General features: G+C 46.5%; 1 protein-coding gene across 1 annotated transcript; it reads left to right on the forward strand.

Annotated features, from left to right (window-relative positions):
• Positions 1-13,929: 13,929 nt before the first annotated feature.
• On the forward strand, positions 13,930-53,622 carry SCML4 (Scm polycomb group protein like 4). Its single transcript, XM_009936903.2, has 6 exons — positions 13,930-14,056; positions 17,103-17,303; positions 20,956-21,150; positions 39,425-39,694; positions 48,439-48,584; positions 53,497-53,622. The coding sequence occupies exons 1-6, from the start codon at positions 13,945-13,947 to the stop codon at positions 53,620-53,622; spliced, it is 1,050 nt and encodes a 349-aa protein (XP_009935205.2). The 5' UTR covers positions 13,930-13,944.
• The last annotated feature ends 18,118 nt before the right edge of the window (positions 53,623-71,740 follow it).

A 71,740-nucleotide genomic window follows, 5' to 3' on the forward strand; every position in this document is an offset into this window, starting at 1 on the left:
GAAACGTATATATAGGACATCATTAACATCATCTTAATATTGAGTCTAAAATAGATGAGTAAAACCAGAATAGGATTAGCTCTGGATTAAGACACCTAAATAAAGGTATCTACAAGAAAGTCACAAAGCCCCCATGTTACTCACACTGCACTTGGTCAGTGGACCCTACAGCCACTGAGCCTGCCATAAAGTACAATTGTGCCTGGGCAGCTGAATGACTGCAGACCTTCAGCCTCACTGACTAGATCTCCATTGATACCATGGGAGGTCAGGCATCAAGCACACACAGACACCTCTGTATAAGCGTCTAAATTTAGGCATTTAGGTGTCTTAATCTGTTACTGAACTCTTCGCTGTAACTAAATTGCCTAAAATAGTCATCTAGCACCATCTCAGATGACCTGAGGTGCCCAAGAGATTTGGGCAGATGTGACACGGTGTAAGAGAGATCACATCTGAAATTACTGGAGGCACCTATACTGATGTGACTGATGAGCTGAGGCTTGAAATTTGGTGGGGTGAATCCCATTCTTGGTTCCCACAGCTACCACAGGTATTTGTGGTGTTTGTTTTTTGAACGATTGGTTTAGGAAAACGGGCCTTTCTACTCAGATCCTGTTAGCTGGACAGCCTCAAGGTTTTTATGTAGAAATTCTCTTCCTGGGGTCAAAATGGGCAAGAGATTCCACCAGAGATGCAGCTTCTTCTCACTTCAATCCCTAAGGCAAGAAAAGAGAAGCACTTTGCAAATTGCTGTAGAGAAACTTTATGCCACAGCTGAAAATTATCCTGACCTTTCTTTAAGCAATGGTGAGATGGGTGCTCTCCATGCAACGTCACTAGGCAATCACATCCAGATATGCAGAGAATATTGATTCAATGCTTTCATTAGCAAAAATGCCTACTGTCTGCTTCACTAAACACTTATCTTTCATGTACTATGTGGTGCTGCTTTGGTATTCATGATGAAGAGATGTGTAATGCCTCATGTGCCTGAGTACTACCCAAGAGGAGCATGAAGGTACAAAGCTTTGTTTCGAGATCAGGCAATGCTTCTCATTTTGGTCACCTACTCCGCAGGTCGTCATCTCTGAGTGGTCACAGTCAAAGGGCTGCGCTGCTCTGCACAGAGAAGGAGGGGAAGACAGTCCTGTTATTGGCTGAAAAGTATCCCCTCCCTCCTGTTTAATGACATGACATTCCCCTGCAGAGTGTGCTTTCCTGAACGGCAGCTGAAGGAAAGACAGACAAGATTACAAGAAGGTTTTGTCTTTTCCACAAGTGGCTGTTGGGCGTGCAGAACTGGGAGACACAAAGCTCTGCAGAAGTCAAGAGTTGGAGACAGGGCTGCAAGCGCTGGCAGGGTCTCCTGGGTCAGAGTCCTTCTGCAACTGGGACCAGTGGCTGTCTGAGGATTGACGGGCATCCTCCTTCAGCTGCCGTGAAATGGCACGTTTTCTACTGGATTGCGCTTTTGAGCTTTGCCTTGGCTTGAGGCATAAACAGCTTGTTCCTTCCCTACGCATCATCCCTGTGCCAGTCCAGGCATGGGTTTGCATGAGACCTAGTGTAAACCAAGTTTAAATGATCATCCTCTGGAATTACCGATATAAAGTTTAATGTGATTTTTTTACCTTCAGCCCTTGCAGTTACTGGAGCGCAGGTTAAAAGCTGCATTTATTGCAGGCATTTATTTTTATTAAGAATGGATCTTTGCAGTCCATCAAAAGTACTCAGCTTGAGAGGAAATGCACCACAGTGCTCTCTGCTCTCAGCTACAGTCGCCAGCATGGTAAGCTGTGTTGCCAACCATACGGCACATACCCCAACCTGTGACACAGGGTGAGCACAATGCAAAGCATGGGCCGTTAGAAACATCCTACAGGTAACCAGTGCTGGTCTAGGGCATGTTTTTCTCTCCACCCCTGGCCTTCCACAGGGGCAGACTGCCCTGCACAGGGTGTTCCTCAAGGTCTTTTAAAGCCATGGCAGAACCTCTGCTGTCCGGAGGGGCAAGACTTCACCCTTCCTGCAGCCCCGGCCTGGGCATTGGGGTGGGGAGAGGTGTTTCCCCGCTGCCTCTTCTCCAGGGTATGATGGGGCACTGTGGAAGGCAGGGTTGGGAATTAAATTTCCAGATGGCTTTGTTTGAGAGACAAGTAAGGAAAGGTTACCCTGTGTCTAGCCCTGCATAAAGTGATGAGAAGCCATAAATGTAAAGCAGTTTCCTGCTGTTATTTTTATACTTAGAATAGGAAAGTGATAGACCCAGGTCAGAATGAAGCTGCGCCATGCTCGGCCATCCAAAGCTATTGCCTTAGGAAAAGTACAAGGACAGGGCAAACGTGTGCTGATTTCCCTCCCAAAATACTCTCCCCAGCTATTCGTACCACAGTGCTTTCCTGAACTGAGGCGGTGCCTTTGCCAGTAGCCTGTAATTTTCTTCCTTGAATTTGCCCTTAAATTGCATCAAGTTCTCTGAACTTGCCTTGGAGCCACCAAGCTTTCCAGCCACTGAGCCGTGGGTCAAGCCCAGGCTGTGACAGCAGTCAGAGCTGCCCAAGGAAAGTCCTTCTGAGGTAACGCCTTGACTTCATCACGGGGCAGTCAGACAAGCCCTCGAGTCCCTCTGGCCTCTCTGGCTGACCCGCATTTTGATTGTGTGTTTTCCCAGCCTGTCCAAGAGCTTTCTCCTGGTTGTAAAAGGAGGTCATGCCATCACCCCCCACTGTCAGACAGAGGCAATTCTTATTTGTCTGCTGCCTTTCCCCACTGCTGGGCAGCACGCTTGCCTTCCAGGATCTGCAGCAGTGTAACACACTAAATGCCACCAAAGGCGCCTCTCCATTTCCCTTGGCATACAAGCAAGGAGAATCGAGTCTTGGTTGGGCTTGTAATTAAGTGTAATAACAACAGCTTGTGTACTGCTGTTGACTTCTTGTCTTTGCTGTGTCAATGCAAATACGTTACAGTGAGATCACTTTGTGCACAGTCCAGTTGGGTCTTGTGTGTCAGCACTTGGCAAGGAGTTTTAAGAGGTTTTACTGTGTCTTTTTAAGAGGTTTTGCACAGTGTTGCAAGTCTCAAAAGCAGAGACAGAGGACAATTGCTGATATTTAGTGTGTTTCCTGACCACCATGTGTTTCATACCTTACCAGTTGCAAAAGAAAGAAGCATTTCAGTCAAAGAAGTGCTTTAGGTCAGCAGCTCTTTTGCTTCGGGGGCTGTTAACTCTCGGAGTTTCTGAGGTGCCACCCACCTACCTTTACCATCAAAGGAGAATGCGATAAAAGCAATGTAGTGTGGTGGCTGATGTTCCATACCTCCTGTCTCACAGCCTCACGGCCACCAGTGGCCCCCACCTTAGGAACCACTGCTCTTCCCCAGGCAGGGAGCAAACCTGGGCTGGCTTGTCTTCCTCGGCCTCTGCCAAGCTCCTCTTCAAAATTTTGTGTTGCCAGGCTTTATGTAAGGCAGACCAAAATGCAAAGCCTGAAGCACTAGGCTTTCATAGAGGGGTTTTGTGCCAAATTCAGTGGAATCTTTGCATTTCCCTTCCCTGCGGAAATCCCTGCCTGCAGCCAGCCTGTACCGTAACATCCCAGGGGCATTTTGTTTTGGGAGGTGGAAGAGACACCGAGGGTGTCCCTCAGAAAGCGCTACGGGGAGGAAAATGTACACTGCTGAAGACAGAAGGAAAGCAGTGATGCTCAGGATAGACAGAGCTTTTCCATTTAACTCCTGCTGTGGCAAGCCTGATGCTTTTAACCCTGAAAGTATACTCTCCTCAGTCACATGAGACTTTTATTTGCCAAAATTCAGAGCCCTGTGGCAGGCTTTCAGATGGTTCCCAAGCTGGCTGAGCACGCCTGGAGATCGCAGCCACAGTGGCCCTGGACAATACAGTAAATTCGGCACTGCAGGTTTGCTCTGATCTGATGTTAGATATTCAGTGTTTGCATGAGACTTTTAGGCAGCCAGTGTTGAAGACTGGAAATTTTATAGTCAATCTATAAATCCTGCCATAAGTAATGGATCTGTCTGAACTGAGCAGATACCCCTAGTGTTATTAATATACTGCAAATACATATTAATATTAATATATTGCAAATAAATGCATTTACTGGAGGGCAGGGCTGGGAGCTCTCTATTTTTCCTGTCCTACATCAGACTGAGTAAACTACTGACTGGATAAGCCCAGAGAAGTGCATCGCATGTTAGTCCATCGTGCTTACAAAGTTCTGACTAGGCAAAGCCCATTTGCCTTTGAAGCAGCAAAGCCCCCAGCTGCAGACACTTGTCACCAGAGGCCTCTGTCAAGTGGTACCCTTCCCACTACGTGGGAGAACAAGCCCGATTTCATTGCCAGCAATGTCAGCTCTGATCAGTGCGATCACACTGGGTTCTGAAATTATAAGGTTTTAAGTGTAGTGAGAAATTTGTAGATTTTGTAAAAATTTATAGTTGTTTGTAGTAATAAACAAACCTTTACTTACCTTACGTTTTTTGAGCTTCGAGGATGCTCTTGGACTGCATCTTCAGGCGTTTCTCTGTAGCCTATGACTCTGTTCTGTGAAAACAGTGAGCGGGGAGCCTTCCGTTATCACCGGCCTGAGGGAGCATGAAATTGAAAACGTCAGCCGTTGCAAGGCTTATCATAAGAGCAAGAGAATTGCTTAGACCCTTATGTCTAGCAATGTATGCAGGCAGGACTGGGACTAGTATTCTGCCCACGCACAGAAAAGCAGATGACTGGACAAACTAACATTTGAAAATGTATTTCTGCAGGGGTTTTTTGTTGACCTTTGTTAGCATGTGGCCCTTGCCAGAAGCTGTGAAGAATGCTGCATGTTCCCTTGACACTCTGTATATGGCTGTATATTTGTTTTCTTTATTAAAACCTGGACAGAGGAAAATGTACCAGATTTCACTCCATTACCCCTGCTCAACTTCATCAACTGCATGGAGTTGTGGCAAAATAACAGCTTTGATGGAGTACATCCAAAAGCCCACGACTAACATGCGTGGTAACAGATGCTATAAAATTGCAGAGATTAAGTATTTGGCAACTCTCCTCTAAAGTGGCTACCTTGTGCCGGCAGCCTTGTGGCCCAGTCCAGCCTCCCCACGCAGGAGCATTGCATACGAGGCAGAAGAAAGTCCATTTTGGTATTGGTAGCACTTCCCAGGTGAGGGAGGATTTGTAGAACCACAGAATCTGGGAAAAAATCAGGTTGGCAGGGACCTCAGGAGGTCACCTTTTCCAAACCCCTCTGAAAGCAGGCATTGATGGTTGCAAGCTCAAGCCGTCATCACACTTCTCCATGGGATGCAGGGTTACGGTGGCTGTTGTGGGATTCACCTCTTAGACATCTGCAATAGAGACGTCTCCACCTGAGCCAGCTCCCCTGTACTGTATTCGCGGCCAGTGGAGAGGAACAGGTAGGACGAGGGTTTTGTCCCGCTTTGCAGAAGCCGCCGCAGCTGTGGTCAGGTGAATCCCACCGAGGAGTGGACATCCGTGGCGTATTTCTTGCTGCTTTATGATCAACAGCAACAGGGAAAATGACAGCATGAGAAACCTGCCTTTGGATGAAAAACCTAACAAGAAACATAAATAAAAAGCTCTTTTTTTTTTTCTCTTCTCTTCTCTCTCCCTTCTGGTTGACCGGCAGCCCCTGGGCAGATGAGCCACTTGCCGTGCCTGCCAGGCAGCCTGGCCCCCGGGGAGCTGCAGTCCCCCCGGATGGCGGGGAGGAAGCGAGGGCGGCCCCCGCTCCAGCCAGCACCCATCAAAATCCCCGTTCACAATCTCTACTCCGCGCCAGCCGGTGCTTTGCCCGTCGTGAAGATCCCAAAGAAGAGAGGGAGAAAACCCGGGTGCAAGGTAGATACATGATTTTCACACTCCTTCTCCACCTCCTGCTGGTTTAAATACATTTTCTCCAAGAATTTCAGGTGAGATGCAGGAATGGAGGCAAAGTTTTGCAGGTGTGAGCAGAGCAATGCAAAGAAAGTAAGAGAAGCCGATTTCTCTTCTACCTGAGCTGGTGAAAAATAGAGGGACTATATTTTTTTAAAGTTTACAGTTATTTTAATTTGTGTTCTTTGAAAATAATTTGTCTCCCACGGTGTTGTGTGAGATGGCTGCGCACATTCTGGGAAGTGTTTCTCTCTCATTTGTCGCTTTTTTCTTCGCTCTCACAAACGGTGATCAGAAATGAAACAAAATTAAAAGAAAAGGAAAGGAATACAGGGGAGCAGGAATAAAAGGAGAAAATAAAGCTAATTTCCAAAGATTTAAAAAAAGACATTTTAGAAAGTAGTGAAATTTCACTCACTGAGGACAAGACAGTTTTGATTATCAGTCTGCTCACTTTGGGTGGAAATCATGCCCAGCCCTCAATGTGACCCCAGTGGGTGGCAGGCTAAAGAAAGTAAGAAACCCTGAGCATCTCTGGCACTTTGCATGCTGCCGGTGGGCTGGGGCTTTCCCGCCGTACCCCACCGGTGGGCTCAGCACTGGCAGGAGCTGGGCTACCACTGTGCCTCAGACCAGGCAAAAATGGGACCGCAGCACTGAGGGGAGGGGAATTAATTCTGGGGGGGTTAAAATGAGCTACATTGTAGTGAGGGGTCTTGTTGGCAGTAGGTTGCTCCATTATTCTCTCCATCTCTGTCCGCAGCCAGCTAGGGGCACCGTACATGTTTGCTGTGCTTGTTTCTTGTTTTTAACAGGGACAGGTACAGGCATGCAGTCTGTTACACAAGGAGGGCAAATTGCTGACTGTTAGAAAATAATAGCTGCTTAAGTTCTTGATGTCAAAACAGAAAAGCGAGTTAAAGCAAGTGGTGCACTCACAAGGCCTGCCCCAGCCTTCCCTGGAGAAGAGCTCGGCCCCAGGGGTTGCCCGTCTCTCCCCTGGGTCTCTCCCACAGTGCTGCCGGCCAAGCTCCACACACAGGGACCAAACGTCTCCGCTCCTTGGATGTGGGCTTTACCTAGAGCAGGCTACCCTTATCATTGCCCTTCCCTCCTTTTCACCTCCTGCCAGGCCTTTCTCTTCCTCCCATCCTCCCTCCTCTCTCTCCCAGGGAAGCCCTCCTCACCATTCCTCTGCATCCCATTTCCAGAATCCCCTACTCTTCTCCATGCCGTTGTGCAACACCTACTGCAGTAGCCATCAGCACCTCAGCCTTTAACGCTTTCTCCTCATCTTCTGCCTTCTCCCACTTCTCTCCATGCCCTCCCTACTTCAGCCGTATCCCTCTCTGCTATGGGGGCACATTTTGAAGTGTGTTTCAGCGTGTGCTGAAAACAGACCTTGCAGGGCTAAGAAACAGTTCCAGCTGCAGTTTCCATTTCTTCTGAGAAGCCTTAAATTTGGTAACGTGAATGACATGACAGCAGCAGCCAAGCAGAGCCAACCTGACAGCAGACTCAGGTGTCCCTCTTGGGATTACCGCAGAATTTTATAGAGGTGGTCAAAAACGGAGCTGCATGTCCGAGCTAAGACTCAGGCAAATACTCTAATGTTTCGTAAAATGTGGGATATGGAAATATTTACTATTTTTCACTTCAGTATTGGGTTAAAACTCTGGACAGAAACATCGAAATTGTTTTACTTGAGGTACTTGTTATTACAAGTTTATTATTTATGTATTTTACTTTATTTATTACAAGGAAAAATCTAAATTACAATCAGTAAAGCTGGGTCACTTGTAGGCTCTTTAGACCAAAACCATGCAAGTCTGGGATAATAATACTTTGGAGATGTGGTGAAATTGAGTCAAATTGCCAAATACCACAACGACCTTGTAGCAGAGTTTCAGCAGACTCCAAGCAGCACACCATCTGCCCCTGCTGGTTTTGCTGACCCCCATTTCTTACTCCTGTATTTACATCTGATTTGTAGTTTGACAAAAAAAATATTGCTGGGGTGTACGTTCTATTCCACCTCAAAAGCACTCATCCACCTGTGAAAAAGCCTTTCACCAACCACCACATATTTGTAGCAGGAGAAGTGAAAAAGGAGACTTAAGCTTCCTAAAAAGCTGCAGTAATATTGTGCTTTGGCTCTAGGTGCCTGAGCACTTGATTGCTGTTGCCCCTTCTCCTTCCAAAAGGAAGTTTTTCCCCCCTACTGGGTACCACACTCGCCTCATCCTCATCCCCAGGGACTTAGCGGGGAGGCAGTGGCATCATGGCATCCCTCCTTCAGCAGTGAATCTGGGATGACGTTGTTTCTTGGGGAGTGACAGTTTGTAAAAAGGCATCCTTTCATAACCCATGGCTTAAGTTTCTGGAGCTGACACTCGTGAACTGTCGCATCCGTGGCATCTGGCCTGGCGCTGTTTATTTGCACTATAGGATTCGTACACAGAAGCGACTTTTTCTGAGAGGCGCCTTTGTATGCTGTGCGCTCAGCTGTAGTGAACCCCTCTCCATCAAAAACACTTTCCCCAGTGTGAGTCAAAGATTATATTTTTTAATGGGGAACTCTAGCTTGATTTAATTAGCTTGCTAATTGTATGACTTTCAGACACCAGGAGACTTAAACGCATTTTAAAAAATGACTCCCGGCCCAAATGGCAAATGACCAAATTCTTTATAGCAACCAGATAGCTGAATTATTACAGAACAGATGGAAAAATACTTCTGAGTTTTTAGCAAACTAGGAATTTACAGCCTAGATTTAAATTTATTTTGACCGAGATGTGAGTAACAGACATTTTTAATCACATGCTCTTTATAGCTAGATGACCCATTGCCTGTTTTCATTGATATTAAAGCAAATATCTGTGTCTTCCTAAAATGACATTTCATCATGCTTCACCACCAAGCAAACTGCTTTTCCTTGCTATCCTGTTTATTTTTTCAGAGCTTTGATTATAAAATTTCATCAGCTATTTTTCCAAAAACTGTTTTGCACCTGATGTGGAGCTATTTGCCATAAAATGCTACATTTTCCCTAAATACAGTACTCTTTCTGACTGCCTAAATCCCTAGCAAAAAGTCTATTCTGGCAGCCGGGGGGGACGTTCGTAGATGGATCAGTTTTATTTCTCTGGCTGTAAGTGAGGGGCAGCCCCAAAGAGCTGCCTAGAAAGCCCATACGAGGGAAGGCTTTGTCGGCATCGTGGGGGGATTCGTGGTGCTGGAGGACATCGAAGTGACAAGCTAGAGCAAAGACTACTGCATCTCTCCCAGAGGGCAACAAAGTGATGGACCCATCCGAGCAGCCCAGGTGAGCGGTGGGCCTGGACACCGCAAGCTCCTGTCAGGCAGGGTGGGCAGCGAGAGTAGCCCTGCACAGGACGGCTTGTGGAGTGACAATTTCCATTACAGGGCATCGGTTCCCCTGCTGCCCTAGAAACTATTAATGATGACAAATAAGCAGCCAGGAGTCGGACACAATGGGACTGAGATTGCACAGACAGCCTTAAAGTGCCCTGATTATTCACCTGTTCTGTGATGCAGCTTTGGATTTCAAGGTTGCACATGCTCCTTTTAAGGTTACCTGCCTCATTCACTGCAAAACACTTAGGGGATGTAGGAGGCTGCACGCAGACCGCCCTGCATCTTTTTCTGTGCAGAAGAAAGATATTGCACAGCCCAAGAAGAAAAGGTGGCAAAGACCTTGGACTGTGTTTTGCCTTTGCCAGCACAGTGCTGACCCCTCTCTTCCTTGGTGACTGAGCTGAGCCCTGACTTGCCTCATGCTGAGGCTTCTTGCCTGCAGCCAAATGCACAGCCAAGGAACCCAAAACAGATACTCGGAAGCTCTATGCTTCGCTGGTGCAGGTTTGATGGCACCTTTCTGCCCAGCCATCGGAAGCCCACACAGCAGGACCAGGGTGTCCCAGGCACTCACCTTGGTGCACGTCTATGTGCACATCGGCAGGGGCTGGAGGTGGTTTTCTCTCCAGCAGCAAAAGCTCTTGTGGCCAGGAGGTGCCTCTGCTCTCCTGGCTGGAAGGACGCAGGCCCGTGGGGAAGGGGTGAACCCCAGCCTTTTATAGCAAATGTTTTGTCAGGACAAGGGACAACTGGTACAGCGGAATTAGGAGCCATAAGGATGAGGACCTATGATCTCAGTAGTTTACGAAAAGTACAGGGAAAGTTTGCATTGTGGTTCATCAGTGATACGACAAGGGGTAATGGCTTTAAACTAAAAGAGGGTAGATTTAGACTAGATGTAAAGAAGAAATTCTTTACTATCAGGGTGCTGAGGTACTGGGACAAGTTGTCTGGAGAAGTTGTGGCTGCCCTCTCCCTGGGAGCGTTCAAGGCCAGGTTGGATGGGGCTTTGAGCAACCTGGTCTAGAGGAAGGTGTCCCTGCCCGTGTCAGGGATGTTGGAACTAGGTGGTCTATAAGGTCCCTTCCAACTCAAACCTTTCTATGTTTCTATGATCTTGCTTTTTTCCTGTGTATTATATTATACAAGCTGGCAGAGAACTTGCTCAGAAGAAAAAAAAAAGGCTATCAGCTGGGAAATGTTCTTCCTTCTCTTTCACTTTTTTTTGGTGTGGGAAGACAGAAATATCAGCTAGATGAATCCTGACTGCTCTGAAGGGGTTTGCAGATTGTAACAGAAACTCCAGGACTCAGCAGGGTCCTCTCTGTCTGCGGCCACTGCATACTCAGACAAGCCTGCAGTCGTCTTCAGTGGCACAGACACCCATGCTCTCTCTGCATCTAATGCATTGTGACTTTAGTGAAGTAGACACGCTTATGTCCTACCCTAAATCCCTGATCAGTGTTCTCTGATCTCTTTTCCATGGTAGAAGGTCCGTAAGAGGGGGGGGGAGTTGGTTGTACATCTTGTTTTAAAGCAACCATTGACTTTTATATGTATTTCTGTTCATACTAAAACTTACGACATTCGATATTCAAAAGCCGATTCAAATGCCTTACTGTGAGGATTTCCCAAAGTGCTCAGACAGATTTTCTCTGTCTCATTTTCTCTCTCTCTTCTCTCTTCTCTGCTTTTTTTCACTTTCATGCATATGTGCTCTCTACCGCCAGCTCTCAGTCAGTCAGCTGGCTGGTTGGGTTGGGTTGGCTTTTTGATAGAGAAGAATCAGTCCAAGAAAAGGCATCTTTGAATGAAATACTTTGAGATTTACATCTAGTGATATTCTGGGACTACTCAGGGTTTCAGCGGCCAGGAGGTATTTAAGCCATGCTTGCTAGTATACTCTCTTCTAATCAGGCATTGTTTTATTTTGATCTAATGAAGGCACATTCTCTGCTACCCCTAATAAAATGGCATTTATCTGTATCCAGATGCGGTAGAGCACATACTGTTGCAATTAAGTTTTCCGTAAACTGTTTGCTAAAACAGCAAACTGCCAAGAAGGGGCTTCCAAGCTAGAGAGTTTACACAAGTTTTGCCCTCTTGTTTATTTGGTCTTGAACATAAGCCTTCTTGGGCCTCCAAGAGCCAGGGAACAGGCAGACAAAGAGCTCTGCTGGGCACCATCCCACCTCCACTGGGCTGATGGTGCTGGTGGGGCAGTGCACGCTCAGACAATGCATGAGGCTCAAGGGCAGGAGAGGAGATTTGTGCACCCATGTTTCAGGCCACAGGGCAGTGAGCCAGTAAGGACGTTAAGGAGCCAACATGCAAGTGAAACAGAAGTTATTAGGTGTGCTGTCTCCAAAACAGTATCCATATAAACATGCGCATGCGTGAGTGTACATATGTGTATTTATATATATATATGTATATGTAAACATATATGTAAGTATATATGTACATCTCTACATAAATATATATACTTTTATATCTGTGTATACACTATGTGCAAACACACATATGTATATATGCATTTATAATACATGCATATATGTGTATGATCAAAAGCAAGCCTAGAAGCCTAGCACAGGGGCTACCTAGTTTCATAGTGCCAGCCCACTTCATCACAGAAAAGTGAGTCATCGACATGTTGCTACAGAAAATAACAAATCATGCCGCTTCTCACCTTCTCACATGGGATTAACCCAAAATGGTTAATGGATGGGGACCTTGTTTTTTGAAACACCGCTTTCCTCCCATTTATTTTAATTGTTTGGAAAAGAAACCAACCGCACTTTGCTGCCGGTCTTTCCTGATCCCAATCTAAAGGCAAGACTAACCTATAAAAACAGGACAACACAGGCACGTGAGGACTGGCACTAGCCAGGGGCCAGCTCAGGGCCCCTAGTCCCCTACAGCTGCCATACAACAGGAGGTCAAATCCATAGTTTGTCTTAGATTGACTTATTGAACATTTTCTCCCCGTTCAGGCAAAATACGAAGGGATTTAGTCTGCCCCGGGGGAGGGGAGGCCGTGGCCGTGGCACCATGTGGAGGTGGTGCCTGGCACTTCTGAGACAGGCAAGACATAGCCTCTGCCCCCAGCATCAAACAGTGCCCTGCAGGGCTGGTCCTTGGATGAGGAGCCAGCTTTTATTTCCATCTGGGCTTATCATGCCCATCTTTCCACAGAGGCTGCTCTGAGGGAAACTCTGCGTAAAAGGACAAGTTCAGCAAGAGCTTGGTGGAGATCTGGCAGGCAAAAATTGCACCCATCTCAACAAAGATGGTCTTTTTGTTCGTTTTGATGGGTACCATCCCAACACAGGCTACTGTGCTACCAAAAGCTGGAGAGACCCTGAACTCTTTTAGCAAAGCCCTTGCTGGGTGAACCCAATAAGCGAGGAATGATCCAAACTCCCGAAGATTTAACAATTAAAAATTCACTTGGATGACCCTAAGTCCAACAGCCTTCCCTTTCCCTTCCCCAGCTTTCTTTTTTTACTATTACTCTGAAACAGTGACAGTTGTTTTAAACAGTTGTGACCATAATCATGGACAACAGGAATCGTTATCCAAAATGACTTCTACTCACCACCAGGACTTGCTCAGGGTTTGGTTTGTAGGTAGTGGTCTGACTTCATTTTTACCTAAAATATACTTTATTGTATGTTATTTCCAGCCTGGAAAAGCTCTGAGAGAAGCAATACTCTGCAAATTTAACAGGGCTAAAAATTTCTTTTCATTCTTACACTTGTGACTTCTAGCATTTTTACCTCTCTCCACTGAAAGAGAACAACAACAAAAAAATGACCTGCCAGAAGAACAGCTCGGTGTAGTATATGTGTAGATACAAACCAGCCAGCTGTGTGCTTGGGTCTCTGCTTTCCCCCCACTTCCCTTCCTACTGAGTGGTACCTTCAGGTCACATCCATCAGGTCAGCCCTTTGTAATTATGAGGCCCTGACCATCACTTGACTGGTGAGACGTTGCCGGGTACCGGCAGCATAAAGACGTAGTGATATTGTGCTATAAATTCCCATCGTGTTTCACTTCTCCGAGCTGGGCTGCAGGTCGTGAAGATTACTGGGTGCAACAGTGCAGTAGTTTGCATTTACTACCTGGTAATAACACACCACAGACCACGGTTTGAGCTTATTTACATGGGTGTCAGCCCAAAGTAGCCTCTTGGTGCCACTGGATTTACACAAGATTTACACCCCTGTAACCAAGAGCAGAATTTACCCCTAAATTATGATGGTAGTTAAAGACCCCATGTTTCTCAGTTGCGGAGAATTGTTTACATCCACATGAAATGGGTCATAAAATGCCTTTGCGCTGATTTGTTAGAATGTTAGATCCAATTTGCTCAGGTGTAAATAACTACCCGGTGGGTGGCATAATATTTGCATCCCGTAACTTAAGGCGTTGCTGTCTGCTGCAAATCAGTCAGGCTTCAGGTTCTAGTATCCTCCTGGGAGCAGAATGGATGCTCCTGGCCTGGAGAAAATGATGCAATAGCAGATTGCTAATGAGTGGGAGTTCATAAAGAGTGACATACACAGAATAAAATCAGAATATCTTCTGTATATTTTCATTACCCAACCAGTTATTTTTTCCAGCTGAAGTCTCGTGTCCTGATGACTCCCTTAGCGATCTCTCCGCCGCGAAGCACACCGGAGCCGGATATCAGTTCAATCCCCCAGGATGCAGCTACGATACCCAACTCCACCACCCCACAAGCTCTCACAGGTATGCAGACTAAAGTACTCCTTGGCCAAGGGGTGAGCAGGAACCACGGGTTGACAGCTAGATGCTGTGATTTCCAGAGCAGGTGGAGCTCATGGAAGTGGGGATTTTGCAGATTAGACTGATGGTCAGTAACAAAAAGCAGAGATGTCCTGCAAGATCATGTTTTGACATACGAACATCAACATCCTTTTGAAGTGTGGACATCAACATCCCATGGATGTTATTGTTTTATACCCGACACTCACCCCATCAAATGTGTTGCAATGAGCAGACTAAACCCCAGTGTGAACATGAAGCATCTGTTACGTCTGTGAGGAGAAGGACGGAGGAGCCATAGTCTGACTGTAGGCAGAGTTATCTGCACATAAACCCCAGTGCCTTACAGCAACAGCAGACCTGGTCATTTCTGACTGTAGTCAGGGAAAACACAGCCTTATTATTTTTTTGCTTACATTACCACAAGTAGCATAGCTCAATACTTTTAAACGGATATAAATGAGAAGAAAATCAACAAGACAGTTGATTTACCCTGAGATTTCAGCAGAGAAATGGATTAGATAACATTAGAATCTAAACACAACACATAAATCCCATTATTTCTTAGCTGGGATGCACAGAGGAGAAGTTTTCCATCTGCTCTGGTAGCAGAATGATACTAAACATAGTGATGATGACAATAATAATATATTTTTTTCTCATTTATCCCTTCGCATGTGAAGACTGGAAAGCACTTGGCAAACATCAGCTGAGGGGCATTTCATAGCGCTGTCCTGAGAGCTGTGCCCGGTGCCACTTTCAGAGGGGGACAGGGACATAGTGTCCACCCGCCCCACCAGATTGCTGGGCTGGCCACAGAGGTGGAGGCTCTGTGGCTCATTTCGGGCTCTGTGGATGCAGCACCCCAAACCTCCAGCTGCGGATCCCTGTGCTGCCACCACTAGCACTCCCAGCACCTTCCCAACAGTGTGTGAAGGCTCCCACCAGAGCAGGATTTGCAGGAGACGGAGGCAGGCTCCAGCCAACTTTTACCTCCTGATCCACAATAAAAGGACCATAGGGCTCCCTGCTCCTCAGCAAGGGACCCAGCACTCTGTCTGCAGGCTGCAGAGTCCCTCCTGCAGAATCACAGAATGGCAGGGGTTGGAAGGGACCTCTGTGGGTCATCTAGTTCAACCCCCCTGCCGAAGCAGGGTCGCCTACAGCAGGCTGCACAGGACCTTGTCCAGGTGGGTCTTGAGTATCTCCAGAGAAGGAGACTCCACAACCCCTCTGGGTAGCCTGTTCGAGTGCTCCGTCACCCTCAGAGGGAAGAAGTTCTTCCTCATGTTCAGACGGAACTTCCTGTGCTTCAGTTTGTGCCCATTGCCCCTTGTCCTGTTGCTGGGCACCACTGAAAAGAGCCTGGCCCCCTGACACCCACCCTTCAAATATTTGTAAGTGTTTATTAGGTCCCCTCGCAGCCTTCTCTTCTTCAGGCTGAACAAGCCCAGCTCCCTCAGCCTCTCCTCGTCTAGGAGAGATGCTCCAGTCCCCTCACCATCCTTGTAGCCCTCCGCTGGACTCTCTCCAGTAGCTCCTCATCTTTCTTGAAGTGGGGAGCCCAGAACTGGACACAGTACTCCTGAAGGGGCCTCACTAGGGCACAGAAGAGGGGAAGGAGCAGCCGAGCTACAGACAAAACCGCTGGCTTGTCATGGCAGAAGCCATGTCCTGCAGATTTGGCGAGGTTTGGCATGGTGGCATGCTGGGATAGCCGCACCCTGACAGCGCCCTGCAATTGGTGCATGCTGCTGTTGTCTTTCAGTGCATTATCCCTTTATTTGTTTGGCACTTGGAAGGTGTAAAGTGCTACATGATCATAAGTATGATTGTTATTATCCTTCTGTTTACCCAGGATATACTGCTTGAGCCCCTTCTGCTGTTCAGTGAGAAATGGGGTAGCAGAGTGCGCTGTGACAGTCGCACTAGATTTTCATTTCAGTGATGCAAACTGTAAATTATTTCCAACTTTACACAGCTGTCATCATGTCCTCCACTCCGCTTGATTTTTTTTTGTCACATATCTGATTTCTGTCAGAGGATAATGTTATATTGTCTGAGAGATGACATCTTGAGCACATTCAGCCAGCTATTATAATATGTCTCACTTTAGCCTGACTTTAGGCTGTGTCTTAGTCGCCCTTAGCTACCACAGCGTTACCTCCGCTTCCTCCAAGACACAGTTAGCCTCAGCCAAGCTTAAAATTAGTTCACACTAGCGAGAGGAGAAGACTCATTTTTTTTTGGCTCTTGCTGGCAGGCCTGATGGCATTTAGAAAAACTGTTTTTGCAGGCAACGGCAGAGCTTGGCTCTGGAGAGGCTGGAGCATCCCTCACAGAACCCCTGTGAGGCTGTGGTCCGAAACGGGGATTTAGCACTGAATGTGATATACAGTTTCCCTCGAGGTGATGCAGTTTGCAGGGTGCTGGGTTGGACATGGAGGTCAGGTAGCTCCAAAAGAGCAGAGTCTCTGCCATCGCACTGTGCAGCTTAGCGCAGCATAGCCCCCCAGAAATTACAGTTGCAGTAAGGTCAGAAACAGCAAGGAGCCAAAGTCTCCCAAAACTCAGCTCAGAGCAGTGCTTCTCAAAAGGCTTCTCAATGAACCAGTCTAAAAACACACAGAGAAAACCAATAAACAGCCAAAACCACCTCAGGCTGGAGCTTACCCATTACTGTCCATTTTTTTCTGGTCATCAGCTCCATGCACGAGGTAGTCTGTGAGCGAGCAGACCCCAGGCACACGCGGCGGGGCTCCCAGGAGCTGCTTTAGCTGCATGTAGCTTATCCTCACCCGTGACACCGAGCAGAGACCCCCAACTCTGCTCACTTCACTTCGGCAACGGGTGACCAGCGTAGGGAGCCTGGCCGTGCCATCACAAATGGCAGCAATTCCCCACTGAATGGAAGAGCTTGTGAAATAAATGGAAATGTCTAAGGCTAGCGTTTGCTAGGGCGCTCTCAGGGCCATTTTGTAACAACCTTGTTGGGGTTCTGTGCCGACAGTCTGCATCTACGTCAACAAACAAGCGAGCCTGGGGCCGTACCTCGACAGAAGAAAAGTGCAGCAGCTCCCGGAGCACTTTGGGCCCGAGCGACCGCCGGCGGCCCTGCAGCTGGCCGTGCAGGCCTGCATCGACTGTGCGCTCCAGCAGAAGGCCGTCTTCTCCCTCATCAAGCAGGGCTACGGAGGCGAGGTGGTGTCAGGTAAAGCGCTCTTGTCAGGGGTCTGCAGACAGCTGGGAAGCACTTGAAACCTTCACCTGATCATAGAATCATAGAATCAGAGAACGCTTTGGGTTGGAAGGGGCCTTTAGAGGCCATCTAGCCCAACGCCCTGCAGCGAGCAGGGACATCTGCAGCTGGACCAGGCTGCTCAGAGCCCCGTCCAACTTGGCCTCCAGTGATGGAGCAGCCACAGCTTCTCTGGGCAACCTGTTCCAGTGTTTCACCACCCTCACTGTAAAAAATTTCTTCCTTATATCCAGTCTAAATCTGCCCTCCCTTAGTTTAAAGCCATTACTCCTCGTCGTACCACAACAGGCCTTGCTAAAAAGATTGTCCCCATCTTTCCTATAGGCCCCTTCAGGTACCCAACAGCTGCTATAAGGTCTCCCCACAGCCTTCTCTTCTCCAGGCTCAACAGCCCCATCTCTCTCAGCCTGTCCTCATAGCAGAGGTGTTCCATCCCTCTGATTATTTTTGTGCCCTCCTCTGGACCCGCTCCAACAGCTCCATGTCTTTCCTGTGCTGAGGGCTCCAGAGCTGGACGCAGGACTGTGGATGGGGTCTCACCAGAGCAGAGCAGAATCACCTCTCTCGACCTGCTGGCCATGCTTCTCTTGATGCAACCCAGGATGCGGTTGGCCTTCTGGGCTGCGAGCACACATTGGTGGCTCATGTCCAGCTTTTCACCCACCTGTACCCCAAAGTCCTGCTCGGCAGGGCTGCTCTCCATCTCCAGTTCTGACTGTCCCAGCTGCCGCTTTCATTGCAGCGGGCTGGCCACCAGCGGTGAACACCACTTATGCCTTTGGAAAATGAGCTGCCACAGGAATCGCCCTGGTATCAGAGGAAAGTGTATTGGTACAGAGCCTTGCAGGGGTGATTCAGGGCAGGAACAGGGCTAGCTCCAGAGTACTGCGCTCACCACACTTCACGTCAGTGCTGAGGCCAGGCCTGTGAGCTTAGTTTTTCACGTAGCCATACGAGGACGAGAAGCACTGCAAGCCTGCTTCATGCCACGTTACTCTAAAGGAGAACTCACAGGGCGTTCAGCTGCTGCTGTGTCCTCTGTTTGCAGTCCATGAGCCACATCTGCTCTCAGCTGTAGGAGCTGCAAAGGTCCCATGCCAATTGCCTACACAGCAGGACTATGAAAACATATCAGAGAGAATCAGGGATCAGAGGGAACTTCCCAGGAGCTTCTCATCTTCCTGCAGTGAGACTTCTTGCTGTGCCCCAATGAGGCTCCCACATCCCACACTGAATCCCCTGGTCTGGCTCTTAGGCTGAACACAAACTTTCCTTGTAATCACCACAAGAGTTTTGTGTCACAACATTGTTTTAGCACATGGGGGTGCAGTGGGAATGAAACAAAGATGGGAATATGGGAACAACACTCTCGAGTGAGCTGCTGCCAAGGAGTCAGACACAAACACAAAGCCAAGGACCGCAAGTGCATTCAGTCTTGCTGCAACCACAGCAACTCAGCTGTGCCACTGGGACTCTCTTGTGTGGGAGCCCAGGCTCTGGCCCACTGTGCAGCATATAAATCCTGCTTTCTCCCTCTCCTCTACTTCTCTCTAATCACAGGTGTGCCTTCCCTAAGGGACATCAGAAATACTCTGAGAATGATCCATACTTTTTCACAGAAATATGAGACTGAAGCAATTTAGTGGAAAGCTTCATTTTTGCCTCGTTCTGTGCTGTGTGTATGAATTTCATTACAAGCAGGAGAGTCATGTGCACCAAGCCTGTCAAACTCCTTGGTCTCAGTTCCTCTGAGCCGGCTTGGCTTCAGGTACCTGAGCTAAAAGCACCTGGTCAACATTGCTTCCAACTTCATGTCTCTTCATGAGGAGGGGTGAATGGCCTCCTAGGCATGGTGTGAGTCCGAGATTGCAGCTCACTCCCAGCCCAGCAGCAGCACAGACAGGTTTTGTCATGGGCTTTCCAATCTTCCCATGGCTTGGCTCACAGATGCGCAGCCAGCTGTGGAGCATGATCCCTTACAGCATCTCAGGCCAGCAGGAAATCTCTGAAGTTAACCCAAACATTATAAGCCTAAGATTGCAATTTATTGTTGTCAGTAATGACTGGAGGCTGTAGGACTTGAAAAACCTTCCAGGCGGTGCAGTTCAGGCAGCCATATCATGTAGCCCTCCCTGCAAACCTGCTGACACCTGAATGTGTCCTACCACAATTGATCCTGGTGGGTCTGTTGTGGCCCCTCCACCTCTCTCACGGCTGGGACATATGCCCTTTTTTGCTTCCTGGCTAAATATATTCCCTGACAGCTTTGTCCATGGATTTTAGTTGCCCTGCTGTCACCCTTGAGTTCAGTCTTAGATTTATTTCTAGCGAGAAGTCCTCATCCTGCTGGGCTGAAATACACGGTTTTTTTCCAGGTCCTCTCTGCATTGTGAGGAAGATCGCTGGATTAGTGAAAGAAGTGCAAGTGTCTTCCCGCAGCCCCATGTAGCAGAGGTGTTGATGGCTGGAGTGCCACAGGGAAACTTTCTGTTCCCTGAACATTGCTGTGTCCTGCTGGTGCAACTCTTTAAGTGTGAATTCATCCTGGTTGAGCACAGATGACCGGAATGTTGCCCACCAGCCCAGCTCAGGTTTCACCAGGACTGTGTATAATGAAACTGACACTCCCTCGTCTCTCCTGGAAATGCTTTGTTCAAAAGCTCCTTGGAATATATCTGACCTTTTCATCGCTGTGTCCCCTTGGCAGCTCATTGGCATCTGGTCAGCCTGTTCCATCGTTTCTCCTCCCATCAGGTCATGTTAAGCCTCCTCAAAAAAACTGTGGATTGCTGTGTAGTTTCTAGTATTTTTTTCCACCCACTTTTACTATTGCAGAGCTCAAGGTCAGCCAGTCCTTTCTGTGCAGTCTCCCAGTCCTCTTCTCCATTGATATTGCCTTCTAGCTTACAGCATCAACAAAATCTTTCTGTGCCAGCAGGACCACTGCCGGTTCTTCTCCAGTGCTTGGGGTCTCCTGCCAGCAGAGCCTGTTGTTGTCTCCTGACCCACCTTTCATATACAAACATTTCCAGTTCAATGAATGATTTCTCATACTGTGCTTAATTCCAGATAGACCACAATTGCCAGCCTTCCCTTGCCTATAAATGCAATTAAATCAGTAAATAAAGATCCATGATGAAGCTGGTAGTCCTCTCTTCAGTACATCCCTGGTACCTTTTATTCATTCATAGCCATTGTCTTCAATTCTTGTCTCCCCATTATTTTTTAAAACCTTCAGTATTGCTGAAGTCAGCCTAATAGCCTATCATTGGCAGATCACTTTCTTTCCCCTTCCTTAGAGCAGGGTATCATAATTGCCTCCTTCCAATCATACAATACAGTTTTCAGTTGGATGCATATCTTAGAAATCCTTGCACTGCTGGCCATGCCAGCCAGCATCTTTCAGCGCTGCTGGGGGAAGGTGATCTGGGTCACGCAAACTCAGCCCCTTAAGCTCCTCCAGTTTGTTTTGTACTTCAGATGGGGTAATTCTGTAAAATATTTTAAAAGACATACAAATACTTGTGTGAAATCTTTTCCCCTGCTCTCATTCTTCCTCCTGCCATGCATCCCAGGTATTGAATTGCTCCTGCTTGCTTTCCAGTTTCAGCATCTTTTGAGGGGAAGCAGCATCTCCTGAGCCTCCTGGTAGTGAACAGCATCGGGTATGTCCTGCGCTTCCTGAAGAAGCTCTGTCGCAGCCTCCTGTGTGACAATCTCTTCAGCAACCAGCCCTTCCAGCAGTACAACGCTGTGTCGGAAAGCCCAGAAGTGTATGAAAACAGACAGATGGAGGCAGGTAGGCTGCTTGATTGGCTTGGACTCCAGATTTAATAGGGCTGAAGAAATAACTGTCTTTTTTTGGTCCTGTGCTGTATATGCTAAAGAACTGCAGGTCCCGGTGGGACCTTTCCAGAGGGAGGGAGGGGGCTGATTTGCAATATTTTTTCCAGTGGCTACAGAGGAGGCTTTTGGCTGAAAACCACTGTGTTGAGGATGCCCAGCAGTGATAGGGATAATTTTTTTGTTATTATTTTGTATCTCTTTGTTTCTTTTATCTCTTTTCCTAAGGAAACAAGGCTTGTGTGATCCTGTTGTCCTTGTTTTTATCAATTGTCTCCCATAACTTCTGGCCTCCTGAACCATATCTGGCCCTGGCGTAGAAGCCTTGAAGGGATTAAGTTCCTCCAAGTTTCAGGCAGGTGGGAAGGCAGTGGGGAAACTGCTCTCTTCATCCAGCTCAACCACCATATTGGACACTGAAGGATCCCCACCAACCACCAAGCCCCCTCTGCTTGTAGATCTGCCGCAGAGTGGTCTTAGAGACCAGCCACCCCAGTCAGGTCTTGCCTGTCCCTGCTCCCCATGCCCCTCTGCTCATGCACTGCCTTGGCTCATTGGCTGCAGTGAGAGGTGGGAGGCTGGGTGACCATGTGGACCCTAGACCATGCTTTGAGGTCGCCACGGCACAAATAGGAACTCACAGCCATAACTGGTATGCTCTGACCTGGCACTGCCCCAGCACTTTGTTACCTGTGTGCCTCCCTGTTGGCACACTGCTCATTTTAAGGATCACCTGCAAAGCGGCGTGGTCCGCTCTTACTGAGCGAGCGGAGAAAGCTGCTTGCAGCAATGCAGTTTTGGGTCAGTGCTGTTAGCATAAATCTAAGGTAATGTTATCAGCTGTAGCGCACTCAGCCTGGATGCTGATCTGGCACCTCCACTCATGAGTGTAAGCCTAAATGAGAGTCACGACTGCTTTGCTACTTGCAGGAGTGTTTCTGCTAGCTTAGAATGCCTGCAGGCACCAGTCAGGTGTGTGACCATGCAAGGCAAATCCTGGAGGGGTTGTGGCAGCAGCAGGCGCATGAGAGGATGGTGGCGGTCCAGAGCAGCACGGGAGTCCCGGGTGGGTGGTACTCATGGGCTTCCTTCCTGCCCTCAGCCAGTGTGCCAGATGGAGCGCTGGCCCCACACAGCCCCCGTGGAGATGGGATGTGCCTGCAGCCCCCATTTGTGATCGGTGGCTGGAAAGCTACCCCAGCACCCTGCTACGGACATGACAAAACTTCGTTTAGAAAAAAAGAAAGATGCAAAGTTATGGCCCTGAACCTCCGCTTCACCTGCAGGCTTCCTCCTGACTTAAATTATTTTTCCTTCTCCTTTATTAACAACTCTGTGGGTGTTTGGGGAGCGCACTTGGTCTCATGCTTTCAGTTTAATGGCAGCTACATGCTGGCTGGTGTTTTGATGTCCACCATTATGATCCACGAATCGCTTGTTTGCCAGAAAGATCCTGAGTGTGTGCTTCACACACTAAAGCTGGGAGTGGACTGTGCACACAGTGCAGAAATCACCATTTTGTGCAAAGAAATCCAGCTGCCAATCTCACACATAGGGGAGGAAAGGCAGGAACACAGATTGAAAAGCAATTTTTTTCCCCTTTGGACTCAAGCATTTGCAGCAACCTGAATGTTTCGGAGAGGTCAAGGAATTTCTGTAACACTGAATGAGTGCAGCCCAGGAGGCCTGGCATTTGCATTTGCATTTGCATTTGCATTTGTATTTGCATTTACTTTTGCATGGCAAGGCTGTATGTGATGGAAGGCAACTCCACTACCCGAGTTTTTACACTCTGAACATCTCACTCCTCGCATAATTTCGATGCAGATGTCCATGACACCATTCCCACTGGCTCTGCCCTACCATTGAGGAAGGGGCAAAACACTATTTTTGTTCCAGGCCAGGCAGGAGGCATGGACGTAGGGAAGGACCCTCCCCCTAGACGCTCCCACTGCTGGGTGGGCACTTCATAGCACCCCTGGATGCCCCATGGGCTGGGGCAGCTTTTAGCAGGGTTGGTGCTGGCCTGGGCTCTCCTCCCCTCCGCCTGGGAGTGGGATGGGGGAAGAGGCAGTGGCTCTTGAGGCTTTTATATCTCTGTCCCCAGCAGCACCACGGTACAGGGGAGAACGCGAGCTGTTAAATAGCTGCAGACAGTGGTCACACACGGTGTTAAAACTCCCCCTCCAGGCTCCAGCTTGCTCACCCCAGGGTCTGATAGTGGCCTGCTAGGCAGAGAGCTGTAACATGGGTCAGCGCAATCTGCAGCTAGGTAGTTGTTTGGAAAACCCACCTACAAGCTTACTGCTCGGCCCCAGAGTGCACACGAAGGCATGGAAGCAGAAATTAACTCTGCCATGTAAAGCCCTTGAAAAGTGGAATTTCGGAAAGGGGAAAAGCTGCCTCTTCTCCAGGGTAACTTGTGCCCAGCTCAGGCACTGTCTGCCTGTGGCTGTGTGACGGAGGAAATGGAGCGACGGCCTTACACCCTTCACGCTGCACTCAGCCGGAGACATGCAGATACATAATATTGCTGTTCATCATGTCAGGCTGTATTCAACAGCTCCATTGGCACCAATGGAATAACTCCAGTTTTAGGCACTGAAGCTCGAGCCATAGAGTCTATGTTTAATGCTTCATTGCCTAAACCTCCTTCCATCTCCCCGGGAGCCAGAGTTTCTCTGCAGTAAGGTCAGCACAGGGGGGAATCTCCGCTGCACCGAACAGAGATGGGGTTTCCCTGTAGTGGCAATAATAAGGAGGACAGTAGGAGCTCTTCTTGCTGACAGGTCTGCGAGGGCGCCTGTTGGGATAGAGCTCGCATGGAAGGAGCAGGGCCATAATAAAGCACCGCAGGAAGCCATGCAAAGCAGGCACATTTTTCATTGTTTCTGTTCTCCAGCTTGTAATTGAGATGTTCCTTCTTTTAAAACCACGTGCTTTTCAGCCCCCACTTACCAATGAATTTAATACATGTATTGACTTTGGTGCAGTTACTCTTGATTTACACTGGCAGAAGTGAGAGGAGAAGCCGGCATCGTGTCCACTCATATTAATCCACTTACACCACACAGGAGTCACCTTTTAACCTTGCCCTGAAGCACATGCCCCTAAGCCATTATTCACCTGTGCTCACAGCAAACTGCCAGATGCTAATGGCTGCGTACGGGCCAGGTGGGATTTGTTGATATATGCATGTATCATTTACAATGATGTTTTACATGTCAAGGAAGTACATACTCACCAGACTGTACCCAGTACCGGCCCCAGCAATCAGCCTTATTGGCTGTGCATTACTCTCCCTGCATCTGAGCCCCCGCACTCTGCCTGCCTTACCAACACCTCTTGCACCAGCACTCACCAGCCCCGCATGTGGGGCGAGGGTCCCTCCCCAGCCCTCTCCCAACATCAGTGGTTTCACTGCTTTGTCTTGGCACATCTGGGGACATTCCCCATGGCTCTTTCTCAGCTGTGAGGGGACTTTCAGGCTCATGAGAGCAGTTTTTGAGGAGCAGCTGTGGGATGGCTCACAGGACTTCATGTGTGAAGTGCCTAGCTTCAGATCTGCATTACAGCAAATCCTGAGACATTACCTATCCCCATGGCACCTGGGTTCAAAGTGCTTCTGGATCTGCACGCCAGAATTTTCCATGAGAGTGGCAGTGCAGTTTAAACTAAAATGATGGCAAGACTGTGAAGTGTGCCAGGGGCTACATGGATGGGAGGCCAACAGATGAACCTGTGAAGTGCCTCCATCCACACCCTCTGCACTCACCTTTCATTAGTCCTCCCAGGCTGAGCTAATGGAGGCTTGGATGTGAGCATGGGAAAGGGACATTTCTGGAACACCTACATACTGCTGATGTGCACCTGTGCAATGTTAAGACTGTTATTTTTCAGAGGAAAGCATGTTTGCTATAAAACTTCTTGCCAAACTGATGGTGGGCACAGAAATTTAAGTAGTTTCTCTGATGTGGGAAGCATCACACTTGATAAGCATCCTCTTCTTTCCCCTTTCATTTAATCCTTTCCTTGCCCTTTCGGTCCTGAACCTTGGGTTATGGTTATTTTGTGCTGTTACACAATTGCTGTGCTCCACAAAGAGCATGACTGCAGCAAACCTTTCTTTATGCAAGGACTCCTGTGGCCACCCTGTATGCTTATCCTCATCAGGGGGAAAGACAGCAAGGCCTGTGAATAAGGTCCCCAGCCTTGCTCCTCTCCCCACGGCCAAGTTGAATTTGTATGCGTAGATACCATATGGTGTCCCCTACCATGGTCCACAGGAGAACGGGCCCTCTTCTTGTGACAGTGGCTGGAGGTAAGGCCCAATGTGGAGCAGAAGTACAACAGGAGGTAGAGATATTCTGTGCTACATTAGTACCTCTATATATAGGAAGGTGGCTTTTCCTATCTACAAGCACTTGAAAAGCTGGTACGAGAAGTGCTACAGCAATGTGCTATAAGTGTGTGGGGAGTAGGCTTGGACGTGGATTTTGTCCGAGACTTTCATGTTGACTGTGTGGGCAAGTCACCCTTCCCTGCTGTGCCTTTATTTGAGCATCTGTCCAAGGAGGGCAATAATTCCTTCTGCCATGTGCAAAGCCCTTCTAAAATAGCTAGAAAAAAAAAAAATAACATGATAGAAAACCACACATTATTACAATCAATATATTCTGTTCCAAGCACCAAATAAACAGCAGCTCAGAAATTTCAAGCCCTGAGAGGGCAAGAAAAATGTTGTCTTCCCCCTTTCTAGTACCGTGGCTTGTTTAATCTTGTCTTGTTGCATACGATGAGGAACAGTGCTCTTGGCTTCTCAGCACACTCAGAATAAACAGCTTTTATGGCTATCAATAGCTTCGGCTCTCTTTAGCATTTAATTACCTGCAAAGGCCATTTATTGCCTCATATATTCCTCTGCCATGAACATTATTCTTTAAACAATAAATAAAATATTAAGGTCACTCTTAAAGAGGGAGCAGAGGAACTGCACAAGCCATCCAGACACAGCAAAGTCTAATATAAAAAAGTTTATCTGGTCTTTGGGGCATTTCAATTGATGGCAGAGCCTGCAGTAGAGCAGAGGAAGAGTGGCATGGCTGCAGGCATTTCTTCTTTCCTTCCCTTCATGCATGAGTCTATGCATCCATCAGCAGGCTGGGTGCCTCCTCCCTCTCCAGACCCGACCCAGATGGCCCCAGGGCAGGGCATCCCACTGTGGACCCCAACCCAGCTCGCCTCAGGGCGGGGCATCTCCCTGAGGACCCTGACCCAGCTCGCCCCAGGGCAGGGCATCCCACTGAGGACCCCCACACTGAGGTCCTGCCTGCGGCTGGAGCACCATCCCCGGGACTGGCTCCCTGAAACGAGGTGTCCAGGGTGGTAACTCTGTGGCAGAGCAGAAAGAGAGGCAACTGCAGCTGGAGCTGCATGCTGTCATTCAGAAACCTGCTGGAGGACACAAACAGTTAAAGGCAATACAAGAGGTAGGACATGAAAGCAGGAGGGTGAAAGAAAAGAGGCAGTCAGGCTATGCTTCTGTGGAGGGGTTTCATGAGGGTGGCAGCAGAGGCTTTACCATTCAGGCCTTTAAACCCAGACCAGAAGAAACTAATGAAATGTACATTAAGGGGCAAATTCTGGCAGGAAGAAAAATAAGAGATGGATAGGAGAGATGAAATTCACCTGTGATATAATTTGCCTGAACTCTATAGAACTGGCAGAATTGGATAAAATGACCCTTCTGACCTTTAAGCTGTGTGAAAGAAGAGAGAGTCCCTTTCTGCTCCTTTAAGCTTGCGAAATTGTGTCTCCTTGTGGATGCTAAGCAATGAAACTATAAGCAGACATCCTTCCAGCAGTCAGCCCAAGGAAAATCCTCCTTCCCACCTTCTGCCGGGCTGTTTTTCCTCCACGGTCTTGAGGGGGTGTGAGAAAATCCAACCGTTTTGAAAAGCTACCCTCAGGGGGGTAGGCACCCTGTTCCCAGTGGTGGATGAGGAGAAGCCCAAAGGCTCTTCTGTCCTTCAGCCCAAGATGTGCTCAGAGCCAGAGCCACGGCACAGATACCGGCAGTGCTGGAGATTGCCTGGGCTGCAGCCATGGAGGTTAGAAGAGAGAGCTAAGCTATGAAATGGAGTCTAAAGAGGGAAAAAAGATGCTTTCTTTTTCCATATCAAAGGGTATGTGTAAGGAAAGTGGATGAAATGATGGGCGTAAATGCATGAAGCACGATGGATGAGATCATATCCACTACAGAAAAAAATACCCCTGGGTATATGCATTTAATTCAAGCTTTACACGCGCAGTCACATGAATGAAGCATGGACAGTCTTTTTAGAGCCCTGGTCAGGTAAATAATGTGACTGTAACTGTATTTTAGCTTCAGTTTTAGCTTTAACTTTGTTCCAGCTGGTGAAGACTTATCCATAGAGCTATATGAATCCTTTAGGAGATGGCTGAAGTTAGGAGTCCAGGCTTTGATTTTAAATAGCTTAAATTAAAGCTGAAACAGGAATTTCCTAAACTTTTGAAATACTGATACAAATACCTGTGATCCAATACACCCATATTTCAAGCAGACAGATCAGCAGGCCACAGGCCAGAACTGATGATGAAAAACCTCCCCCCCCATCCAAGTGCTGCATGCACTAGCCAGCATGACCCATCAGATTTTTCCTAGATGCAAGGGGGGAAAAAGATGATCCTCAGGATCCTTACCTTGTGCCGGTTCAAGCCACATTAGACAACGTCACTTGGGGGCCACGTGCAGTGTGTCGGTGTAGGCTCCGAAAGGCCATGCAAGTTGCGGGCAATTAGATGTGTATCTCCCTGCTGCTGGGTTGCTGTCGCAACCAGGGTAATAGAAAGATTGGCTATGGCAGTGGCGGGGGCTGTGAAAGTTAGCAAAGCCAGTGCTTACTAAATGAAAGACAAAACAAGAAATGTTTTGGAAGAGAGACGAACACTTACTCGCGTTTTGTGAATCTGGACGAAAGGGCCCTTCTTCTGGGACTGCCTGGTACGTGGCACCTACGGCAGGGCCTAGGCTTGCGCCTCCATGGGGGGAAGCACAGCCAGCTGAAAGGGGGGAAAAGGGAGTCTGGTGTTTAAGCTGTTACCATTTGACAGGTTTCAAACCAGATTCAGAATGCAAGCCATTACTGATTTTTGCTTGGATGTTCTTCAATATTCCAGCTCGGTTTTTCCTCTCCCCCATGTTGCTGTCTTTTTTAGCCTTTTAGATTAAGAGATTAAAAGGCTCCTCCTCCTTTACCTGTCTTTATCCACCTTCTGTTTCTCTCTATCTTTTTCCAATTCACTACAAAATAAATGGAAACCCCCACACAGTGGCATTTCCAGTTCCATGGAAATAAAACATCCATTTTTTTCTTGAAAACTCTTGGCCCCTGTTTAATCAACAGTGCTCCCCAGCTCCTTAGGATTTATTTGCTTGCAGTAATTATACAGAGTACATCAAAGTGCCTTTTGGAAAGTAGTAACACACAACATCTGCCTGACGAACACTCATCTGTTGGCAAAATGAGCGCAGAGCAGGAGATTAAAGCAATTAAGAGAGTAACAGAAGCAAACTGTTGGCAGTGATGTACAGTTTGGTGTTTGTGCTGGGACAGTGCTGGCCACGGGCAGCAATGAGAAAGGTGATGGTGCAAGGCGAGGAGTTGCACCACTGGCAGCTAGGCAAGAAAACTACATCCGCACATCTCTCTGAAAATAAGCTGCAACTGGAGGTTTGGGGAATCATGTCCTTTATGGTGGGTTTCTTCACGGAAGAGGTAAAGTTGCAGAAGTGATTTAAACAAAAAGGCAGCAGTGGCTTCCTAGACGTCAGCACAGGAGCCAAAGTTAAGCAAAATGTAGTGAGGCTGGGGGTGAGTCCTGGGATGGGGTCCTGGGGCAAGCCCAACCTCCTGGTGGCACGGCACAGTGCAGCACACTGGTGTGAAGGGAAACTGGCTCTGTGGGATCACCGGGAGAGAAGAGGATGTAAAGACCTGAGAAAGGGGAATCGGTGAGTTCCTATCTACTGGGATTGAGATCAGCCAGGGACGTCAGAAGCAGCAGTGGAGAAAGTAGGAAAAGAAAGATTTTGTGAAGGGAACTAAGGCTTTAGGGCCAAGCTATGTTGTATTTTTACGGTAGAAGAAACCCCAGGAGAAATACCATAAAGTCCAGCTGAGCTGCAGGGAGAAATAAAGCAAACACTTTATAAAAGATCTTAATACCTACATATAAACACATACACAGGCTCATGCTTTATATGTACTCTACCTAATTTCTGGATGAGATTATTAGTTATTAATGGGCAAACACAGCTTATTTTGCAGTTACTGCACTTTGCTTTAGACATCTCACTTCTTGTGTCTCAAATTATTTGTTTTTCAAACAAAAAACTGCTGTTAAATATTTGAAGCCAGTACCAAGCAGTATAATTCAGGGAGATTCATCATAGTGGTAGCAGAACAGAAACACACCAAGTACTTCGACTGCAAAGAATCTCAGTATATAACACCTCAACATTTTCAAATAACACAGTTATTTTCATCTAGTCTATTCTATATACAGCTTTTTGTGACTTTTATCAATGCTGATTTACAAGCATACAGAGTACATTATAAACTACCTGGATAGAAAAGCCCCTCTAGGTACTGCTGGAAGCCGGAGAGGAGAAAAGATCGATCGCAGCCTCTCCCATCTCCCTCTGCCAGTACCGAACTACTGCTGTGCTAAGACACAAAACTATATAACCCCGATAAATCTCCTTTTCATGATGTACACCTTGGTGTAACATAAAGGCAACGGAGAAGGCAAGAGAATGGATGAGCAGGTCTGAAACCAGGAGGAAGAGACCAAAGAAAGACTTTTTCTAAAGGTCGGGTCCCTATATCGTTGAAATGCCTTTGCCTTCACTCATGGGTATGCAGTGCCTAAGCGATTTGCCTGTGCTGTAAGACAGGACTAAAGCCTCTCCATTGCAACACAAGGCATTTACTCATTCGTCCCCAAGCACTTTTAAAAAAATCCTCGATGGATTATTTACACTCACGAGCACCTTTTATTCTTAAATCTAATATATTTGTCAGCAGCTATCTTGCGAATTTACCCTACCTTTTTACTCAGTTTGGACATAAAACCGTGTTGGTCTGTTCCCAGCCAGTTTCATTCCCCGGTTCTACTGCATTAAACACAATGTGGCTGTTGTCTGGGTTGCAAACACTCAAGGGAAATGGTTTAAATAATGAAAAAAAATTGCCTATGCTGAAGTCCTTGTAATCAGAACAACACTGGATTTTGGAAAATTCTCTAAAAAAATGAGATTCTTGATTTTGATTGACTGGCAGCTTCTCCTTGGGGGATTTGGCATTTCAGTTACGGCAAAATATTTTTTAGCAGCTAGGACACAGTGAGACGATATACGGTGAAGTAAAGCCTCAGACTAAGCCCTGGAGAATTCACTGTAGGTTTTATCTCCACAGTGTGACCATGGTTTCAGTGTTCATAATATCTGCACTCACAAGTGGATGAGGCTTATTTACATTTTCCTGTTCTGACTGACTAGTACTCCCCGTTTTTCTCCCCTGTCGACACAATTTTGTGTTCATATAACCCATGCAAAAGTTGTCCTGCAGACAGAAAACTGTAAGCGTGACAGCCTTGAACTGCTGTCGTCGGATGCCCTGGGCTGCCTGCTCACTCGCTCCATCTCTGCAGCAGCGTCAGGGATGCTGTGGCTCCTCGGGGATGCGTCTCCGTGCCACTCCGCCTTGGCGAGTGGCGAGCAGCTCGGCTCCGCTGCTACAAACCAGATGTCGCTCCCTGTAACGCCTTCCTTGTCCAGCCAAACTGCGGCAGCAGCTACAGGCTGGTGGGGAGAAGGTCCGGTCCTCGCCCAGCTGTGCGAGGTGCTGATGCATGCACCAGTGAGTGGTGCTGACATGGTGTAGAAATGCCTGCTAAGGGGTGACATCATATTTTGATTGTGCTGCATGTCTGCGCAGGCGATGGAGCTAAAAGGAATGGGCTGGTGCTGTAATCCCAGAGTAAATCATAGCAGGCAGAGCTGGAAAGTCTTAATCCATTTTAGGCAGCTCTTATCTTTAGATAGATGCATGCAGGCTCAAGCTACAAGGAAGATAAGATCCATGGTCTGTTTCTGACTGGACAGAAATATGTGAGGCTGGCAGACACAGCAAAAGTTATTTTTTAATCTTTTAAGAGCTGATGTTTAAACAGAAGATAGCAGTTCAGAACGAAGGCATATCGTTCACACTCGTAAATACTGTTTATATCTCCCTGCTCTCTCAGTCTCCAGCTTACACTAGGTAGAACTGGTTGTTAAACTCACCTGAAGTATCTCCTTCTGCATTTCTGCATTTGCTTTTTGTGTTTCCCTACTTTTATTTTTCCTTCCATGAAGGCTGAGATGCAGGGTTTCTAACCTCCACAGCTGCCTAAAACTGTCCCCTCCCACTGCGCCCCACTGCTTCCCAAACAGGGAAAATGCCATCCTTGCATGCGGTGCTGGAGCCAAGCTCAGGAACTATAAAACACAGGCAAAGATAAAACTGTACAAGAAGTCTCTCGACAGGATTTTGACACTGGCTGGTTCCTCTCAGAATGTCTGGCAGATGAGAAAAGGCTGGCCTTAACGGGGGGAGAGGAGAGGTCTGAAGAAGCTATGATATCATGCTGCTTAAAATATGGAGTTCACATCTGGTCAACCCATTATAGAAAATATATGGTAGCACTTAAAAAGGTACAGGGAAGGGTCAGAGGGCAAAGTCCATCACTAAGCAATATAAGGAATAGGAGATGACACAAAAAAGGAAAAGCAGGAGGAGAGAAAAGAAAGAAAGAAAGAAATCTATACCGACTGTGAGGAAAAGAAGTTAATGGTGAATTTAATTAGAGCAAATACAAATGATCGAGCATTGCAGGTGGTGGAGTGACAGGTTATGAAATGACACAAAAGTATTGGCCTAGAAGGAAGGGCAGATGTCAATGTGTAAAAGAAGACCTCCCTGGTTTGGAGGTCAGTGTCCAGAATGCTCAGAGGTGAGGGTGCAGGTTTCCATCGGTGTCCTGTGCAACCTGCACCCAGATGCAGCCACTCCACAGCTGTGCAGGACATGGCCTGTTAACTGGCAATGGAGACTCCGGTCCCAGTTCACTGCCCTGACCTTGGGCTCTACTCTCCAAGCAGCAGTCTGGGGACAAACCCAGAGAAATGCATGAGGGTATCGGGAAAGGAAAAGCTGGATGAATGAAAGTGTGAGATAGATGGAAGGGGAACAGCCTGGGGAAGGAATGTCTATGCAGGTCAGTGGTATGGCAGGAGGGAAAGCAGAAAAGGGACATAGGAAAATAGCTGGCAAAATGGGAAAAGGGTGATGCTGCTGGTGTGGGAAAGCAGTGCTAGAGCAAGGTTGAGATGGTGGGAACATGATGGAAGAAGCAGTGGGAAGAGATGATGGGGAAGAACAGAGAGAGGAGCAGGTGGGGGCTATAAGGGAAGGAAGCCTGGGACAGGTAAAGGGGGAGTGGGATCTAACACGAGAAGTGATGTGAGAGCAGAAGCAGGTGAGGAAAGAGGCACAAGACAAGTTTGGCCAGGGAGGAGAGGATAGAAGGCAGACTAGAGAGTGTCTCTGCAGTGCGGAAAGAGCTTTTACCTATATGAGAGATTTTAGCAGCATAAGTTTGTTTGCCTTTTTTTGAGATAAAGAAGAAAAAGTGAGACATTAGACCTGCTCAGGAAAATGTCAGCTAAGGATCATCTTTCCTGGGTCTAAGCTCTTCTTCACTTCCTGCTTGACTTGAAATTGATTGTCATTTGCTTTCTCAGTGCACAATGGGAGGCATAATTTTTTTGTCTTTCTGGAGTGTCTCTATGTCCAGATGCTACCAAAGGTCCACTGTATGCGTTCTGTATTCACACACACAGTATACATCCATGTGGCACACTGCAGTGGCATACAGATAGCACCAAGGCAAAGGACTTAGCATGTTACAAGCGTGAGAGACAAAACAAGTATTTTTCTTTATGCTAACGGAGAATTGGGGTCCAGAGATGATGGACAACCTGACCAAGGTTACTCCAGAGGTCTGCAGAAGCACTGGGATGCGAGCTGCATGTTCTCATGCTGTTTTAAATCTCATCTGACCCATCTTCAGGAATTTGTGTAGGAACTGTACAGGCTGGTACTTTAAAGAAATTCCGCTAAAGAAATGTGCATTTTTAAATTGTGAAAGCAATTGGGTTTTTTTCCCTCCTTCTTTGCTGCATTTTAAGGTGTGTTGGGTGTAACAGCCTTGGACTTTTCAATCGAGTTGCCTGTGGACCATTCATGGGAAGAAAAACTATTGCCAAAACAGCTTGAGCATCTCAGAATGGTGAACATTTGCAACAAACAATGTTGTTCTCAAAGTAAAGGCTCAAAGCAGCTTTCTCATAAATCCTGCTTGAAAAGATTGTGTACTAATTTCTCACTAGTGTGTGCCCTTCTGTTGACTACCTAGAAAATAAAATACAGAAGTGTGACAGAATACAGAAGTGCTAAGCTACAGATTTATGTAACTGTTGCATTTTAAACCTCAATAGAGAGTTATATTTTCTTCTATTGTCTCAGAAAACATGTTTTTCCTTAATTGGCCAAAGTGGGATTAGTAGCTGTGAAAGCCATACACTTTACAAGGCCTTCTGGGAGCTTACAAATTGCAGATATTTTCATACACATCATTGGTAGAGCCCCAACTAATGCAGCTTCTCTGTGGTACAAACTAACAAGGAGCTGGAGAAATATGAACACAAAACTTCCACAGCCTTTTATAGTTTTTGGACAGTGAAGCCAGTCCTGCTGCTTTGCGTGCCACTGAAAGTGGCCCTGGACCCCGCACACGAGCCCTTGCTACGGTCCTCCCTCACCCTCAATGGCTGCTTCTTGGAATGGAGAAGACATCAGTCGTAGGATCCAAGGACAATACAGGTGAAAAGGGACACCAGGAGGTCTCTGGTCCAACCCCTTGCCCAAAGCAAGGTCAGCTATGGGGTCAGACCAGGTTGCTCAGGGCTTTGTCCAGCTGGGTCTGGAAAGCCTCCAATGCCAGGGCCTGCAAGGTCTCTCCGGGCAAGCTCTGCTACTGCCTCACTGTCTTCCTGGTGAAAAGGTTTCTCCTTACATCCAGTATGAAGTTTTAATTTCAATTTTTTCCTGTTGTCTCTTGTTCTCCTGCACTGCACCACTGTGAATAGCCTGGCTCCATCTTTTTGGTGACCTCCCCATGGGTCCTGTGGGGCTGCAGTTAGGTTCCTGCACCCAAGCTGCCTCTCCGCCAGGCTGAACGAGCCCCGTCCCCCAGCCTCTCCTCACAGGGGAAGTGCTCTAGGCGCCAGGCATCTTGATGACCCTCCATTGAACACACTCTTTTGTCCACATATGTCTGGTAATGAAGGGACCAAACCCTGCGGTACCTCACTTTTTACCAGCCTCCATACAACCCATTAACTGCCACCCACTACCCACGGTCATCCAACCAGTTTCTCACTCATCCCAACTGTAATGTTCTAACCTGGATGCAAGAATATTGTGGGAGACAGTGCTGAAAGCCTTGCTAAAGTCAATGCAAATAACATCCACTGCTCTCCCTTTGCCCACAAATCCATTTGCTTTATGACAGCAGGCAATCAGGTTGGTCAGATGAGCCTGATCCTTGGTGAACCCATGCAGACTGTCCCCAGTCACCTTCACCTCCTTCCTTGCTGCTGGGAGGGGGGGTCATGAAATGCAAATGTCTTCTCCTGCCCTGAAGTGTCACCGGGGACTGTGTCACCCCTCAGGGGCAGAATGGATCTCTTGGTCCCTGAAAGTCCCCCAGGTCTGCCCACCTTTTCCCTCCCACATGTGGGTCTCTCCTGGGAGTGGACAGACCAATACAGGGCATGGGCTGACAGAGACATGCTTGCTCAAGGTGCATCAGCTTGTGCAGTTTTACAAAGCAGCCTGGACACAGCAGGGAGCACAGAAGCTGACCAGCACCTTTTACAACTATATGAGTTAAAACCTGTAACCACATGTGCTTGAATCCACAGTCTCCTTTTTCTTAATCTAACTGTGACTTGCATTTCATCATGAGCTTCTCTTGGTCAGGAGGAGGTGACCCTCATGAGTTACTCTTGTAATCTACTGACTGCTCATGTCAGCTTGAAGATCACAGAATCACAGAATCACAGAATGGTAGGGGTTGGGTCATCTAGTCCAACCCCCCTGCCGAAGCAGGGGCACCTACAGCAGGCTGCACAGGACCTTGTCCAGGTGGGTCTTGAACACCTCCAGAGAAGGAGACTCCACAACCTCCCTTGGCAGCCTGTTCCAGTGCTCCGTCACCCTCAGAGGGAAGAAGTTCTTCCTCATGTTCAGATGGAACTTCCTATGCTTCAGTTTGTGCACATTGCCCCTTGTCCTGTCGCTGGCCACCACTGAAAAGAGCTTGGCCCCATCCTCCTGACACCCACCCTTCAGATATTTGTAAGTATATATTAGGTCCCCTCGCAGCCTTCTCTTCTTCAGGCTGAACAAGCCCAGCTCCCTCAGCCTCTCCTCATAGGAGAGGTGCTCCATTCCCCTCACCATATTCGTAGCCCTCCGCTGGACTCTCTCCAGCAGCTCCTCATCTTTCTTGAACTGGGGAGCCCAGAACTGGACAGAGTACTCCAGATGAGGCCTCACTAGGGCAGTGTAGAGGGGAAGGAGAACCTCCCTCGACCTGCTGGCCACACTCCTCCTAATGCACCCCAGGATCCCATTGGCCTTCTTGACAGCCAGGGCACACTGCTGGATCATGGTTAACCTGTCGTCTACCAGCACTCCTAGGTCCCTCTCCGCAGAGCTGCTCTCCAGCAGGTCCGCCTCAAGCCTGTACTGATGCATGGGGTTGTTCCTCCCCAGGTGCAGGACCCTGCATTTGCCCTTGTTGAACCTCATCAGGTTCCTCTCTGCCCAACTCTCCAGCCTGTCCAGGTCACGCTGAATGGCAGCACAGCCTTCTGGTGTATCTACCACTCCTCTCAGTTTGGTGTCATCAGCAAACTTGCTGAAGGTACACTCTAACTCTTCATCCAGGTCGTTGATGAAGAAGTTAAACAAGACTGGGCCCAGTACTGACCCCTGGGGGACACCACTAGTTACCAGCCTCCAACTAGACTCAGCATCGCTGATGACAACCCTCTGAGTTCTGCTGTTCAGCCAGTTCTCAATTCACCTTACCGACCACTCATCCAGCCCACACTTCCTGAGCTTCCCTAAGAGGATGTTATGGGAGACCGTGTCGAAAGCCTTGCTGAAGCCTAGGTAGACAACATCCATGGCTCCCCTCTCATCTACCCAGCCAGTCATGCCATCGTAGAAAGCTATCAGATTGGTCAGGCATGATCTCCCCTTGATGAATCCATGCTGACTACTCCTGATAACCTTCTTTTCCTCCACTTGCTTGTTGATGACCTCCAGGATAAGCTGCTCCATCACCTTTCCAGGAGCTCTGAACAGGCTTGCTTGCAAACCTGGCTGCTTGAGAAGATCCCTGCTCCCCCCTGTCCAATGAAGAAATGAAAATGGCTTTTCAAATTCCCAGAGTGCCTTCCACTGGGGTATGTTTCATACAGTAACAAATGGGGGCTCCTGTTTGATCCCTGACAATAGGCATCATTACTCCCATTTTGGAGCCCAAAGCAGACAAACGTGGAATAAATTGTTCTAGATCAAGGAAACAGTCTTAGGCAGGGTCAGGAACAGAACTGATGGCATTGGGCTCCTCATTCTAGTCTCATACACAAGTCATGGGTGTTCTTCCATGGGGAGATTTCACCCGCACATGTCTTCTTTCACACAGACTACTGAGAGAGTCTGACATCAGTCAAGAAGTCCCTGGTGTCTGGTCACAAATTTTGGAGTCATTTATATCCATACTAATAAAAGCTGTATGCTGTTTATTTAGCAGGGCTCTTTTAATGTGCTGTTTGTTGTTTTGATAGCCTGTGTCTTCTTCATATTGTAATCATATTAAAAAAACATTTTTTTCCTGGGATAAAGAGGTAATGATTCACAAGAGGCATAATTATTCCACGCGGTGCAGGCAGGATGCTGCAGAAAGAGCTGTCTTCTTTATGCGTAAGAGGCTTTTATTGCAAGTGTTCTACACAGTAATTAAATTCCTTTGAATGAGGAGGCTTGATTGGATTTTCTTTGGTTTATTGGGAGGAGTCTGAAAAGCAAGGTATTTAGCTCAATTGCCATACAATTTTGGCAGCTGTTGGAGGTTAGGGAGAAAGGTTCAGAGTGTCTGATTCCCATTTCTCTTATGCTAGTGTTACGTTAGCTGAACTCCGTTGAATTCAATTGAATTACACCCTATTTCTATTTGTGTGAGAATCAAGCTCAGAAAACCCTTGCAGAAAACAGCAGGGTACCTGAAAGCATGCTGTAAGAATCCAAATTATCTAAGGGAAAAAGGCCCTGCTAAAGGAAAGTTACTTGCAGTTGCAAAGGCAAGTGCCCAAATGTGAGGAAACTCCACATTCACAGCTGTCCTTCGGATCTGATGTTTGCCTTATGGCAAGTCCAGCCTCAGCCCAGGATGGGACAAAGTTTTATAAGGCAGCAGCAAGAAAATTAAGTCAGGCAATCATGTAACAAAAATCTGTGCTGTGGCTTGACACACGAGCCAGGATGTTGGCATGGCACAACTCTTGAGTATTTGACTTGTCAAAGTAAATCATGTTTGTTTAACATCAACTACTGTATACAGCTGCCAAGTTGTTTTTGTTTTTTTTTTTCCAAAGGAAAAGAGTAAAAATGTAAATTAAAAGGAGAAGTCTGTTACATACAGTCTCAACATCTACTAGCGATCGGGTCTGGGTCTTGTAGCATAAATTACTGCATAAATTCTTCCTGTTATGAAACAAGGCTACACAGTACGTCAGAAGGAGAGTGTTGCTCAGGCAGGGAAGGAGATGTGCAACACCACGGGGGGTAGTTTCACCCTGCTCAGATGTCTCTGGAGGGACAGCATGCATGATGAGGAAACTGGCAATTTCAACAGCTCAAAGAAACATTGTAGGGCAACAGGAAGCACTTTCCCAATCCAGGGGTTCCCTGCCCACCAGATGTTAACACCTTGTTTCACCCAGTGAGAGAGCGAATTTCTGAAATGCAGGTTGCTAGTATTTATAGGGGTTTTGTGAAGGTTTGGATCTCAGAGAGGTTTCCAGGGCTGCTGCTTGTATCCCAGTGGTGGTGGTGATGGTGGTGATGGTGGTGGTGGAGGAGAGTGTCCTGGGGCTGGGTGAGAGGAGGCCTGGTTTTCAGGGAAGAACAGCAGTGGGAATGAGGAGGAGGAAGAGCTTTGACTATGTTTTGTGAAGACAAAAAAGGCAAGTAGGAAGGAGCTTGGATATCAGGGCCTATTGGGAGGAGACTGGGACTGGCCAGAGGAGGACAGTGACACAGACATGGAGGTCTTAGTCCAGACAGCAAAGCAAGATGAACCCAGACCTAGGTCTGAGGGGAAGTGGAAAAAAAATCTGCCTGTGGTAAACCTTGGGTGTGCTCATCAACCATCAAGCCTCTTCTCCTTGCAGGGTACCAGGTTTGATGGAATTCTGCGGCTGAGGATATTTTCTGATGAATTTTGATAATCGCAGCCAGAATGCTTTGGTTTATTGCCTTCACTCTCTCCCACTGGCTGCCAGGTGTTATGAACTCAACAAACTGCCTGTCTGGTTGTCCTCCTCTGCCTTCTTCCTTTCAACTTTCATGTTTTTAAATGAAAGACAGAGCAAACAATAGCTGCACAATCCTCCAGTCTCGGTGGTATTTGTCGAGCACCACAAGTCAAGCGGGACCCACCAGTCAGTGGCCCAGGACCTTATGGAGAATACTGCCATAAGCTGACACAGATGAGTCACATCAGCCCATAGTTTCTCTGTTGTGACTCTACTGACTTCTGAGCGGTTGTGCTTCCCTTTATTACTTATTAGTTCTCAGCAAGGAACCCTCCCGGAGCCAACTGTCTGTACAGAAGGTTGGAGACGGAGTTAAACTTCTTGCCAAAGAAAGAGAGTTTTGGCAAAAATATACATATAAGTTTTTCAAGGGATGAATTAAAATTGGTTCTGTTTTACTGATGTTTCTTTTGTGTCTTGGCTTCCTGAGCAGAAACGGTCATACCTGAGGACTACCTGGCTGATCCTGCGAACATGAAGCAGTATAGCGTGGATCCTGCCGATTCTGCCTTCGGTTGCATGGGCTCCATGTATGCCATGCGGCAGAGTTCTGTAGATGGACGTCCTGCTGGAGGCTCCTCTTCCTCCTGTAGCCATCGTCCTGCCCAGATGTCTTCAGGTGGGTCCTCGTCTACTGGCGTACAGCATCAGACCTCCAGCCCAACGAGGAATGGGACCTATCTTGAAGGAAACAGAAGTGGTAATACAACATCTTCCATTTAGCAATGTGTGTTGCTATGCTGGTGCCATGCTGGAGTCTTAAGTAACTCCCAGATTCCCAGGAAAATTAGTGAGGTGGGTCTGGGTTGACATCCATCCAGATCACTCGTGCTTCCATTTAGAAGGAGAAATAATAAGCTATGCAAACACAAAATCAATCTGTTCATCATTAAGTAAAAAGGTGAATGTTTTCTAATGCTGTTATTAATTATGTAAACATCTGTATTATGTATAATCGTGTGGCAATCACAACTGTTATTATCGACTTACAGATATAAATATTAATATATAAGGCATTCCTCCCAAAGATTGATACTGCCTACAGGCAGGTACCTGTTATTTGTGTGACACCAGCTGTGTACAAGATAAGATGCAGAGCAACCCCAAATATTGATACCAACCTCAAAGCAGTTTAGCAAAAGGTTTTGCTTCCTGGCTGCGTGGCCCATCCTGCCTCTTTAATCATGAACCAAGCCAGATTTTGCTTGAGAAAGACTGCCCAGCAAAACAAATATTTTTAGAAATCATCCAGCTCATTGCTCAAGGCTCTTTTACCCTTCAGGTAGCAAAGTCACAGGAAGTTTATCTGCAAATTCAAGGGATGCCATGGGAACCACTGCATTCAATAACCTACTTCCCTCTCTTTGCATTTTTGCCCAGTTACCCTGCTAGAATTTACATTTGCTGGGTCGGTCACTCTGCCAATTAGCTATATTCCCTATTAGACATGATTTTTTTCTCTAGAAATGTCGTGGGTTCATCAAACAGGTTAGCTAATTCCCTGAACTTCTGTTAACTTTGTCTTAGTTTGCATTTTCCAAGTTCTCCATTAATAGGTCTTTATCACCAGTGATTCCAACAGTGTCTTCACCCCTTACTAATTATTCAAACTTCATTTATGCATTTTTCATCTTGAAGACAGATCTCACAAAGGAGTTGAGTATCTCAGCCATTTTTAAGTCATTAATTTCTTTCACTTCCTCATTTATTAATGGAATCTACTGTCACTCTAGTATTATTTTTTTAAACTCTTGATGTATTTGCAGCAGCCTTGCTGGTTCCCGTAGCCCCTTTGTCTACCCTTAGTTCATTACATTGTCTTTCTGCCCTTGCATTTCCCCTGGAAATTGCAAGTGATTCTGCATATTCTTGCTTGATAGCCACTCCAGAGCCTCGTTCCAGCAGCTGCAGGTCTTTGCAATATTTCTTCACATCTCTCACCTCCCCAACGCCCATATTATTTCTTTTTCCTGAACTTTCACTATTTAGTATTTTAGAACATTATTCTTCCAAAATAGGTATTACCAGCATTTATCCTTGTATTTCTTGTTTATCTAAGTTTGCCTTCTTAAATGTTCAATGCCTACCCAAAACCATCAGTCACTTTGCTATTATTCTCGCACTCTTGTCTCCCTGGTTTACCCCTCTGCTACTCTATTATAGAGACCACAGATAAGCATTCAGTTCTCATAATTATTTTTTCTTTACTTACAGAGTCAACTTTACTCAAAGCCAAGTGGATAGTATAGAAATGTACTACTGCAAACAACTTGTAAAAGGTTGTCACTAAGAACCGGGGGCCTCGGTTACAAAGAAAATGAAGTGAAAAGACCTTTCTTTCAGATCTTGTTCAGTGCCTCTCGGGCCGGTGTAATCGGGTTCTGGGAGGACAAGAGGCTTACTGTGCACAGGACTCATTTTCCCCTCTCCCACCACTTCCCTAGAGCCTCCTAGCAGAACTGGGACCCCTTTGTCAAGCTTTTTAGTTGGCAGCTGTGAGGAGCCAAGATTTAACAATGTTGTTACTTGCTTGCTTTGAAAATCTTTATCGTTCTTCTTGGGATCAGTCGTTATCTCTTTGTAGTACACAGGAAGGGTCAGAGCCGTTCAGAGCAAAGGTCTGCAGCATGAGACAGCAGCACACCCCCAGGAAAGAGATAAGTGCGGAGATGGTGGTGCTTCTCACTACCCTCTCTGCCCTCAGAAATCTGTGGCTCAAGGACTTCCTGAACCAGAAGTGGGGGATCCATATTTAGTAACTCTTCATAGATTTTTCTTCCCTGAAAAATCTTGTGGCTTATTGAACACTTTGTGCATTTTCAGCATCCACAAAACACTGTGGTAGAGTTCCCATGCTTAAAAATGTGTTGTGTGGAGAAAAGCTGTGGTGTCAGGGGTTTGAATCTACGTTCAAGGGACTGAAGCTTAAAATCAGAGCTACTTCACCTTGCTCAGCCATGTTACCTTCCCTTCTTGTCTCTGACCATGAATGTCACTGTTTCCCAGTCTCAGACAATGTCTTGTGAAAACTCAGCCTGGTCCTGAGGCAGGAAGCTAAGCTTTGGGAGACAGTTCCATCTCTCTTATGACATCCCACAAAATTTGCAGTCTTTACAAAATGAAAGCCTAAAAAATGGCATGTCACTTTTCCAGAACTGAACCAACAGAAAAGTCATAAAGTCATAAAGTGGCCATGCAACAGGCTTTGTTCCTGTTTCAACAGGAACCCGCAGCTTGAAACATATTAAAGCACTTTAAGGAGCAAAGAAGAAGAGATTGATTTTGGACTAGGCACCCGTGACATTTGGATATCTTTGAAGTAGTTACAAGTGACTTTAAGCTACTACATATGATACTTGCAGGTAGCAGGACTCATCCCCAAACTGCTTAGTATTTTTTATGTGACTAGCATTTGATACTTGCAAAAACTAGCTCCTCTGGGACCACCGGTTCACGAGGCCAGCTCAACAGCAAAGGCTGCCTAAAACTGGCAGTTATGCAGTGAACATCACGAAAATGGTTATTGATTTGTTAATATTGCTTATTTAAAGTTATTAACAATTTATTAGTCCTGGTATCATCCATTGTATATTAGGGTCTGCCATAATGGCACACGCAAGTCCTTACAGAGATGGGTTCGCTGTCAAGGTCTCCAACAGGAGGAATAGTAAACCTCTGTGCTCCGCCAGTGTACAGCAGCACAACCAGCTAGTGCACGTTTGTGCCACCACTATCCATTGCCTTTCTGCTGATCCACTCAGCTGCTTTCCAGAGACTCCAGCAGAGAGTCTGCCTCTGTCCACGGCAGGAGCTGGATCGTCTGAGGCAGAGGAGAGCCGTTTGCTCTCGGACATGGCCAGGCAGTTTTCAGCAGCTGTGATGGGCAACACAGTGACATCTGTGAAGTCGAAGTGCCCACAGATTCATTATGCTACCACTTCTAGCATTAAAGAAACTGTGTTGTTTCCAGTCACAGCCCGGTTTCATCTCCTACTCTGTTTGTGATAGTGTCAGCTCTGTAATGCTGGAATTCCCACTGTAGAGTCTCACAACACATTGCCTGCTCCTCCTTAAAATTAAAGACTCTATTTCTTCACAGCTATCATACTTTCACCCACCACGCTGCTTCTACTTTTACCGGCAATCCCAAACTTTTAAAATACACATCTTTCTGCAATTGTCTTAGTGCAGCCACACTACGGTTTGATTACTGTCTTCACAAAATCTCTCTTGCAAAGGTCTTTGGAATCTATGCTCTCACTACGATGCTTCTGTGTGTGTTTTTCCTCTTTCTAGGGATAATTTATATGCTGCTGAATCATAAGTGAACAAAGATGAGTAAGTGGTGCATGCCAGCCTTTATTCTTATCCTCAGTTTGCATACTTACAAGGCAGGAATAGGCAGGGCTCATTTAAAAGAGGAAGAATTTCTCTCTGAAACCTCAAACCAATCCTCTTTATTTATGGATATTTTTGAAAAATAACTTGCCTGATTTATCATGGTCGGCAAATATGATGGAAAAAACCCATAACCATAAAACATATCTCAGTGCATAGCAGAACATGTCTTTCAAGCGGAATGGATGAGATTAAACCTCAAAGCTCTCATTAATGCGATTGGAAGCTTGATGCCTAATTCTCCATGATTATGCTAAAAAATTCCAAACCAAAAAAAAAAATCTCTCATTTCAGAAAGCCAGTTGGGGCTGCTAACAGACATACATGCACTTTCCTGTCATCATTTGCCAAATTGAAGCTTTTAAACCAGGGAAGGAATAGTCAAGGACATCATAAACCTTTCCAAGCCTGCTTACATAATAAACAAAGCCTTTATTCCAAATATGAAGAATTGTGTGTTCAGCCACAACATAATAACCTTAACCTTGCCCTGTAGCCTGTTGTTTTTATGTAGATTTTATTATCCAATATTAGCAGCTAATTACTATCACCTGAGGGCCTTGTTGAAGAGGCAATCCAGCTTACTAATACATTTATTTCCTGAAAACATTTGGAGGTGCAGAGTTTGAAGTTTCTCTTTTTCCCGAAGAATGTTGCAAGCACCCTGCGGGGTCCAGATCCAGCACCTCCCCAAGGCAGCGGCCAAGCTGCTGCTGACGGCATTGTGGGGCTCAGCACTGGGTACCACTGCTTCAGCAAACACAGACCGTCTGTTAACTTTTGAGGGCATTTACAGCCTGAAAGGTCTGACCCTTGCAGTGAGGTGCCTGTTTCCCCCCTCCCCCTGCAAAAGAGATGCAAATCAAGAAAAACCCAAATAAACATTCAATGCTAGCCCACGGTTGCATCTCACGCAGCTGGACACTGGGCTGCTCTTGCAGTGGGTGGAGGAGCGCCCATGATATTGCATCCCCATGTGGTGCGTGCTGTGCCAGGAGTGGGAGTAGCCACCGCACTGGTGGGACGAGGGATCTGTCCTGCCACACCAAGGAGCCGAGTCCACCAGACAAGTGGTGCACGGCCTTGTCTGCAAGCTCCTGCCAGTGCAAATCGACATGCTAAGCCCAATCAAGCTCCTCCGTGCCCATGAATATCCTGTAATTGTGTTCTCTCATATGCCTTCTTTTCTGACGCCTCTCCTCTTCTCCTGCCTGGTGTGACTTAGACTTTTTAAAAAGTGTCTTCTATAAAGCCTTCCTCCTGTCCTTGTTTATAGTAGGAGGTGGTTTATTTTTTAAAATAAATCCCATTTCTCTGCGCTTTTGAGGGTCTGCTACTTCTGCTTAGTTTCAGTAGATCTGCTGCTCCTCATTATCTGCTCCAGTGCAATCAGAGAGAACCTTCTAAAATTTCATTCCCACCCCCTTCCCCTGAGGCAAAGAAATCATTTAGGCCTGCAGCAATATTAAAGTTCATCTGTCACTCCCTTTCCACTCTTATCTATCAATGACCATACTCCCCCAGGGCTCTGTTTGTTTGCCAAGAACATATTCAGCGAGTCTGTTATTTATCTTTCCTCCCTTTCACAGGTTTAACTCCATTTTAGCATCAGATTTCCTTGTCATGCCTCTGCAGCCATTCGGCTGTTGGCTTTCTCTCTCTTCATCCTCCTGCATCAGGAAGGTCCTGAGGCCAGTGGTGAGGCACAGAGAAAAGCCTGTGTGGAATGAGAGCTCAGATCAAGCCAGGCCACGTCTTTCCATCGGCTTCATCGGGCTTTTGCCACTGACCCAGTATCTCCAGCCGTTTCTGTGCCGGCCACAACTGGGATGCCCCGAGACCTTCCCCTGCAGAGAAACCTCTTCCCTTTCCTTCCCTGACACCGCTTCAGGCAGGAGGGCAATGCGCTTCCCTCTGATTACCTAAATTTCCATATCCCATTCCATTAATTTGACAAATTTTTGCCACCTGCCAAAAACAGGAAATTGGATTTGACCTAGATTACGATCTCTAAAAATAATTATTGGTCACGAGCACTCCCATCTCTTTGTAATCTGAGTATTCATTATCATCTTGATTAATTCTGATGACAGGATGGCATAGGATACCTGGGAGACATAAGACTTCCTCATTTATCTAATTCTCAGGTTAAGTGTGAGTACCTTCAGATAAGAAAAAATGTATAGTACTTGCCCTGCTGCCATCAAACACTTTTGTGCTTAATATAATCGTTCATCAAAGTGATGCTATTGAAACATAAACCCCATGCCTTTGTCTGGACTTGAAATTATTTATTTTCTTTTGTAAATAAAGAGCTTACACTTAAATGTGTAAACTACAATGTTAAAAAGCCAGAGTAAACTAAACAACAAAGTATATTTTAAAAGATATGAAAAAAAAGATTGCTTCCAGACTCACCAGCTATGAACTGCATTCGAGACATTTGTCTGCAAGCTGATGGTATCCCTGTTTTATTAAAACATTTAAAGGTAGCTCCTTACACAGAAGTAAAACAACACATCTTAATTCACAAAAAAGCAGCAGAGAATCCAGGACTTGACTCTAGGTAGGAAAATGAAGACAAAACAATCTTCAAAGAGTTAGTATCTCTGCATTAATCTTGGTTTTATATTATTATATTATACCTCAGGTAGGGTTTTGAAAGGGTTATCTTCACCTGCTGGGGCCTGGAAGAGTTCTAGCCACACATTCTCTTTAGAAAGGTCATTTATGCATTGTCTTTAAAAAATCAGATTTATGCTATTGATTGCTAGATTGCGAAGGAGTGAATAGAATTCCTCTGTCATTTCAACCTTTTCTTCTCATCTCCCTTTCTTTTACTACAGATATTTCCAACACGCGCGAAGGCTCCCAACTGCTCTCAGGGCTCTCTGTCCCCCTTTGCCCTTTCCTGGCATTTCTGGAAGCAGCGCAATGCGGACAGGATTCACTGGGCTAGGGGCTGCTCTTTCTGTGCCCTGTGTGAAGCCCAGGTTAAGGCCCCTGGCCTTTCCTTACATTCATACAAATTTGAGGAAAAAAATTTGATCCTCAGTAGTGGCCCATCTCCCCTGACCACATTATGGCAGCATCATAGAAACTTCTGCAATCCTTTGGGCATGGCCAAACCTTTCTCTCCCCCCTCATCTATTTTCCGGCTGGATTGAAAAAGCCCGGTTTTCTCCCTGACCTGTGGTTTGAGGTGCCGAGGTGCCCACTATCTCCACACATCCGCTGGCATCCAGACCACCAGCAGATCAGGTAGGGGAGAAATACTCGCCCTCCCGCCTCCAAGACAAGTCTCAGTTCTCCCACTTGTCCCTGACAAAGTTATTCGATGTTACTGATGATCCAGGGGTTGGCCAAGATTACCCTGCACTCTTTGTCTTCATCGTTTCATGCCAAAGGCTCCAGATGGTGTCTGTACCGTTGTGTATTGCATTTATTCTGTGAGCAGAGCCCAGGGTCGCCTGAGTCCGTACGAACACCAATCCTCGCTGTCTAATTAAAAGGACCTGCGGCTATTCCTTGTCCTTTATATCCAGAACAGTGACTTAGCAAATGAGAGTGTAATTATCATGATATTTACATCACATCCCATTATGAAGCCCATCGACCAGATTTGTACATTCATAGCACTGCTGCTTACTGGAGTTCATCCTGTATAACTGCAAAACATATCTCATTACATTATACCCTAATATGAGCATGGCAGCAAGAAAAAAAGGACAAATATGCACATAAAGCCGTTATTGTGCATACACCAGCAGATCCTCAGCTAATATAAATCAGTGTGGCTCTGCTGAAGTCAATGGAATGACAATCTACCTAAGCCACAAACCCAGCCCACTAGATTTACTCACACGGATTAGGATCATGTTTGGAGTCACACACGGGGATTCTCACACATTTCATCTGTCTCTGTAAGCTCAGTACTTCTCTGAAGAGCTCAGCCCTTCTCTCCTCTGCAGCTCTGATTGCCCTCTTGGCTACCTGGGGCTTCACCAGGTGCCAGTTTAGGCATCTGTGTTCTCCCCCTACCTGCACTCTTCTCTTTCGTTTTCTGCCTCTGTAGTGCCTGCTTGCTTACCATTTGCACCTCTCTCGTTAAAAACTGGGCCTTAATGAAAAGAGATGAGCAGGTCTGGGCAAGTAACATTTCATACATTTGTGTGCTGCCGCCTGCTAATGTTAAGTTTGCTTGGTGAGGATTTAAACAGCTTTCCTGTAACCTAGCATAATATAGTTCTTGTAATAGTGAAGCAGCATAAGTGGGGGCGCAAATTATATTCACATGGAGGCTGAGATTCATAATTCTGCGGAGACTAAGAAAAAAAACATAAATGCACTTTCATTCCAATGTGCCTTTATTCACTTGATTTAAAGCTATAGCAAGCCAAAGTGACCTTAAATCATCCAGGGCTTACACCATTAAAAAGTCACATATGCAATGTTCATCTTTGCGTGTTTTAGTAGCTTTCCAAATAGGCATTCATTGGGGAGCATCAGCTTCGTGAGCGCATAACATTAGGAGCATATGGACTAGAAGCCTTCCTTTAAGCTCCAGTATAAGTCTGAATATCTGAATGTGAAGGAAAAAACCCTATTTGCTAAATCCTGATTTTATCCTCCAGTCTTCACATTCAACAGCAAACTCCTTTGCTTAGTGCTGAAGCACCTTCTCTCCAGGTGGGAGGGTGGTGTCTTCTTGAGCCAAGATCCCCGCTGCTTGCAGATCAGACAGTAGGGCAGCTCGGTTTAAGCACCTGGCAGCTGGCATTTTTCCTTCCCCAGCAGGAACCTGAGGGTTTCATGTTTTTTAATGCAATTCGCCAGTTGGGATCGTGTCTCCCGATAAGCAATCAGATCGGAAACTACTCCAAGTCCCCTTCTCTCCCCACCCCACCATCTCAGGATGATACTCGTACACAGAGATCCGACATCCAATGCCGCAGCAAGGCTGCCATACCACTGCACACTCACACACCAAGGAAACCGCTGCATGCTGTTGTAATGTGCTGTTGTGGGCTTTTCTTGTACCGATAGCCTCAAGTCCTTCACCAGAACGACAAGACGCGGCTCGGCCATCAAGCAAGAATCCTTTGACCTGGACGGTGGATGACGTGGTTTGGTTTGTGAAGGATGCAGACCCTCACGCTTTAGGTCCCCATGTGGAGCTCTTCAGAAAACACGTATGTAAAAGGCTGCCCTTCACACTTCTGGGTAATTAAAGCCAAGTGCATGAGCAGTCCCGAGAGGCAGCCAGCACACATCACACACCCGCCCCTCAGCTGCCTCTGGCTGCTATAGGCAGTGTCTGTGCTCAGCCAGGTTGAACGCAGGGCTCTGCAAGGTGTTCACCACAGCTGAGGGGTTTGGGCTGAAGAAAGGTTCACTTATCACCTGAGAGAGCGGTCAAACACTGGAACAGGCTTCCTAGAGAGGCGGTTGATGCCCCAGTCCTGTCAGTGTTTAAGAGGCATTTGGACAATGCCCTTAATAATATACTCTAACTTTTGGTCAGCCCTGAAGTGGTCATGCAATTGGACTAGATGATCATTGTAGGTCCCTTCCAACAGAAATATTCTAGTCTGTTCTGTTCTGTTCTGTTCTATTCTATTCTACTCAATTTATCCTTCAATGGGAAGACTCTACCAATGTCTTTAGAAAATGCTCACTTTTTGTTCCCAAATATGCTAGCATAAATTTTTTCTATGCCAAGCCTAAAAGAAACCACAGAGGATCCGGTGCTCATTTTTCATTGTCAGATTGGCACAAAAAAGCTTCATCTCAAGGACAATTTTTCCCCAGGATACCTATAATTCTTCTCTGAAGAGCATTCTTTATGTGCCTTTAGCTATTTAGTAGGAGAAACCCACAACAGCCAAGCTTTTAATCTTTTTCCCCTCAGTATTATGTAACTACATAACCAAATTTAACAGGCCTGCTGACTCACCGGAGAATATGATAGTTGCTTTTGCTAGGCAGTCTCCAGTGGTGGAAATGATATTATCCTTAATTAGTGAAGGGGAAGACTGTAAACACACATCTGATCTGGAGTTTCTTGTTCTGCTGCTGTATATGGAGTTGGCACCAATGCATCTAGTAGCCTCTTCAGCCTTCTCCTCCTCCTCCTCCTCCATCCCTCCTTGATCAATTCAGTCTGGCTATGAAAATGGATTTTACCCTAAAAGTGACTTGCTTGTGTTCAGCTGGAGGTCATAGCTTTGGATGTAAGTGGCTGGATCTAGGTCTAAACGAGAAGAGCTCCCCAGTCTTAACACCTGAACAGTGCCTCCGGTTGCAAAGCAAGCGAGAGGGTTTGATGGCCAGGACACACTCCTTGCCCGTGGGCCAGCAGGGATGGGTGGGAATGTGGGGCTGCAGACAAGAGCTGGGGTAGACAACTGATGGACTTCCAGCTACGCCCTGGATGCAGGGTTTCCAGATCCTGAGGAGAGGAGGTGGCTGAGGAGCAGACAAAAATGTAAATGAACGCAGGCCTTGGCGACTGCTCATCATAGGCAGGTATTGAGGCCATCTGCCTCTACAGGCAGGCTGGTGGGACGAGAACAATAGAGCAGGCGCAGTGGTGCTAGGACCAAACCTGCAATTGTGGGTCAGTTGCCAGTCTCCTTCCCCTGCCTTCTGCAGAGAAGGCAGATCTGCCTTAGAAGCTGATAATGAAAACATGGCCTACCTTGGCCATGTGGGTAGCCAGGCAGATAAACAAGCTTAAGGAGCTTGCTTTAGCATGAGTTTTTGAGACTATCAGAAGGGTTTGTGCATCAGGGAGAGACAACTGCCATGGTCTGCAAGGTATACAGGTACATTCCAAATGAAAGTAAACATTTAAAGTTCATCTGGTAAATACGTACAGTGCAAAAGCACCATTTTTGTCTAGTTTCCACTTGTAGCAAAGGGTGGCACAGGATGCCTTCACCAAGGAACAGGGCAGTGACATGCTCTAGGCAATCACAGGCCAGCCACACTGGAGCATGCCACGATACTACAGCTGCTCTGTGACCAGAGACCAAGCTAAATTGCCACTAAAGACTGTCCCTGTCATCCTTTGTGAAACACCCCACACCTATGGGCTCTGCTTAACATTAGTTTCCTTGTAAAATATGCTGAAGGTGTGAGAACCTGGGTAAGATTGCCACACAACTCAATTCAATTACGCCTTCAAGTTATATATGTCCCTGCAATTTTTCAGCCTTCAAACCTCACCCGGATTAGCACGGAGACCCCAGGGGTGAGAGACAAGTGATTAGTCCATTAACCTTAGCCATATCTTCCCATATGTTCAATCTTTCTATGAAGCAGGTGCATAATTTACTTAGCAGCACTTACTGTCATTGACAAGGCCCAGCTATCACCTGCAATCGTTGCATTGGCAATCAGCTCATCTGAGCTACGACACTGGGAGGGAGAGGGTGGCCAGGAGCAGAGGCTTTTCTTCTTAACAAGACACCCAAGCAGCTCTGTCAGAGGCGACTCCTGAGAGTGTCCACCAAAGACCGTGAAACTGCCCACTACCTCCCCTCGGCTGTTCCCTGCTCCCTCAGCAGGGCTGGGTGCCAAGGAGAGCTGAGTCTGTAGCTCATAGATCTTTTGGCTTCATGTAAAGGAGCCATCAGCCTGGCAGGGACCTCGTAGGAGCACTGTGGGAGAGCTCTGTGCAGTGCTCTCTCAGCAAGCAAGACGTGGTAGAAAGACTGGGGGAAGGGCAATGGCGGAGAGGAAAGGGTTGCAGGGGAATTAGCAGGTAGAAAACTCAAGCTGGAAGGGATTGAAGCAAAGTTATGGTCTGACAGTTTAATTATGGCCAATGATTGGCAAATGCATGTATGAAGGAGACAAAAACCTTTGAGTTTAACATAATTAATCCAATTTATTCAAAAAGAAACCTGTCTCTGCCGGTGCTAGACATCAGACTTGTGAGCATGCATCTTTCTCTAAACCTTCACCTCGAGTATTTGAGCGCTGACCACTGAGCTGCCACTCGCTGCACTCCTGTCGCAGGTGGTAGCCTTACCACGGCTGGAGTCTTCACGAGATTGCACAATGCAAAAGAAGGGAGATATGTATCTATATATCTATATATCTATATATATATATCTATATATCTGTATCTCTCCCAAACAGGATACAGATCCTGAAGTCTTTGATTTTACTTAGAATTAATAATACCTATGAAGTTGGGGTCTTTCATCTTTCTCACTAAAAGCCTCATCGCGGGGGGGGCATCTGCTACTGGGAGCAATTCTTGTTTGCATGGCATAGTGCTTGTTTAGAGGCTACTCTGCTTTTTGAAGAGTACCCTCAGAAGGTGCGCTGCAAGAAACCGGCACAAAACCAGTAATGCTCATTCTTGCAAGTGGAAGCTGCATGTTTAAATCCACTGTATCATGACCTTGCAACTCATACATTTGCTGTGTCCATGCCCTTGCAGGAACATGGCAATGATCTCCTGCAATAGTCTAACTCACAGTGGGCCAGATCTCAACTCATGTGAAACAAGCTCACTGCACTGATGGCACCGAATTTTGCCAGCTCCAGACCTGGTTCAAGACCTTCTGGTGGGGCTATTGCAGATTCCGGGACCATGCTACAGAATCTTCAAAAATTATTTTTAAAAGGGCTGACACAGTAATACTGTAGAGCAGTCAAGCCAACAGTCTGCACAGGGACATGGCTAATATGGGATATTTAATTGGATATGAATGCTCCCTCTGGCATACTCTTGTCATGGAGTTTAATTTTGACCCCTACACGGTAATAATAAAGGAAATAATAAAATGGTGAACTCAACAGTTAGAAACAGCTGCCTCTGCACCAAACCCTTGACAGTGTTTTTGCCCTATGGCACCACAGTTATAGGAGTTTGTTTTTCTTTCTTATGCAAATATTAATTACATGTAATACTTATTCTTACTTTCCCTTAAATTCCTTAAAATAATGAGAAGGAGAGGGGAGGGTGAAGAGAGTTTCTATTATGGATAGAGTGGGAGCTGCAAAATGAAGAGCATTAATTGATTGAGTTAATCAGAAAGTGACCTTAACTGTTCATCAGCTAAATCACCTGCTGAATGGAATAATAATGATCAGGACAAATTAGGACCCATAGTATTGCTTAATTAGTAGGTAATGGATCACAGAGGAAAGATCTGACCATCAAAATCATAGAATACAATATATACAGCATTAGTCTGTGTGTGTGTATGTGTATATGGATGCACACATGCATAGCACTAGTGATGTTCTAGCTCTGATGGTCCAAGTATCTAAGTGTGGTGGAGTCTGTGGGGAGGGGTAGTATTTTTTAGCAGAGCCACCAATATAGTCAGGAAAAACCAGATGACCTCAGGATCCAAGGCAGGACAGTGCAGCTGAAAGCTTCTGTTCTTCACAGCCCATAGGAAAACAGAGTCTGTTTCTCAGTACAGCACTTTGTAATTTCAAAAGGTTATCAAGCCAACAGGTCTGGGATAAACAACTGAACTTGGTGGCAATTTCCTCCACTTACATGAGGGTTAAATTAAATTTGAACCAATTTTATTAATAAATGCAATGCACAAGTTACTACTGTCTTCAATTGAAGAAAAAGAAACACATACATATATATATCACTGGATATAAGTGTACTGGAGATATGTGAACCATGCAGACACACAGGGACAAAGCTGGAACTGAGATTCAGAGGTGTGCTATTAGCAGTTCATAAGGCCACATCCCTCTCTCTCTCCATCACTCACTCCTCTCTTTCAGTGCTGACTGGCTTGTCTCAGAATTGGGATTAGAGCAAACCTAATTTAAAAAAAAAATCCTCATGCTTTAATTGCAATATAATTGAAAACCTAGACAAACCTTATAGTTCCTTGAAGAATAAAAAGTAGCATTTGATTAATCCCTCCTTTAGGGTTTCCTTCTATCATACCTCAGATTTCAATTTTTTAAATGAAATTTCAAAATGCATGACATTTCAGCTAGCTCTACTCTAAAAGACAGGCTATTTCCGATTCTCCTTGTTTAATGTGTCAGGACGCAGCACTGGAAGGGGGTTAACACATTTTTATTCTCTTTGTCTCTTTTTGAAACCAGGAGATTGATGGCAATGCTTTGCTGCTGCTGAAAAGTGACATGATCATGAAATACTTGGGGCTGAAACTGGGACCCACGCTGAAACTGTGTTACCACATTGACAAGCTCAAGCAAGCCAAGTTCTAACAATTTATTGAACAACAACCGAACCTGACCTAAATCTAGATGGAAAACTTAAGGTAGCACATTGCCTTACAGAAATGCATTCATTTGCAGATTGTTTTTCCCTCTTTTTTAACAAAGACTTTGTCTTTTTTAACATTTATGCATTGTCATCTTTTTTTAATCCAACGGGGTCTTTTGAGCTGCTTTGTGTTAATGATTTGCCAAAAAGTATGTAATTACAATAATTATTTTTTATCATTAATATTATTATGATTATAGTAAGTCCTATTTTTGTAATCAGAAGTAGGAAATCAAAACCAAACACAGCTACAGCATACACTGAGGACTGCTGGAAGACTAACCAGGAGTCCCTCGCTTGCCACGGGTCCACCTCGGAGGAGTAACCGCTGAGATGCATCAGCTGGGCTCCAGCTCCACCACTGACGCTCAAGGGCTGGAAAAGCACGGTGTTTGGTCACCTATTGTCTGATGGGAACTGCCCCATGTCTTGCACTATCTGGAAAACTTGAATTCTTCACTTCAAAAAAAAAAGAAAAAAAAGAAAAAAGAAAAAAAAAAGAAAAAAGGAAAAAAGAAAAAAAGGAAAAAAGAAAAAAAAAATTTGAAAAAAAAAAAAGAAAACGGGAAAAGAGCGGTTTTTTTGCCGCTAAAGTACTTTTTCCCACTAGAGGGAGCAGCCCTAACAGACTTGAGGCTGGAGCTCTGATGCCATGGTGCTTTCTGTCTGACGAGCTTTGGCCATCATGACTCGCCTGTCGAGCACACCTATGAACACCGACCCGGAGCTGCAGGCTCCCAGCAGGATAAGCCCGTCGCTGTTTACAGATACTGAATTCAAGAGCAGTCCAAATGCAGAGGGTGTTTCTGACAGGGTGTTTCCCATTACACTGAAGAGGGGGTGGATGGCTCCCACGGTGTCTGGCATGCTCAGCTGCCGGCTCCCTTCCCTGAGCCGTTTCTGTCTGGCGTACAGTTTGTGGCACTCTAAGAAAAAGCAGAATTTCTGGTTTTGGTTTTGTTTGCACTTTTAAAAATTGAGGGAGCCAGGCAGGAGCATTCCCCAGGTGGAGGTGGCAATGCAGGGCACATCTCTGCACTTTGCAACAACAGCCAGGTCCGGGGGCGGACGTTGTATGGTCGGTTCATGCAGCTTTCAGCACATACGCAGATGTGCCGGGCTTTAAGTCTCAAGTGGATTAAAAATAATGCTCTTCTGCCTCTTACACAAATCCAAAATGTGCTCCTTGACATTCCATGTACCCAGGCGGGAGAGGACAGGTCTCAGGCCGAGGAGGTAATTTGTTGGTGTGGGTATGCCTTTCATCCCTCGCAAAGGAGGACGATGATGGGACACATCCATACAGTTTAAACCCCTAGCGCATGACAAGGAGAGACAGCAAGTGTTTATAAGTCCTGCAGGTTATTTTAGAGCTAGCCTCAGTTGAACTGGGAAACAGGGTGCTGATAATACGCAAGATGCCATACCATCTGACCCCGTTTATGCCAAACAGAACATTACAAAAAATACCTCATGGAATAAAATTCAACTTGATGCATGTTGCTAGGCTGGAACTGCTACAAAAAGATACCAATTCAAGATCTATCCTGAAAATCGTTAACAATATGAGAAACCATATCCCACAGGACTTCCACTAAGCTCTCGGGGACTACTGCCCCTAATTAACAAAGCTATCTGCATACATTTGCAGGTTTGGGTCTTTACGGGACTGACCAGCTGTCCGCAAATCCTGCCTGCACGTTGAAACACCTCCAACAGGAATAGCTGAACAAGTCTGTTAAGTTGTATACTACCAAGTGACGTAATATAGTGAACCCTAAACGAGCCGATGCTTGGAACATAGCACCCGCCCACGCCACTTTGTGTCCATGGTGCTGGGAATGGACATCTGTTCAGCCGGCTGTCTGGTTGAGACAGAGGTGACTTCACATCAACCTCCAACCTGTACAGCTCATTTTTCATTCTTACATTTAAAAAAAAAAAAATCTCTTCCCCACAAAGAGCCCCAAAATATGTAAAAATCTTGCTGTATTAGTAATGTCACCTTCAGAGAGTTCTCAAACAATCTATTTCTGTTTTTTCCCCTCCATAATTTTGAACTTAGTTAACCTCTGGTTTTTTCAAAAGGTGATTTTAATTCCTCCACTTAGAAACCCACCTGGCTGTAGTATATCAGTAGTCAGAGCTGGTTAGAATTTATCAGATGGCTTCAAAGCTGGAAAATCCCACTTTGTCAAAATCAAAACTCTTCATAAAAGCATGTCACTTTCTAACATAAAATTCTATTTAACTGAAACTACAGCTTTCAGTAATGTCAAAACATCTTTTTGACATTTTGGAAATGGAACATTTTTGTTCCAAGAAGATTTTTGCATTTTATTGTAGTTTTCTGGAGAATCTGTAACCTCACATTTTGTTCTGAGAGTGGGGAAAAAACACGCCACAACTACGGGCCTTCCTGAATCCTTCCCATTCAGCTCCGTGCCTCACCCCTTCCCTCCACCTCCCCTACTCCAGGCTTTACAGCTGAGAGGGCTGATAATACCAATGCAGTATTTATAGACTCCATGGTGGCGATGATGTTGCTACGTTTAATAAGCTGAAATAGTTTTCATGTATGTATCTGATGTATACAGTCAGTGGTGCTATCTCATTTGATATGACACTTGTAAGTACGACAGGACTGTCCAGACCATGATATTTAATGTTCTGTTTTTCACAGGGGAGGCAGTTAGTGGATTCATTTTACATGTAAGTAAAGCTTGTAACAAAAATTCCTCACTGCATGGTTTTGGTTTTCTTTTTTTTTTTTTTTCATTAAAAGGCAATTAGGAAGCAAACATTACTGCAGTAATCTTGCAATTATAACTAATTTTTCTCTTTCAAGTCTTGCTGGCGAGGGTAGCTAAGCAGCTCTGCTGTGCTGAGGGTGTCACGCCATTTCCTCAGACCAAGCGCTAAAAAATGTGCATGCCAGCCACTTCTCCATGAGCTGCTGCTTGTACGAATTAATTCCGTTCGTAGCTCTCGCTTCAGACTGCAGCCGACCCAGCTGTATTTCTGAACTCTTCCCAACAGGTGGGTGGATGTGCAGACCCTTAAAAGCTATACGTGTTCCTCTTTTCCACTTCTAAGCGCTCATAGCTGGATCAAAAGGCACTTCAGGCAGTTTCAATACTTTGTGAGCATTCACTTTAATAAAAAAAAGCAAGCAGGCAAAGTCTAAGGATTTGGGGAGGGCTCTTCCCTTGCTCAAGTGCTGGTTACAGGGCGGCAGGAGCACAGAGCCAGTGGTCCCGGGCAGACCATCGTCTTGCATCTCGCTTGGCCAACCAGCTCAGCCTCCGCTGTGATGCAGGTCAGCCACGCCGCCTTCCCACCCACCTGCTGTCACGGCCTCCTCTCTCCCACTGACAAAGGCCTCCTTGCCCAGATGGACCTAACCGAGTTTCCAGAAACGCCTCTGGGAACGCCTCCACTTCCCTGAGCCCACGGTCTTGCCTGGCAGGCTGAGGAGCGCGGTGGCCTTTGCAGCGTTAGCAGCTTCACTCAGCATGATTAATGCAGGCAGGCACCCTCAGGACTGGCACGTAAAGCATCTCTCTGGGCTATTACTGCCCTTAAACTGATCGCTGCATTTCCACAGGTTGTCAGCAGGCTTCATGAGTTACATTTCTTTCCTTCTTAAAGAAAGGATGGCTGTGAGAGCTCCCCCCAGGCCCCTCCAAGAACTCACGGGTGTCCCCCCAGCTCACCCCATGGAGGAACATCTCTGGGGTCAGGCATCCTCCAGGATGAAGCCAGTCCTGTCCCGGCACCGGGCAGGGAGGCGAGAATTAAATGCCCCTTTTTTATTAATGAAAATTAAACGCTGTTCGGGCGCTCGCCCTCTCTGAACCGCAGCCCCGGGGCTGGCTGCTCCGCTTTTCCCCATATGGCAAGGAGGGAGGCAGAGGAGGTGCCCGAATGGGCTGCCCAATACTGGCTGGCCCAGTGGGGTGGCAGGCAGGGAGCACCAAAACCAGCCGCTACGCTGGCTTGAAACTGGTTTGGCTGGAGAGAGGCATCCTGCCCAGAGTTTTGGCCCAGGGGTGGGGGTTTGCTGTCGGTTGTTCACGGGTCGCACTCCAGCATTTCGGTCTGCATGTTCAGTCTGCTGCTGAGAGGATTTTTGTCTCCTCTTCAGTTAGTGTTAGGGGATTGCTCCGCTGGCATGGGCTGCTTCCACATCAACAGGCTTGGGGTTGCTAGGGAAAGAAGTCATAATAAGCACTTTGGGGGCAAAAATTCAGGGAAATGGCAGGTCAGCAAGAATATCCCTCCCTTTCTGAGCACTTCTGTGCGCAGAACCTTACTGGGGCAGCTCCAGAACAGGGCCCACTCACCATCGCTCCTTGTTGCTGGTAATTGGGTCATTGGGTTTTCCTTCTCTCACCGAGAAATATGGTCCCAAATCTGCACACCTTTGCCAGAGCAAGCAGGCAAGTCGCTGCACACATTGCCGCTGATCCCTTGCAACAGTTGCATGCTGTTCTCTAATCCACACTCCCTTCATGGACAATTGGAAACTGATTCCCTTGGAAATCTAAAATTTTGCTTGAAAAAGAATGACTTTTATTCAGTGCCATGAGTTAAATATTATGGAAACACGTCTGCTAACAATTTGCTTTGTGTAATTTGTACTAACGCTAATCAGCAACAGCTGCAACGCTTCCTGTTGTAAATTCTTTGGTGGTTGCAGCGGCATTATCACATCTGTACTTCACAAATCTGATCGACTCTCGCGCAACTCGCTCATTCTGGCCCCAGCTCCAGCAAATCCCCGCGCCTCGGAAGCACGGCTACGCAAACGTCAGTTTACAGCCTCTGCCTCCCCTCGGTCCCCGAGCCTCCGCTCCCCACCGGGTGCCTGGAGGTAGAGGGCTGGGTGGGGATGCGGCAGCCCGGAGCTCGGCTGGTGCACGCGTGGCGTGGTCGGAGGGGATTGCTTTCAGGGGGACATCACTGACCGGCCAGGCTTATTGCAGTTCAGGCAGACAGGTTTTGGTCAGAGGCTAAGTGCAGGAGAAATGTGATTTATTAAAGAAAAACAAAAAAATACGAGTATGCAATACACTACCACATAAGACTTCAGCTGAAACCCAAGAACCTTTCAACTGTAATCTAAAGAAAAACGTTTCCCTCACTCAAGATGCTAAATAAAGAATGTTAGGCCAAACCCAGGTCCCACTGAGGTCTGTGTAAGTTTTTCTATTGAATCCGTAAGACCAGGGCTTGGCTCATAAACCAGGTCAAGCTTTAGCCACGTCCCAAAGTAACTAGAGCCCAACAAGTTATTTCATCCTCCCTTACGAAGAGCGGAGAGAGCTGCCGCTGGCCAGCCCCCTCTCCCCTGCTCCTGGGAGAGCTGCGAGCTTCCTGGTAGAGAGCTCTGCCAGCTGCACCTCTACCTGACCCCGACACCTTCTCCAGCTAGCTTTGTGTCTTAGCTCCGTGTTTCACGGAGGGTGGTTTGGGTTTTCCACTTCGCAGCAAACCAAAGCACATGCACTGAGGATTTCAGCCGTGCCATTAGGCAGAAACTCGCCCTGATCTGAACATGAGTTCACTGGGAGATTTCCACACGTTCCTGACGCAAAGCCCTGTGAGGAATTTAAAAACAAAACCTTTCAAAATCAGTCCCAGTGACCCACAATTTTTGGCTCCTTCAGCATCCACAGCACTTCATCATACTTCAAATGGCTGAGTCTCTTGGTAGTGCCATAATCGGACAGGAATAGCTCACAGGGCTTCAGCAGAGACTCCATCTCTGACTACAGAGCCTTGCTCCTCTTGGTCTATGGGCAGCTGCCAAAAAGCAGCATTTGAGGCTGGACAGGAGCGTGTGTGAGTGTGAGTGTGTGTGTGTGTGTGCGTGTGTCGCTGAGAGAGGCTTGCCTGGCTGCAGAGACAGGCTGTGAAGCGAGCGACGTAAGAGCAGGGCAGAGCAGCTAGGAAAGGTGGGCTTCAAAAATGGGCAAGTGCCAGGCTTCACTGGGGCTCCTGCCGAGTTTGTGTCCTGCCTCCAGGTTTGTACTGAACTCGCCCTGCATAGAGCAGTATGTCTTTATTACCCATTTTTCCCTTGGTGTTATATAAAACTGGGATCATGCTGCCCTTTTCTTTCTTGAATGTGGGCAACTGATTTCCTACTGTCAGAGCTCTCTGAAAGAGTGGAGAATGGGAAAAACCTGAAGTCCAAGCAGTACAGGAACAAGGATATTTCCAAGTAGAGCAGTTTCACAGCTTTCAGTGTCTTTCAGCTGAAACATAGGAGAAGGGGAGAAAAAGGACTTCTGAATTGCAGTGAATCCAAGCCAGTGAAAGACTAGTGATTAATTTTATCCCTCACTTTGATGGTTTCCTGATCTGTAATGTGTTTTATGGCCCTGAGCATTTGTTGCAGTGGCAGTATTGTGAATTGATCCATGTGTACAGGTTCCACTGGAACCAAATGACTGTCTCTAAAACCTATCTGTCTTCTTCATGGCTTTTCTAATGTGCTGTAGCACCCAGGCGGCTTCTGATTAGCTTGGTAAGAGCCAGTATTTAAAGAAAAATGTCTTTTTTCTATTTCTTGTGGCACAAAAACTTCAGAAAGCAGCTATAGGCATAGCTGTGTAGCAGGTCAACATAACACCAGCTTTTCATTTTATGGCTCTCAGAAATCTACTAGTAAAAGAAAGACTCCTGCTTACCCAGTCTATACGCATAAAAAGAAGCCAACCTAAATTCCAGTCTTCCATTGACCCCGCTGTAAATTTAGTAGAGTTATTCCGCATTTTTACCAATGTAAATGAGATCAGCATCCGCTCTCCCTTCTGACAATACTAACAGTTCAAACACAAGCATGTTCGACTGGTGTTATCAAAACTCACTATCAGCATTTGTGTTGCGACGACATGTAGAGATTGCGTCTGGCGCTGTGCAGGCATACTATGAGGCACTCAACCTGCCCTTGAGAGCTGACAGCTTCATGAGGCAAAAGGGACAACCTAAGGAGAAGGGGTTCCTAGAGGCAGTTTTCCTTCCCTGTTGCAGATAAATGCTGAAAACAGATAGAGGTCAATGGCACGTATTTCCCACAGCCACATGAGGGGAAAACAACAGAACATTGAGAAAAATGAAGCAAAACTTCCATGCAGGTGAACTGTATGGCCTTCCTCCCAACGTTGTTAAACCTGGCCTTTGGTGAAGCCAGGAGTTTGCACCCAGACCTCCCGGTCTGAACCTAGTGTCTCACCTGCAAGACCATCTGCTCTCACCGTATTCCAGCCTTTCTCCCTCTGCTGTCCACATCTGACTCGCTCCTCACACAGCCCTTGCCTACAACTCCCTTACACACCTGAAAGACAACACCCAAACAGGCCTTTCAAGGTCAGTCAGTCCTTCACCCTGCCCTCATTCACCTCCATCTTAGTCCTCCTCCGCTCTCCAGTCTTTTCCCCTGGAACTTCCCACCCTTTCCATTCAGATCCCCCCACTGTAGCTACTTCCATTTTTTCTCCTCTGTTCCTTTCTTGCAGCATCTCTTCTTTCCCTTCCTTTCCACCTTTCAGTGACCAGGCATGTGCCTCCTTCACCACTGCTGCAACTCCTTCTCTACTTTTGGCTCTTCCCTGCTCTTCCATTTCTCTCTATTTCCCCTCTCTCTTTCTCTGTGGTTTTCTGCAACCCTTTCTTTCTGTTCAATCAAGTGCCCTTCACAGGAGAGTCTAGTACCAGTTCTGCTGTGACAAAGACTGCCACGTGCTTACACCTTTGAATTAGGTTGTATTTTTTTTTACTAACTCTATATCTTGCACAAAATACCTTCCACTGCTTTCATTCACCAGCACGAAAGGCACTTTTTGAGGATGGTTTCTCACTAGTTGGCTGATCACTATTTGCAATAAATACCTCATTAAAGGCTCGGCGCTTTTACGCAAGGTGAATGCAGTTTCCCCCTCTGCCTTCCATCTTTTCCTCTGCTGCCTCTTGATATTCAAGCTGCTTAAATGCTTATTGGTTTGAACAGTCCCAGTTACACTGCTCACTGGGATGAATCCCTGGCTCCTGCCCTGTGGCTGATGGCCACGTGGACCAGGCTTGGCCCTGCGAATGGCACACCATTAGGCAGGTGCGAGCATCGATGTGTGCTTAGCACAGAGCCACCAGCACCGCTCCCCCAGACCTGGAGGAGGTCCAGCTTGATTTCAGCCAGCATCAGAAAGTCGGTTGGAGGGAAGAGGTGCCCACTGCCACTGAGAAGGACAACAGGAGGCAGGAAAGAGTCATCAGCTGGAGGAAGAAGAGAAGCGGTGTTGGCCAGCTGGGAGGCGGCGGTGGGACAGACAAAATCGGCAGTGAGGGAAGGCCGCGCTTGTAAGCCTACATTAAACCTTGTGAGAAAAATCCGCGTGGCGACTGGCACTGCAATATTTACCGCATCGTCCTTCAGACTGAAATACATGCAATAGCACAGGGCAGGTTTACACATGGATGCACAAGTGTGAGCTTAGAGTAACGGCTGTAGCTTCTGTGGGGCTACTGCATACTTCTACCACTGGGAATGAGATCAGATTTTGGCTCTGGGTCTTTGTTTCCAAACAGTAGGAAGGATGAGAGCAGAACAATTTCTATCCAGCTGGAGAGTGGCAGCCTTAAATCAGGCCACAAAATAGCGCAACTCCTGCACACGCTTTTTTCTTCTTTTTTTAAAATGCTGCTCTGAGCTCCCTTCCAACTCGTCAGCATTAGCTTCCAAGGCTAGTGAAGCATGTACGGTGTTTTTTTGATGTATGTGCAGCTATCAGGTTTTGTATTGCTAATTGGGCTCAAAGTGTGTTAGCTTTGATTTTTAATGTTCTGTAATTTGCTAGATGCGCCTCAGTTTCTGCAGTGGCTGGATAAGCAGGGCTGCTTTCACCACATCTTGCAGGTATTTTACAATCTTGGACTTTTTAACATATATACTATCTATTAATCTCACCCTCCTTGAATGGCAAATGATGTCTCTTTCCCACTATCGTACTACCTTAGGAAAAGACATTTTGTAAGGAACATGACATATCAAATGAATATATAGTTAATATTTTGAAGCATACACAAAATCTGCCAGAGAGGAAAAAAAATTAATACACAAACAATTTGGTTACAACCAAGAGTTCAGACTCCCACTGTCTTGCATTCCATCACTCCCAAATTCATTACAGCCTATACCACTTACTACTGATAGATGTAACATCTCCACATGTCACATCATTAGAAAAATGCATTTGTGGCTGCTTTCATCCAAATCCCCCAGGAGCTAAGAGGAGCCTGTCCAGCAAGTGGCGTGAGCTTCTCCTCTGCGGCTGCTCTCGAGACAGAGGAATCGGCTCACGTACACTAGCTCATCCGGCTTCCTTCACCTGCCAGCGTGTATGTTAGAAATGGAATGTAAATAATGAGATTTCATTTTTAATAAAAATGTGCTGTCGAGATGAGATTATGGCCTTGAATGATGCTGACTCCAGTCTTGGGTCTTGCGACTCGAGGTGAGGTATATATAAGGCTGATGTATTTTGAAAGTCCTTGGCTCAGATTGTCCCACTTGTTTTCATCATTCTGCTTGGTTTTACTCCAGCTGGCGCTGCCACACTGGCATCACCAGGCTCCTGCTCTCTCTCCTGGATGGCAAAAGGCGGCTGGGTTTGTTTCACTGGCAGCACAACACTGTCGGCAGCAGCCCCATGGGCTGCGACACGAGTGATGCTGCCTGGGTCCTGCCCCATCCCCAAGGCACAGCACTGCCCAGCTTTCCAGGGTGTTTGGATCATGTCCTGCTGTGTTATCCTTCCTAGGCTGTTTTCTCATGCTGGTATAAATCTAGACCATCTCCATTAGTGTCAGTGAGAGGGCACCGATGCCACACTCACTGGTGAGAGAAGAGTCAGGATTGCCGTATTCATCTTTTACACATCTTTGCCTTGGCACTGTTTTGCTTTGCTTTCTTTCAATGAGAGAGGAACAAAAATGCATCTTACCCTGTGACCACCTCAGGATCCCAGTGCAGCAATGCAGTTCTGGGCCATTCGATGCCATGCCTGCACCTTCGTATCACCGCCATGAGCCTTGAGCTTTGTTTCAAGCTGACGGCTCGACGTGCTTTTCTGAATCTAGGCAATTTCTAATTCTGTAAAGCCTGACTAATTCTTTCACTTAATGTTCATTCTGCTGTCCATTCATTTTACTTGGCACCATATTTTAGCATTACTTTATTTCTCTGTTATTGTCAGGAGGCGATAAACTTTGGTTGCTTAGATGCCTACATAGGCTTAGATGCCTACGACTTTTCTTAATGCGAGCCTTCTCCATTTTCAACCAAGAATTCTTACTGAAGATGACGTATAGGATATATCATTAATTATGCCAGGATTACCACATGACGCTAACAATAATCAGGGAAAGACATCTGCCCCTTAGTGCTACTTCTTGGAAAAGCAATGCAAACTCTTCAACACTTCGCTGCTTCTCAGCTATCAAAACCTCCCTTAATAAATCATGTCCAACAGTGAACATTGCATTATATTGCAGAGTTTTGTATTCACTTTGCGAATATGCAAATAAGGGAGAGCTGAGGTAAAATGAATGTGGAACTTCGGGGTGAGAATAACATGTGAATAAAATGACTGGAGTCCTCGGAGCAGCACAATTATGACAAACAGTGTATTAGTATTGCTCTCACCCTGCCTCAGAGGGTTTTATTGAAGTGATTTGTCTTCAGCTGTGGAGGTGTGTGCCTTTCTATGTGTATGTACGCATAGATCTGATGTATGCACACAGACATGCGCCTGCCCACCATATGTACACCTCATACATATTCATGCCTTCGAACGAAACAATAACTGTTGATTTCACATGTTCTGTATGGGTGGGTCCACTATATTCATTCTTAATATGTTCAGTGTTTCAATACATGTCCAGCCATTTAAGAAATGTAGTGTCAAACTGTGAATCCTTCCTTTTGTCTCTCTTCAGACACTGTTTTTTATTATTTGTAACTCATTCCTTCCAGTGGATTCTCTGTCACTATTTAGAGGCATGTTTTAATGTATAGCCGTATATTGACTGTTCCCTGTGCTGTATGCTACTGTTTGCATCTTGATTTAATTGAGTATTGCAACTTTATTAAACTGGTCTATAACGTTCTTAATTTTGTACAACAGATTTTTCCTTGGGTTTTGCAATTTGATGCAGTATGTTTAAGAATGTAGCATAGAGGGGGACCACCTGTGATAAAGTAACAAGGTCCCAAAACTTCAGATTTATGTTTCATAGAAAAAGCCAGTATCTTCTTTTACTATTGCAAAATTATTTCTGTATTTTTAATAAATAATTGGATTTACTTGGTTCTATGTATGTTTTATCTAATAAACTGTATTTTTTAAATAAGGGCCTGGTCTCAGTCTTCACACACCTGCAGCGTTCATGGACACACAAAGCATTTTTACTTACCAGATCGCCTGTGGTTGAGCCTGCAGCTCTGCTAATGCTAGAATTACCTCGTGTCCTGGTCAGTGCGGAGCTAGTCTCACATTTCTATTCACATTTCTCTGCTATCCAAGTAAGAGATGGATACTGAGGTGTCAGCCTGTTGATAAATCCCCACTGCAATACATTAGCATCAATGCTCTCTCCCAGGGCAAGCAGTTTCGTTGGTTCTCCACTGAATTAAGGCTAGGGTGTCAATTTGAAGCAAGGGTACAACACAAAGGCAGCCTCCTAATCCCTCCGGTTGCATCTGCATGGGCAGACCCTGCTCTCATTTGTGCTGATGTAAATCTGAAGAAGCTCAGCTGAAGTCATTACTGTTATTCTGCATCTACACTGGGGAGAAAACAAGAACAAAATTTGTCCCAAGACCATAATATTTCAAGGTTGATCTGCCCACTTTACACACTGGCAGCTAGTGAAATACTCTAGCAATATCTCAATAAAGAGCCTGAAAAAGAGCCAAACTATCTCAGCTCAACTACTGCTAAAATACTTCCCCCAGAAAACAAGAAATGCTTTCCCTGTTATGTGGAGTCATCTCTCGCTATCCAAGAAATACATTGCATTGAATGATTCCCCTCTTTCTTGCCCTTTAATTACACTTTCTTCTATGGTGCTATCAACACTACAGCATGATGAAGGTTCCCTTGAAGTCAATTTGCCATTCACGTCAGTGAAAGCGAGAATAGGGCCCTGGATAACAGTCTTTGGGTCCTGTCTTCTTATTGCTCTCTGTAATCGGATAGAAATCAGCTGCAAAACCTAACGTTACAGAAAAGGTACGTGAATGTATTCACAGGACTCTAATAAGTGGTTTCAGGTCACCCCTTGATTTCTTTCACTCTGGCCCCTCTTTATGAACCCTGAACTTAAGGTAGCCTTTAAAAAATGTTGTAAAGATGTTTTTTCCTTATGCCATTCCTTTCCATGCTAAGACCAAAAACAAAGGCTTGTGAGATAAGCAGCAGCCCAGGTGCCTGCTGTTCATCCCCAGCTGTGGCTTCTCCCTTGCACCTCCGTTCAAGGGACAGGAGAAAGCGCAGGGAAGCACACATCCTGCTGCTGAGCAGCCAAAGGCCTTGGCAGAGCTGTCATGGAGCCCTGAGCCAGCTCCTGCCGACAGCCGCAGGGTCCTCTCCGCTGGCATGGGTGCTCACGTTCCCGGTGGGTCACTGCGTTAGGACCCAGCTCGTACATCAAGCCTGACCTCAGCCATACACCTCCCTAAACAACAGACTGCAGCATTGTGGCTCTTCTGGCTAGGAGAAATTTGCCTTTTTTTCACCAGACAGTTCTTTTCTCTGCAGACTTTAAAGCCAGACGGAAGTTTTCCTTCAGACCGAATACATTCAGAAGCTGTCTGAAGTCATTTAGAGACTGGTTTTGGAGGTGAAGCAATTTAACTTCATCGTTGGTTTATGTGTCTGCGAAGTGCACCGTCGCCTTGGTCTGAAGCTCAGACACTGTCTGCAATAAATACCGGGGGGAGAGAGGAAGCTCCTTCCTGTGATTATAAGAAGTCTATAGAGTAGACTGGACTTCAGGAAGCCGTCATTGATCTTGGAGATCACTGAATAACATCGGCCATGCGGCAGTTTCATTTACTATTCTGTCTAAAGATCCTAGTCAAGGCTCACGTCCCAGCTCCACGAGGAGTCACACAAGGAAATAAGACATCAGCATTCCTGCCTTGCACAGCTCACAGACCAGGATTTAGATCTCAGGCAACAGCTGAATACATATATCTCTATATACATATATATATAAAAATACATACATGCATAGAGAGAGAGAGAGAAACAGCACTTGCCAAAACTGGCAGTGCAAAGCAAACAAAAGACTGGATGCACTTTATAATTATTATGTAAATAGAGCAGGCTCTTTTCTTCCCCTCTTAACTTGGTGTGATGGCAACAGCAGCCTGACTGTCCTTGCCCATGTAAGAACTGCCCTTGTACAAAACCAGTCAGTCACTTGCTCGTGCAGCTGTTGCCTCCCACACATCTGCCAGGATCCTGTGGTCCAGGAGCTGGGATATGGCAGGTGATTACATTTTATGCAGTCCCTTGTCCAGACTGTTTATCTGGCATTGCCAGACAAAAGGGGTGTTTCAGCCTGTTCAGATCTCTGCAAGGAAAGCCTGCTCACCTCTGTCGCAGTCATTTACACTGAACATGCCTGGGAAGGATTTTCATTTGCCTATATTTTAAGGAAAACTTCTGGTCAAAAATTACATCCAGGGAAGATGAGTTATTGAGATGGAAGCAGCTACTGGGAGGTACTCTGATGCTTCCCGTGCCCTTGACTCACTCTGAGCATCCAGGAGCAGGATCAGAGCGCTGCAGTTTACAGCAGCAGAGAATTTATTTACAGCAACCCTGTAAATAATTCCAAGACATGTCTGTGTGGGAGCTCTTGGGGAACAAACCCAACCCTCATTCAAGCCCTGGCAATGAGACTCGCTCTCATGAACACATCTGTCTGGCAATGCCATCTTGATCGCACACATGCCACCGATGGCTGAGCAGGACTTTTCCTCCCAGCTGTGTGTAGACCACTGTGACATCTGGCACAGAAGCTAAGAGGAATGACAAACATGTCCCTTGCAGACTTGCTCGGTGCCCCGTTAGTGCCTAGACAGCATGAAGCAGAGAGATGCATCCCGAGCAGGGGTGGAGAGCTGGGTCTGAGGGACAGGGTGGCAGAAGAATGGACAAAAGCCTGGAGACAAATGAGAGACTGGGAGCTGGTGGAAGGCTAATGGCATTGCTTGAGACTGGGAGAACACAGGACAGGCAGGAACTGTAAGCAAAAAGGGAAACGAAACAAAACAAAAAAAAAGAAGACAAAATGTGGGACGAGCTGGTGGAGGAACTACAGACAAGGAGAGAGGAAACCACAATGGTCTGTGAGATGACAAGCTGCTGGAGCTTGGAGCTCAGGTGAATCACATACTCCGAACCCAGCAACGACTATACAGAGACTGGGGTTCACTGGAGAGACCTGAAGCGCGGGCGAGGAGCTGCGGGCAGCAGCAATGGCAGTGGCGTAGGGTTCCCCCCCCGGCCCTCCAGCAGCGGCTGCCGTAGGCAGTGAGGCCCTGCCGCCCCCAAACACGTGCTCCCTGAGCAGGGCTGGGGGCTGGGGCATGGGGGACCCCCGGCACTGCTGTGCTCTTCCAGCCCCCCACTCTCCCTGCACCCCGCTCCCAGCCCCGCTCAGACCCCAGGCCTTTCCTCCCTGCTGCTGATTTCTCCATTTCTCTCTCACATTCGTCTTCATCCCTCTGGCTTTTCAAACTGATGGGAAACTCTTTGTTCGAAAATAAGCCATCTTTTGAATAGCGTTACTTCTCTCCTTGAACTTTTCCCTGTGAATGACTTGACATTAAGCTGATAGTTGCTCTTAACTAATTGTTAACCTATTAGTTGAGACCATAAAAATTATTGAAAGGCCAAGGCTAAAGCTGTTTAAATGAGAAATATTTCTACACAACTCCCCCGAGATGAAATAAAAAAGCTCCTGCTGACAGAGCGGCTGCCAGTTTCAGACTAACGGGTTTGAAGATGATGTTTTGCTAACAGCAGTTAATCAGTAAATTCCCATTACTAATAAGGCCATCACTCTTGGCTGAAGCTGCAAATTACATGTTATGTTTCTCAGTGCTGAAGATAAAGTGTTCTTTAAATCTTGCATCTGCAAATGTAATGTTTAGCACAAAACACCATCAGGACAAACGAGGAAAATTGAAAAAGTGTCACATACATTCAGCATCAATTTGCTTCTCTGTCACTAAAATTACATATCTTTTTTGTTCCAGTATTTACTACCACCTTGAAATTCATATTTAGGAGGGAAATGGAAACCTAGAGGGCTGAGTTTTGATCTCAGGCACACTGCTGCTGCATGAGAGGCATCCTAAAGTCAGACACAGCCCAATGGAAGTGAAATCAGAATGCGGCGCAGTCACTTAGGACAAAATTAAAAAGGAAGCAACCCAAAAAGTTTCATTATAATGGTGCATCTTGATTGTCAGCCAGATCTTTTGCTCGCTTACGGTGTTGCAAACCTGGCTTCCTTACACTGATGCAATCATTGTTCCAGATTTCAACTCTCTTACTAAAGAGCAGGATTTTTGCTCTTTAGTGTCCAGAGAAGAGCACAGGAATGTGTTCCATTACGGTGTGAAAGCTGGAGGCACTCCTTGATTACCAGTCCCCGTTGTACTGCTTCCCTTGTCCCAGACACAGCCAAATCAGAATCCGGCCAGTTGCTTGGAAATGGAAGATGCAGAGCGCCAACAGCTAACTCGACAGTGGGGACCATTTCCAGTATGAAATGTTCTTTATCTAAATTTCCAGAGATAGCCATACAAAAGTCAGCTGCTTTAGGCAAAGCTCCTCCCTCCCGTGCCAAATGATCTTTGCAGGGATGCAGCAGCCTCACTTCTGCTGATCACTCTGTATGGAAGTGCCTACATGCCCGGCATCTCTCCCTGACCTCCAGCAGCATCTCCAGACTTACTTGGCTGTCAGTGAGAGTGGGATTGTGCCCTGTGCTTTTAATTCTGCTTAGAAACGGGTGCACTCATCCAGGCAGACACATGCCAGCCCCGCAGCAGCGACCGTGGGCCCCACTCAACGTCGGTGGATGCTGGTTTGACTTTGGTGCACACTGTTCAGCCTCTGTGGTGGGGCGGAGGCGGGCAGGCAGCCCTTGGTGTTGGTGCTGATAAGGGTGTTTCCGGGCCCCAGAAGCCCGTTTGTCTCCAAGGCGGGAGGGCAGCCCCTTTCTGGAGCACGCATGGAGCCGTGGTCCCCTGGGGAAGGAGAGATGGTGTAATGGCGCACAGGCGGCAGACAGGAAACCTTCTGCTTTGGTCCAAGGGAAGCTTATTCCCTCAAAGGGAAAAAGCTGGAAAACAACATTTGTTTTGAAGGAGAAGCATATGTGGCCCAGGAGAATACAAAATATGTTGTGCACACCACGGTATCCTCGCTGCGGTGAGCGGTGCTTGTCAGGAGTTGAGAAGGGCTCAGGACCAGCGGGTCAGAGCCTGATACCACAGCGCTTTTTGAATCCCCAGTGCTGTGTTTTCTTGGCACTGAAAAACGCGCCTGTGAATTTCTCAGTCAAGATGATGCCGGCTGGTGATGTCTGGTGTTTTCTTCTACACTTTCCTTTCTGTTAACACATCTTCTGCTTTCTCTGGTATGTCTTAGAGCTATGTACAGTTTCCTCTTGGGTGGAACTCTGTATTTTTTGGCCGTGCTCTACTTTCTACATTTTCTGCATATATTTTCCCACTTTTGCTTGCACCTCTGTGTCCTTTCTTTGCTTAGCCGCTAACCTTGTTTTAATCATTCCTTCCCTCTCCCCGTTCTCCACAGTTAGAACAGCTTGCTTTTCTCTTACAACTTTGTGTTTTGCACCAGAAAAATTCACTTCCAGGTGGATCCTTCTTTCAAGATCTCTGTAGATAGGAAACAGGATGTCAGCTGGGAGATCTCTGTCTCAAACTGGGAAATGTTGACAGGCATGCAATTCAAGTTCCAGGGACAGGTCTAGAAAGTTGGGAACGCATTTTCTGTCTCAGCTGTACCACATGGAAGTCTGTACCTGGCCTCAGCGCAGGCCAGTGACCTCCACTGCAGTTCTTAATTTTTCTGTTCCTGTTGCCAAGGAGGTTCGATGGAAAAAAAAAAAAAAAAGGCACAGTGAAGTAGTAGGAACTGTCCCATATAAATGTATGTATACACACATAAATATATATGCACATATATATGAATGCCTGTCTGCACCCAGCCCCTGAGCAGTGATCACCACGTAGAGCAAACTGTGCATCCCAGAGACAGGAGATGAACCTGGTCTGATGCGAGGTCTCTCCCGAGCACCCTGAAGGAGACTGATGAGGTGTTCAGCTTTCCCATACTGGTGCCTCCATGTGTTGCACTGATAAAGAGCTTCAGCTGGACACACGCCAGTGAAGTTCTCTCCAGGTTGGCTTCCTGAGGAAGGGATAGCATTTTCCTGTCTATCTCCTTTTGACCTTCTCCCTGCTAGCCCTCAGACCAGTTGACACAACTCAGACAGAGGGTAGAGGCTCAGGGGTACTGAGATCCTTTAAGTTTTACCCATGGAGTCCCCATGCTGACACAACACCCTTTCTCTGTGAGGGAGCTGGCCTCACCGTTGTTATGACTGATGTCTCCATTGCCATGAACAGCTACTTCTACTTCAGGGACAAAGGTCCCAAACTGTGATTCTCAGAGCTTTCTTTTAATGCCACCTCCACCAAAAGGCGACATAAGGACCTCAGCTTTCACCAGGGAAGTTCCCTGGAGACCCTAACAGCTTGATTTTGGGCATGGGCAGCAGTTTCTAAGTTGTCACCAGGATGAGAATCCGCACCTTACTCATACTTGCAGGATATGCAAAATAAGCATCCTTCTGGCTTATCTCACCTGCAGGGCCTGGTCTGGCAGGGCCTTTTAAAGTTTTCTCCTGACAGACTTTAATCATCTCACTGGGGCTGAAAATTTA

This window comes from Opisthocomus hoazin, chromosome 2, assembly GCF_030867145.1.
Source record: "Opisthocomus hoazin isolate bOpiHoa1 chromosome 2, bOpiHoa1.hap1, whole genome shotgun sequence".
Lineage (NCBI taxonomy): Eukaryota > Metazoa > Chordata > Aves > Opisthocomiformes > Opisthocomidae > Opisthocomus > Opisthocomus hoazin.

Excerpts from the sequence above, each read along its gene's own strand:
- SCML4 (XM_009936903.2), top strand. The coding sequence starts at position 13,945 with ATGACTCCCTTAGCGATCTCTCCGCCGCGAAGCACACCGGAGCCGGAT. Across the intron at positions 14,057-17,102 it reads CACCCCACAAGCTCTCACAG|TCTGCATCTACGTCAACAAA; the intron begins GTATGCAGACTA and ends CTGTGCCGACAG. Across the intron at positions 39,695-48,438 it reads TCTTGAAGGAAACAGAAGTG|CCTCAAGTCCTTCACCAGAA; the intron begins GTAATACAACAT and ends TTGTACCGATAG.